The 72,089-nt window shown below is 41.3% G+C and overlaps 3 gene segments (V, D, J or C); all 3 read left to right on the top strand.

Moving 5' to 3' along the window:
• Positions 1-48,436: 48,436 nt before the first annotated feature.
• On the top strand, positions 48,437-48,889 carry LOC136664918 (Ig heavy chain V region 5A-like). The segment is given in 2 exon segments: positions 48,437-48,479; positions 48,582-48,889. Coding segments are annotated over 2 exon segments (351 nt in total).
• A 17,547-nt stretch (positions 48,890-66,436) lies between these two features.
• LOC136665264 (immunoglobulin heavy variable 2-26-like) lies at positions 66,437-66,891 on the top strand. The segment is given in 2 exon segments: positions 66,437-66,476; positions 66,566-66,891. Coding segments are annotated over 2 exon segments (366 nt in total).
• A 2,029-nt stretch (positions 66,892-68,920) lies between these two features.
• On the top strand, positions 68,921-69,369 carry LOC136665263 (Ig heavy chain V region 5A-like). The segment is given in 2 exon segments: positions 68,921-68,963; positions 69,062-69,369. Coding segments are annotated over 2 exon segments (351 nt in total).
• Positions 69,370-72,089: the final 2,720 nt, after the last annotated feature.

The raw sequence follows: 72,089 nt of genomic DNA, 5'->3' as shown, positions 1-72,089 counted from the left end.
GATGGAAATAATTTATTTCTGTTTTCCCACTGATTTGGCCTTCAGTTTTATATTGACCCCTGAACACTGGTTTACTTATTCATTCTTTTGTAGTACAAATTAACCCGGATGTTTTGATGGAGTGTTCATTTACAAGGATGAGGAGGTTTCTCACTTTGTGGAATATGTTCAGCAGACATCCACTCATGTAATTTATTATTTATTCACTTATTAAGATGTGTTCTTAGCAGTGCTGAAATTTGACTTTTCACTTGTACTCATAGTAATGCAGCATGATTAATGGATAATGTTATGTTTTGTGTGCATTGTCTTTTTAATGTACTGGATGTGTTTAATGTAATGTATGTGGAGCATCGAAGTGGACAGCAGCTAGAGAGTTGTCCCGGAAGTCCAGCAGCAAAATAGATGAAGAAGGGCTTGAAATTGCTGTTTGCCGGCATGGTGTTCTACTTGGTGCACTAAATATGTACCGAGGAGAAATATTTGCATACCCTCTTTTTCTTCAACAGAAGTTAGCAGCCACGATGCTTGGGAATATAACATTTATATGCTCAGATGTGGCCTGCAAGTACTTCCCCTATCTGCAAAAGGTTGCACAGCATTGTCTGGAGTTGCAGCATCTCTTGGACATGCGACCATTCTTATCAGTAATGCATGCTAAGGCCCATGCTTGGAAATGTGAGGTGATTTGCAATTACAGTTGAGCTGAATGGGTATCTTATTGATTCATTATTTGAGTAGATACCTTTTTGAACTTTCTATATCTTAGGTGCGGTGGGGAGGAGCATATCAGGAAGGTGCTGGTTCAACAATTGGAGAAGAGGTGGAGCAGGTTAATAGCTTCCTTTCAAGGATTGCTATTACCACCGAGTATATGAGTAAAGCAGGTTTGTGTGTTTATATTTTTTTATATATTTAAAGATATGTGTGCCTTTTTCTTTTTCTTCTCATTCTTGCATTGTATATTTTTATAGGTCGAACAGACATGATAACTATGCAAGTAATGTCCTGGAACAAAAGAAAGTTCCTCAATATGGGCAGTGCACTGGTTCGACGATATCAACGGGTATTATATACATATTTTTACTTTATTAGCATTTATTTATTGTATTAAGGACAATTATAACAACATAACAAATGTACAGGTCCAGAAGGCTCTACAGGAGCAAAAGGACAGCCTTCAGATGCTCAAGACGGAACTTGCTGTTCAAGATGATGTCTTACACAAATGGGTGACAGATGTACAGCATTGGGCAGAAGGTAAAATTATGTAATGTGACAATCACTGACTTAATTTTAAGGATGTTTATAAATGGATCATTGTTGTTTTACAGGTTCATATTTGATAACCCTTGGTCAAATCACATATTTTGTTGATTTTCAAAGAGAAACTATGTTATCATATCTACGTGGGTGCCTAAGACTTCTCTATCATGGCATAAACAATATGTAATAAAATAATTTTGATAAATGTATATCAAATATATTTTAACAAGGCTACTCATCCACTTTTTGAAACATCTTGCATTTACTTTAAAAACACAGATTGCATTTAATTAGTTTATAAAAATTGGGCCTATTTCTTTGTGGTGTAGATACCACTGTATAACATGTATTGCACAGTATTTGTTGTTCCTCATCAGCTCTTTGAAACTAAAGTGTTATTGCAGTTATCTTGTTTTCGTATTCATTGAAAGCCAGAATCATAGTTGAAAATGAAATTAGATCCAGCACTAGTTGTGCCCCGTCCTGGTCTTGCACAGTTAAGATTGAGCACACCTTGAAGTAACATTCAGATGCCCCTGAAGACATTCATTACTTGTAGCAGGTGTGCTAAATTCTCCAAAAGTGCGATTGAGCACCCCCACGCCAGGGGAAACACAACTATAATATTTAATGCAGAGTTTCTATTTATTTTCTAAGTCGTTCATACAAGACAAAATATATATAATATGACATTCATTTTTTTGAATGTGAAAAAGTGAGTTCTCTTCAAGGATGTTGATAATTAGAAAATCAACAAAATGTAATTTGACCAGGGGTGCCCAAACCGTGTGTGTTTCATATATCTTTCCTTAATAGAACCTGATTACAGTTCCACTGATGGACACCGAACATCGAACTCAACGTCTTTACAGGCAGACAGGAACAATTAACTTGGCATTAAGGTTCTAGTATGAGCAGCCTAAAACATTTGCTGACAGTTACAAGTACAATAGAGAGTAATGTCTCCAATATACATGAAAAGGAGGAATTTTAAATAGTTGGTTTAAAAATATAAAATTGTGAGATGAATCGTCTCAATCAGTTATCTTTCCTGTTCAGATTTCAGCACTGGAAAAGCAGGATATTGACACAAATGTATCCATATACAATCTGCTAAAGCCTGTTTTAATACTAGTGTTCATAGGGCACATCACCAAATACCATTATTTTTATTAATTTTTAACATAATTATTGTAATTATGTTTAATTTAGATAGCAACAAGAGGCGCCACCGGATAAGGCAGGAGATCTGGGAGGAGAAGAAGCAATTGGCTGTTGCTGTGGAACAATATAACAGGCAGGCTGATCCTTCACAAAAAAATTGTCTCCACTGAAGGTCTTCTCAAGTCTGACACATGTGCATGGCCTTGGCAAATCCCTGGCTGTGAAAGTGGTAAATGTTACTGTTTGAATAATACATAAAACATTCATTAATTTGATTGTTTTTTTTAGTTCTGTTAATTTTACACTGATCGACCAGCAAATCTCTTTTATCTACACTCATGGTCCATTGTTATCATCTCCACTGACAGTGTAGGAGCACTTTGTAGTTCTGACTGTTGTCTATCTGTTTTTATGTATACATTTATCCTGTTCTTAAGTGTTCAGGACCAAAGAGCAGAGACATTAAGGTGTTTAAAAAATTCCTATGCTGTGTCCAATCCACAGCCCTAAGAATGATTCAATACCTAGATCATACCTGCTCTGTGGGGGTCCTTAGCACTGAAGAACAGGATATCAGTGAATACAGAGAAACAGATGAACTGTTGTCTGTAATTGTAGAACTACAAAGTGCTTCTGTATGGTAAACAGAGCTGATAAAATGGACAGAGAATAGAAACAAGGAGGTGGACACAGGTCAGTGTAAGTGTCTGTATTGCTATTTTCTTACCTGGCTTTGACCAAGGTGTTTTTTGTATTACAGAATCTACTGACCTTTTGACTAAAAGGAGAGTTTTTGACAAAGTTATGGCTCAAAGGCGTCTTCAAGAGGAAGAGGATATTTTGGTGCCGAGATGATGCAGCACTGGAGAGCTTTAATAACCCGGGCCCTCAAGTTAGAAGATTTGAGCAGGGATATTGCTTCAGGCTGTTAGTATCCCTTATATTTGCATATATTGTGATATATTTTGCCATCTCTTCACAAATGACATGTTTTGTTTATTTAAGTGAAAATAAGTTACTGCAGTCCCTTCAGAGAATGTACCTCCATTTTTAATGAACAATTACTGTTTATTTCCTGAATTTCACATGCTGAATTTGAATTATTCACATGAAAACTTTAAATCCATATCATGGTCACTGTCTGAAATGGACTATTGTCTATTGTTTCTTTATCCAAAATTTGGTTTGTTTATTTGGAGTTTTAATATTACTGTTAGGCGCCACAGTGGAGCAGCAGGTAGTGTCACTGTCACACAGCTCCAGGGGCCTGGAGGTTGTGGGTTCGAGTCCCGCTCCGGGTGACTGTCTGTGAGGAGTGTGGTGCGTTCTCCCTGTGTCTGCGTGGGTTTCCTCCAGGTGCTCCAGTTTCCTCCCACAGTCCAAAAACACACATTGGTGGGTGGATTGGCGACTCAAAAGTGTCCGAGTGTGTGTGTGTGTGTGTGTGTTGCCCTTTGAAGGACTGGAGCCCCCTCCAGGGTGTATTCCCGCCTTGCGCCCAGTGATTCCAGGTAGGCTCTGGACCCACCGCGACCCTGAACTGAACAAGCGGTTACAGATAATGAATGAAAAATTAATATTAGTTTTGTTTTTCAAATGTAACTCAGTTTTATAGCTCATAAGAAAAGAAATATACAAATAAATAAAAATAAAACATATATAAAAATAATAAATCTAAATACTCTCTAAACCCATAATCTTTCATGTAGATTATTCTTTATTCACTCTCCAGTGGTTGATTTTGTCCTATAAATCAAGGATCAATCCTACTTAGCTGAAATGGAGTGTAGTTTATTTTCAGTATTGTGAAGAAGACGCTGAAAATGACTTCTATGCTGACACCATTTTTTCTTAGCAAATAATCTGGTTTATTACAAGGAAAAGAACAACATCTTAACAAGCCCCAGTGGACAGCTTGCTGAGAAGTCAACCAAAGAACAATGGGTCATTCCATGTACATGTTAATGTAATGCCTATGTAGATATTAAATTCTACTTCAATTTAATATACTTCAGGAGTTTTATGAATACTTGAACCAAATTAACAGTAAACCCTACAATTTAACCATAGTCTTTAACATACTGATATTTTATGCCATTAACTGTCAGCTTGTTTCATGGTTAAGTCTAGTGTTCACAAGTGTCACTTTCCATTGAATGCATTTATTTACAACTGTTGTCTGATGCATATCAAATGAAATATCCTGTAATGCTTTTTTTTCTTTGGTGTTAAATAGTAAAATTCACTTACTTCAACATGGGGTACATTTTGACCATGCTTATGCATTCTGATGTGGGTCAAGTCACCTGTGCATGTTAAGAGTGAGATGCTTTATGATCATTTAACAACAGTACAACAAAATTTGAACTGTGCACTTAACCCATACATGGCAGTGAACACACTCACACTAGTGATTAGGGACAGTGAACACACACCCAGAAGAAAATCAAAGCCAATACTTGTCATTTGAAACCTATATTTTGTCTTAATGGTTCAAAATGTAGAAGTTAAATTTATGAATCATAATTTGTATATAAAGGGTAGTATTGTTGCTGTCACATTTGTGAGTAGTTTAGTGTGTTCTCCCAGTGTCCATATGGGTTTCCTCCCAGTCCAAAAACACATTGGTAGGTGGATCAACAGTGTCCATAGGTGTAAGTGTGTGTTGTCTCTGCGAAGGATTGGCACACTTCAGGGTGCATTCCCACCTCATGATTCCGGGTAGGCTCCAGACCCACAGCCACCCTGAACTGGATAAGCAGTTACAGACAATGAAAGAACTTGTATATAAAATGACCACTGAGTACTTTTTCCTCTTATTATCTTTAATTGAATGTACTTGAAATGGTACCACAAATGACCAATTCAGCCTCATTGAACCATTGCACATACCTTCTTAGCATTTACAGTGTTCAATTGCAAAAATCAATTGTAACGTTCACTTAATATGTACTATTAATTAATTCATAACTACATAATATGAACAGCTAACCAGACAAGCAGCAGTTAAACAGAGACAGATGCTTTTTCTGTTTATTCAAAAGTTGCCGGCAGGCTCCCATATGTCTTCCCAAACTTTGCCACTGTAAAGAAACACATAGTCATGCTAATTAGATTACATTTATGATACTTAGGCAAACAGGACAATAGAGCTAGGGTGGAAAACATACATTGCACACTTTTTACAAGTAATATATAATATACTTTTTTTATTATTACTTAACATGCTGAACAAGGCTGCCAACGAACTTTAACTTCCTCTTTTCCCTACACATTCACACACAGAGACAAACACACACAAAATACAATAAAATGGATTTTAATCCTAAAATAAAAGAAGAAAGGCACTGCACAGGTACATTACTGTCATTAAAGCTACAAACAATATAATGTCCCTTTAAAAGGTACAGCAGTGGTGTTAAAGTCCAGTTGTGTTCCCTAAAGGTTAATTACATTCTCTTCTCCAGAAGGAGAGGGGGATCTCTGTAATCTTTCATTATACAACTGTGGAGAATAAAAGGACACTAAAAGTCCTGGAGATGAAACAGGGCGAATGAAACCAACACAAATTTAACATCCACAGTTAATTATAGAATACGGTAAAACTATGTTTCCTTGTTAAAGGAACATAATGTGTATTGAGGTTACCACCACATTGACTTTTTTTTTCTGATGATATAATAATAATAATAATAATAATAATAATAATAATAAATGTCTTCAAATTACTTAAATGCAACTTCAGACAAACACCAACACAAGTTGCACCATAGCATTATGCATTTAAGGAAAGGCAGTTTTGGCAGTTTGATGGTCTGGAGCATTAAGGTGTGTTAACTATTAGAAGCAACTATAAGATCCATCAATATGGGAAGGTTTATAAGACCATTTCCAAACTATTTGAAGTCCATCAATGAACAGTGAGAAACATTATATACAAGTGGAATATATTCAAGACAATTGGCGGTCTACACAGAAATGAACTCCAGTGAATTCACCTCAATATCAGTCCATGCAATACTTAGAGATATTGCATAAAACCCAAGAGCTATGCCCCAGACTACGCAGACTTCAGTTGTCATGTTAAATATTTAGAGAGTACGATTAGAAAAAGACTGAACAAGTGTGGCCTGATGGAAAAGGCTGTCAGGAGCCTAAAAAGAACACGGTAGCACGGCTTACATTTGCAAAGTTGCATCTGAATAAACCACAATATTTCTGGAGCAATGTAAACGATGAAAGGCAAGAACAAGGAGGATATGTCTGGCCATAATGCACAGCACCATGTATGGTGAAAGCCATATTACAGCACATCAGCCCAAACACCTTATACTAACTGTCAAACACACTTGGGCCCATTTTGCAGCTACAGTACTTGGGCACCCTGGTATGCCTGCATACCAAAGTATTCTAAAGTCTAATGTGAGGCCTCCTGTCCAACAGCTAAAGCTTGGCCAAAGCATGCAAAAGAACATTGGGCCTCATTCACTAATATCTTCCCAGGTGTTTTCTTTAAATTTTTCATGAGTTATTACCTAAGAAAAATTCTACGTCAGATTCATGTTCTTACCCCACAGAACTGTTCTCATCTTTGTGCTCTTGAGTGTGTGTAGATTGTGCTCTGACATAAAAACACTGGTAAATGCCAGATTCTTTTTGAAAGTTGCATAAGTGGTTTTTAAGAATAATTAAAAAAATGCTTGGTGAATGAACCCCAGTGATCAAGGACACCAGCAAATCTACTACAGAATGGCATGGCTGAAAAAGAAAAGAAAATCAAAAGAATCAAGGGATTTCAATGGCCTAAAGTCCAGATCTCAACACAAATGAAATACTGTGGCAGGACCTTAAGAGAGCTGTGTTTAACCAGTGCCCACAAACCTAAATGAAATGAAGATACATCGTAAAAAGACCAGAATGATGTGAGACTGATGAAATCTTGAAATGGAGATGCTTGATGCTTTCAATGTTAATTTAGATTGTGCTGTGTGTGTGTTTATTCTCTTAAAATGTTTAACAAGTTTTTAACAAGTAAAAGTGAGATAAAAAATAAAGATAAAAACAAGCATATGAGTCACTCTCTACACGTAACAGCAGGAGGGAGAGAGAGAGAGAAGGAGGAAGTGGAGCAAGAGGGATGTGGAGGTCCCAGAAACTACAGTTACCACAGTAATAATTCTAAACAACAACAATTCTCACAATACCATGCAAACCCCACAGCTTACAGCTTAAGGTTTCCGGGTGGCACATACACTTTTGAAATGACCACATTTACTGTAATAATGCATACGGTTATTCTCTGTGCTTTGCACCCAGTGATTCCAGGTAGGATCTAGACACACCACGACCCTGAACTGGATAAGAGTTACAGACAGTGAATGAATGAATGTATTTTCTTTGCAACTGTGTGTATCAAACCATGATGGTTTGGTATGATACACATACCGTTACAACCCTAGGGTGCACCATCTAAATCAGGGGTAGTCATTTCTGCACCCGCTCCCACCCTTGTTCTAAATACACACTATTTCATATTGTCCAGGCAGCAAACATTTATGAGATATAGTGTATAATCATAATAGAAAGAAATTACCTGGTTTATTCTATTTTCAATAATTTCTTCAACAAAGAACAGCTTCGGGTTGTTGTGTTTTCGGCATCCTAGAGAACATTAATCAACAAATACTAAATGTTTAAGAAATGAGCTATGCTATAATAACACTACTTAATATACAAAAATATTATTCTTATAATAATTCATGGCAACTCATTGAATATGGAAATTTGCTCTAGGCCTGTTAATTCTATCACACTAACAAAAAAAAAAAGTTTTAAAGTATTAAATATTTGGCTAATTTTTCATGTTTTTGGCATGTTTCTTCATTGTTTCTATATAATAATATAAACAATCTTACACACAAACGAATACATAAATAGGATCATGTTAAGTATTGTTATCTAAAAAAAAAGAAAAGTAAGAGGCAAACATACCAACGTTTAGAACGATTCCTGAAGGCAGGTGTAGTCATTGACTTTGAATTAAATGCATCTGTCGGTGGTGTGGAATTTGTCCTTTCTGCAGCTGGGGCTTTTCTTGATTCAGATGGACAGCTTTTTTTTGGAATGCCTTGTGTTTACATCAGATTTTCTTTTTCTATTTGATCTATACAGAGGCACTACCGGTGCAGAGGTGTGAGGGGAATCTTTAAAGAACGGTACTGAAAGAAGCTCTGGTGTTCGAAGTCGAGAAGTCGAGACTCTTGGTGCAGGTGTGGTGAGAGGAGATACTCTTGGTGCAGGTGTGGTGAGAGGAGAGACTCTTGGTGCAGGTGTGGTGAAAGGAGAGATTCTTGGTGCAGGTGTGGTGAGAGTAGAGACTCTTGGTGCAGGTGTGGTGAAAGGAGAGACTCTTGGTGCAGGTGTGGTGAGAGGAGAGGGACCTGGTGCAGGTGTGGTGAGAGGAGAGACTCTTGGTGCAGGTGTGGTGAGAGGAGAGACTCTTGGTGCAGGTGTGGTGAGAGGAGAGAGACCTGGTGCAGGTGTGGTGAGAGGAGAGAGACCTGGTGCAGGTGTGGTGAGAGGAGAGACTCTTGGTGCAGGTGTGGTGAGAGGAGAGACTCTTGGTGCAGGTGTGGTGAGAGGAGAGACTCTTGGTGCAGGTGTGGTGAGAGGAGATTGATATGGGTTGAGTGTGTGGAGAGGCAACAGATATGGGCTCAGTATGGAGTGAGGGTGTTTGAAGGTCTAGGACAGGGACTGGAGTAAGAGTAAGCACATAGTGCTCTGTATCAGTGGGTGCCTCAGTTGTTGAAGAGGTTTGCTATTGAGTGTGTGTATCTGTAACTGCTGTGGGCATCTCTTGGTGATCTGGACCAGCAGAGTCTGATGAGGTGGTAGCCATAAGCTTTGCATGATCTGAAATAGCATTACCCCCCCACCCACCCCCCCCCCCCCCCCAAAAAAAAAAAAAAAAAAACATTAGTTTAATAAAAAACAGTCGTAATTATCTTCACATTATTTTTGTAATGTGTAGTCTCTGTGTGACGTACAATGGACCATGACCATGAGAGTTAGACACAAAAAAAATACTGTTACACCCCTAATGCAAGCTATCTGAATGTCATTTATTTCCTGCTGTTATTGAAACATAACATTATTCATTCATTCATTATCTGTAACCGCTTATCCAATTCAGGGTCGCGGTGGAAACATAACATTACCTACAACCTAATCAAGCCTTTACTACATTAGCCTAATTTGGAGAACTGCACAGGCCTCATTATTAATGACCGCACTCATCCAATTCAACCATTCACCTGCGGCTGCAAAATCTAGTGTTATTCTGGCACCCAACCACCCACAAAACCTAGCACAATTTTTGCCCACACCTGCCCATTTCAACTGCCGTGCCAACACACACACACACACACATACAATGCTTTTAGCTAATTTTAATATAGCTAAATACTCTATAGGATTTTAGGTGAAACTGAAGTAAAGCCAAAACAGATGCTGAGTCATGCCACAACTGGTTAAAAAGCCAAAAGATTTGTGTAAATGCATCAGTCAAATTTTCAACCAATAACTGCCAAACTTATAAAAATTGTCACTTTACTCATATATAATACCTTCCCACACAAGCCTGCAAATTATCACAAAATGAATCCTGCTTATAAATTATTTAGCAGATTATTTAGCAGGTGAACAGCTGGCGTAAACTGTGGCAAATCAATAATGAGGATTGGGTGATCCATCATGGCGACCCCTGATGGGAGCAGCCAAAAGAAAAAGAAGAGGATTTAGCAGGTGAACCTGCCTTGCCCAGACTTCTAGCCTAATTTTAAGACCAATGATATCCAGTAAAGTCTGTTTAACAGCACAGTTCAACAGTCCAAAAATTAAATGTACTTATATGTGTAAGACAGATATACAGTATTTGTATTGTGATAAATAAAAATATAATTTCATATTACACGTACTGGAGCTGTTACAAAACCCCATTCAAATCCATAGACATTAATATTGGATTGGTACCCCTTTGCAGTTATAACAGCTTCCTCTCTTCTGGGAAGGCTTTCCACAATATTCTGGAGTGTGTCTATGGAAATTCATTCAGAAGGGCTCTCTACCTTGGAGAGCGTTTCCAAAAACCTGTTTTCAGTTACCTTAAATGTTGTTTTCGTGTGGACGGGAGGCCAATATGCAGACAAAGACCTTGTTTTTAGTAACGGGATCCATGTGGATAGGGCCTGAGAAGGCCTGGCTCATCCCAAAGGGGTTTGATGAGGTTGAGGTCAAGGCTCTGTGTTGGCCAATCAAGTTTTTCCACACTGCAAAGAGCGGGCAACACCATATTAATGCCTATGGATTCAGAATGGGATGTTATAAAAGCTCCTGTAGGTGTGATGTGTAAGGTGTCGCAATAGTGTCCAATAATGTCCATATAGTGTACATAAGCACAATTATTTTTAAGTAAACCAATTCTGTATCAGTGAATAAATATATTAAAACTAAGATTTGGGCCTCCGAAAACAGTCTAGTTTAGCAACTAACTGATCCCTTTTCATTAGTTTGATTAAGCATTAACAGTAAAAAGACATAGCACAATAAAACAATTCACACAATATTTTAAAACCAAAGTCAAGCACAATCTTGTAGATTCTAGTCTAGATAGGTTATTGACACGCAGAGGGTAAATACACGTTGCCGATTAACTGTATCACATTTGGACAATTACTTATAAATTTAATAAGCTAGGTCTATACTAAAATGATTAATAATAGTGAAGCTAAATTCTCACTATTATCTGCAGCGGTAACTTCTACTGGACGAAATTTTCACTTATTATATTATATATATATAATTAACCGTTTTTGCGGGCGTTATGCTCGTTTACTCACCGGTGAAGGAATAAGATCACGGAGAATATCGCGAGGATTTGCGCAGCAGAATTTCAAAGCATTAAACATGCTATGGTTTATATAAATAATTTTAGAATATGTTCAGCTCTTAGTTAAAAAAAAAAAAAAAAAAAAAAAAAAAAAAACTGAAGATACAATTGAGCTAAATATTTGTATAATAACTTCTGCAGATTCAACCCATGGATGTTTTGATTGTCCAAATAATAATAATAATAATAATAATAATAATAATAATAGTGCCTTACGAATAGTACTCCCATATTTTGTTCAGTTTAATAAAATTAATATCAAAGGTGTTCATATTCATGTCCTCAAACTGAGGTAAGAGCACTTTTACGGTGAGCGATGACTGCCGAGCGCGTCAGACTTGAGATGTGCAGGGGACGTTTAACTACTGTTTTAAAGGAATTTGAAGACAAGTTGCTTTTGGGTATATTTTTAAAGACGAGGATTGAGTTAAAATTATAAAAGTGCTTTTTAGAAACCACACCGATTAAACCAACACGATGTGATGACTGAGTTACTAAATTATTTTATAAGGGGTTCTGCCCAAGCTTCAAAATAGGACGAGTTGGGAATGAGAATGGGTTGGAATGTCAGATAATTGAAAGTCCTAATTGGGGGATCCATTTAAAGGAGTAGTCATCTTTCTCTAATCACTCTTTTTCATGTCATGTAACAACCATTGTTCTGACACCTAGTGCCCTGGATTTGTCATAGATTCTGAACCAAATTCAATTTAAACATGGCTGCCCTTATGTGGAGGACCCACTCTATGGAACATAAAGTGTTTTTTACAAGAATGACAAGGCAATTTGGTTTTGCGTAAAAAGAAAAAAAAATGATATTACAAATTCTATAATAATCACATTCATAATATAATATGTGTTATATTTCAGTGATAAAAAATGTCACATATTTCATTGAATGATCCGTGGATAATGAGCTGGGTTTCTCAGGTTCTCCACTGTGTGGAAAGCAGTGGTGTTACCCATTATACCGACATTTATCGTCTGGAAAAAACTTTGCGTGTAGAAAAGTGTCATGGTCCAGTTGCAGTGGTAAACAGCTGATGATCAGTTACTGAGATGTGTATGAAATAAAATCAAGATTATTATAAAAACTATTAATATTCATAATCAGGGTGAAAGCCAAGCTCAGTCTAGACAGGGGTCCACACTTCTAGTTCTGGAGGGCCAGTGTTAAGCTAAGTTTGTTGATCCCTGCTCCTCCCAAACTCTGCTGGACACAGACTCTCCAGCTCTTGAGATGAGAAAGGATTCTGCACAAAGATTTTCCAGCCAGAGCCACTAGGGGTCAGTGCAGTAACTTCAGGGTTATGAAACTCAGACTGAATAAAGTATGAAGAAAGATTCATTTATGCAAATGTTCACTTGTGGCTTTAGATTTAAAATGAGGATGAGACTATTCATCTGTTCAGAGAAGATCCCACAGGTCCATCGTTATCATGTTCTCTGTGTCTCTACTGCTCCTGCTTTCAGCAGCTTGCTGTGAGTTATTCAGTAAATAATATATTTCATTTTAATGATATCCAGTTTTAACACAATAAAGAGTAGATTTTTGCAGCTGTGGGAACAAGATGTAATTGTCCTACTTTTAAATTATTTCTACTGGCCTGGTCATTTTTCAGAGATGTTTGATACAATGTAAACGGCAGTTTTCTAAATCTATATCATGAGAAATATAGACATGCAGTGTTTGTATTTCTGATCCACAGGTGTCCACTGTGAAGAACTGACCCAACCTGCTTCTGTGGTGGTCCGTCCAGACCAGGTTCTAACCATCGACTGCAAGGTCTCATATTCCGTTACTAGCCATTACACAGGTTGGATCCGACAGCCTTCAGGAAAAACTATGGAGTGGATCGGATATACCTATGTTGGTGGGAGTGATTATTTCAATGATAAACTGAAAAGCAAGTTCAGCATCTCTGGGGATTCAGGGACAAACACAATGACATTACGAGGGCAGAGTCTGGACACTGGGGACACAGCTGTGTATTACTGCGCCAGAGGCTCACGGTGACACAATCTAATCCACATGGTGTACAAAAACCCTCACAGTGCAGTACACATAAGCTTAAATTGTTTCACTGGACAAAGAACCACCCAAACAGGTCCCACTTTATACTGTCATTGATAAATGTGTATCTACACCCTTACAGAACATACAACAATGAGTTCATAATGTTCTTACACAACCATTATTAATGTTATAACATGTCTAATCACCTTAGCTGTTCTACAGTTATGCTTCAGTAATAAGTTTATAGTTGCTACATGTGTTTAGGTAATGTGTGACTGCAAAGTTATTAGAGGAGATATGTTTCAAATACTATTAAATACAATCCAGATCATGATACAACGACTGCTTATTTGTTCATCTTTGCCTTGTTTGATGTAGAAAAAAAATAATTTTGATGGAGGAAAAGTCTGGAATTAGAAGGAAAGTGTAGGAAGTGTATTCATAATTGTTTTTAGTTGCATTTTTTTAGTAATGCTTATATTTAACATTTTCATTTAAGCTTCTATTAGTTCAAATGATCAGTTCACATTTTTCATTTAGTCATTTTATAAATAAGTGGAAAAACGTGATGAAGTAATAATATAGAAGACATATGTACTCTAATGAACACATGGGAAGTGGTGATGAAATCATGAGGCAGGTAATAGCACAGGACAGCACTCTTCTGGATGTTTTAATTATGTAATTACAATGTAACTATTGAGGAACTTAGAAGACCCATTTATTTTATGTGTGTAGTGAGGTGTAATGGTTTTATTTGCCATTTAATAACGTATTTTGCCCCTAAATTGCTTATAATAGTTAAAGTAAACAGTACAAATGCAAATAAAAAGTAAATGTAAAACACCCCAAAGGCTGTAATGTAATTGCTGCATTTTATTTTACAATATAGAGGTAAAAATTGAATTTGTAGTTCGATTCATTTACCAGCGGTTGCAAATATTTGTTTTATTTTTAAAGATGTATTTGTTTGAAGAGTATAAAAACAAGAAAGAATTAAATTTTATACAAAAGTAGAAAGTAAAATAATGTGCAGTGAATTTTTTCTCTTTGCACTGTAGAGTTTCAGCTGGCAACGGCGGATGGCACAGTGAATTGAGTTCACTGACAATGCTTTCTGGAAGTATTCCTGAGCCCATTCTGTTATTTCCTTGACAGTGCCATTCCTGTTTGGGGTGCAGTGACGTTTAAGGGCCCGGAGATCACAAGCATCCAGTAGAGTTTTACGGCCTTGACCCTTACGCACAGCAATTGTTCCAGATTATCTGAATCTTTTGATGATGTTATGCACGGTTGATGATGATAACTTAAAAGTCTTTGCTATTTTACGCTGGGTAACACCATTCTGGTATCGCTGCACTATCTTTCTGCACAACAATGGTGGAATTGGTGTTCCTCTTACCATCTTGGCTTCAGAGAGACACTGACACTCTGAGAAGCTCTTTTTATACCCAATCATGTTGTCAATTGACCTAATTAGTGTTAATTGGTCTTCCAGCTGTTGGTTATATGCTCAATTTCCTTTTTCCAGCAACTTATTGCTACTTGTCCCAATTTTTTTGGGATTTGTTGACACTGAAATTTTGAATCAACATATTTTTCCTTTAAAATGTTACATTTACTCAGATTAAACTTTTAATCTGTCATCTATGTTCTATTATGAATAAAATATTGACATTTGCCATCTCCACATCATTGCATTCAGATTTTATTCACAATTTGTTTAGTGTCCCAACGTTTTTGGAATCCGGTTTGTAATTAAAAATAGGAGGGGCGAGATGATCTCACCCCAAAAGATGCCTATGTAAATTGTGGTTTTCCTTGTCTGTTTTGTGAGTGTTCTGAAGGCCTTCTGAGATGCTCTCCAATGCTTTAAGATAATAAAAGAACCTGCTGAATCTTCCAAAAGGTCGTCTTCCAGTATTTCTTTAGACTAGAATCTTTTCATTTGAGACTTATACTTTCAAGTGTTATAGTTAGACTAGCTACAAAATCAACACTTCATGGTAACGACAATCTCCTCAGTTTTTCTGATGCTGTTAATAGCAGCTGCATGTGGTAAGTCTGTGTGGCGTCTCAAATTAAAAACAGCAGCTAGAGATTCAGCTGTTTCCAGTGGCTGTGTGTATTGATAGATAAATTGCACTGTAAATGATTCAACACCATGCACTGTTCTTCTTCTTCTCAGGTGGGGTGGACAGTGTGGAGCTCACCCAGTCATCCTCAGTAGTCATAAAACCCAGAGAATCATTCTCCATCTCCTGTAAGATCTCAGAGCCCAGCTACTGCATTCACTGGATACGGCAGCCTGCTGGAAAAACTCTGGAATGGCTCAGATATCTGTGTAACGGTGGAATAACTAATACTAAAGACTCAATGAAGAGCAAGATCAGTTGCAGTAAGGACACTTCCATCAGCACGGTGTACTTACGAGGCCAGAACTTTCAGCCTCAGGATACAGCTGTTTATTACTGCGCCAGACAGTCACAGTGTTTAAAACAGACAGCAGACCTGAACAAAAACACCCTCCACTACTCTCAGCACACTCTGTTCCATCTCACATTATATTTATTTTAAACTTAGTTTTTCTTCTAATATCATTAGGAATTATTAGAAAATCTATTGATTTTCACACAACACTTTGTCTACACCACAGTTGCCTCAAGGTGCACATCCCCCAAAGACCCCTGTACACACTGTATATTAAACAGCTTATTATTTCACTGATATTTTATATTAATTCTTGTTTCCCAACAACTATAATCCCATTATATATCTCAGAAGATCAGTGTCTGACACCATGCATTAACTCTTCTAAGGTTAGAAGAGAATTTGACACATTTTACAACAGACGGTAAAACAAAGTAAACCCTGAATAAATTCAGTGATGAATATTTAAGCTTTGTACCTGTTAAAATAAAATCTCATTTTAAACCCCTCAGAGTAGTGAACATAGTGAACATTGATTGGTGGATCCAATTAGAGGAGCAGTCTGTCAGGTTTGCGGGGCGGACTGACAGAGGCGGACGTACACGCTAATAACACAGACTTTATTTTACAAGAAATATACAAAACAAACACAAACAAACTCGAGGGCAAACACGAAGCAAGGAAAGAACAACACTAGGAACGAGAACCAGAAACAACATGACTAGGGATTATAACAAAACGAGGAACTGGAAACAAAACGAGAACAAATGAACGACACAAGCAAGTGACACCAGGGAACTTAAATACACCAACAGATGAGACACACCTGAAACAGATAACGAGGGTGACGGACAAGGAGGCGGAGAAGAAGGCAGAGACAAAAACAATACCATGTGCTGTGAAAACAGACCAGACGGGATGAGGGCGTGACACAGTCATTTTAGCTAATGATTCATCTTCCCGTAATGTAACAGCTGTTATACTGACACACAGTGGCCTGGATTTTTGGGAGATTCTGTACTAAATTCATTTTAAACATGGCTGCTCTCATGTGGGGCACCCACTTTATGGAGCATATAGTGGTTCATTCAAGAACGACACTGCAATTATTTTTGAGTGTATAGAAGAAATATACAAATGATATTATAATGTTTGTTATATATTTGTGATATAGAAATAACATATTTCATTGAATGACCTGTGGATAATGAGCTGGGGTTCTCAGGTTCTCCACTGGGGAACTGAACTGAGGTCTTCTGTGTGGAAAGCAGTGGTGTTACCCACTACACCGACAGTTATCATCTGGAAAAAACTATGCGTGTAAAAAGTGTCATGGTACAGTTGCAGTGGTAAACAGCTGATGATCAGTCGCTGAGATGTGCATGAAATAAAATCAAGATTACTATAACAACTAATAATATTCATAATCAGGGTGAAAGCCAAGCTCAGTCTAGACAGGGGTCCACAGCTCCAGTCCTGAAGGGCCAGTGTTAAGCGAAGTTTGTTGATCCCCTGCTAACACACACCCAGTAAACCTCTCAAACTCTGCTGGACACAGACTCTCCTGCTCTTGAGATGAGAAAGGACTCTGCAAAAATATTTTCCAGCCAGAGCCACTAGGGGTCAGTGCAGTAACTTCAGGGTTATGAAACTCAGACTGAATAAAGTATGAAGAAAGATTCATTTATGCAAATGTTCACTTGTGGCTTTAGATTTAAAATAAGGATGAGACTATTCATCTGTTCAGAGAAGATCCCACAGGTCCATCGTCATCATGTTCTCTGTGTCTCTACTGCTCCTGCTTTCAGCAGCTTACTGTGAGTTATTCAGTAAAGAATATATTTCATTTTAATGATATCCAGTTTTAATACAATAAAGAGTAGATTTTTGCAGCTGTGGGAAAAATATATGAATTCCCTACTTTTAAATTATTTCTACTGGCCTGGTCATTGTTCAGAGATGTTTGATTCTAAATCCAAAACATGAGAAAAAAATAGGCATACAGTGTTTGTATTTCTGATCCACAGGTGTCCACTGTGAAGAATTGACCCAACCTGCTTCTATGGTCATCCGTCCAGACCAGGCTCTGATCATCGACTGCAAGGTCTCATATTCAGTTACTGACTATTGGACAGCTTGGATCCGACAGCCTTCAGGAAAAGCTCTGGAGTGGATTGGACGTTTCTATGTTGGTGGGAGCCCAAGTTACAATGATAAACTGAAAAGCAAATTCAGTATCTCTGGGGATTCAGGGACGAAGACAATAACATTACGAGGACAGAGTCTGGACACTGGGGACACAGCTGTGTATTACTGTGCAAGAAACTCACAGTGACACAAACTAATGCACACGCTGTACAAAAACCCTCACAGTGCACCACACATACAATCAACTATAGTTTCACTAAGATAATTAGCCCAATGGGATTTCCTTTATAAAGCGCCATGAATGATGGTGTAATTACACCTTAACACCACACACAAACACGTTCAACGATGGAAGTACAGCTGATATATTCACTGTCACAGATCAATCACATTGATACAGGTGTTTGAATCAACTTCAGGTTTTACTGCAGTCTTCAGAATTACTGCGTATTTAAATGTAATTACACAAATAAATATTGAAGATAAACTATATTTACCTGATTTGTGCAGTAGAAATCCATCTGTGTCAGTGAATAATTCACCATTAACGTGCTGTTACCAGACACTTCAAAGAGCAGATTCAGAATTGGGAGATGTGCTTATTGTACTGTTTATTATTTAAGAAAACAGTTATGATGGGAGAGAAAAGTCTAGGAACTTCTGATTAATGTTCATTATTAACTTCATCATTTCAGGTGTAATATTTGAAATGTACTGTTTAAGCTTGTTTTATAAGTAAGGAGAGAAAATGTAATTCTTATTACAACAATAGAATTAATTAAAATTAATACAATGAGCATATTTAGGAAGTGGTGATCAAATCATGAGGCTGATAATATTTCAAAAATGCACCATGGAGTATGTTATTTTTCTTATTACATCTTTATATGTAATAAATAAAAACAGTCATGTACTATGCTGTATGAAGGAGTAACAGTACGTTTATGTTGCTTTGTACAGTTAATGAGTTTAGTCAGTGATGATAATCTGTACACTACCATTACTACAGCCATAGGTGGCACTAAAGTCCAGCAAATGATGTAAAGCTGAGCCACTGGAAATTAACAGAAAATTAAGGGCTTAAATCAAAATAAGAAATAAAGTCACAGCTCAGAAAATAATAGTTTTTTCACACAACACATTTTGTCATCTACTGTTGCCTCAAGGCAACACTCCCAAAGTTTACTGCATGCATTATATATTAAACAGTTTCACTGATATACAATAGCAGGTGTGATATTTGAAACTCATTAATGCTGCCAAGACTCATAATTACACCCAGCTTACATCAGGATAATTATTTAGACAGCAATGTTTTGTAATAAATAATGGCATGACAAATGTCTGCTCAGTGAGGAGGCGTATCATAAATGTGAGAAACCTGTATTATCAAATCTATATTGTGGTGCACTGTGTTCAGTTGAGCGAGTATATGAAGAAACTAATACAATTTATTAAAAGTGGACCATGGCCCATCATTGCTTTCCCTTTCTCCCTCCTCCCTTCAACTGGTTGCTGTACTTCAAATATTACAATAATCTTATTGAGAAATACACACACACTAAATTTTTCTCACTCATTAGCATACTCATACACATTTATTAACTGCTCTGTATGTTTATACTTATATCAGCTGACAAAATAAAAACAGAGCAGAGGTTCTTTACCTGTTATGCTTTTAAGTACTGCCCCCTACTCCACGTCTTTAATGGTTCTGCCTCTCACAGGTCACTACAGATAAACAAATACCAGCTCCCTCCCACTACACCTCTCTGTATTTAGGCGCCGAGAACAGAGAAGATCCCACAGCTCCAGCTTCAACCCACACTTCAACACCAACCATGTTCTCTACATCGCTACTGCTCCTGCTGGCAGCTGCTTCCTGTCAGTTCCTCAGTAAACAACACTCAACACTATTGAGATTATGATCATGTCCAAGATGATGAATCTCATCACTTTGTATTTATGTGTATGTCTGATCCACAGGTGTCCACTGTGAAGAACTGACCCAGCCTGCTTCTGTGGTGGTCCGTCCAGACCAGGCTCTGACCATCGACTGCAAGGTCTCGTATTCAGTTTCTAGCTATTGGTCAGCTTGGGTCCGGCAGCCTTCAGGAAAATCTCTGGAATGGATCGGATGGATCAGTAGCATTGGGGGCACAGTTTACAGTGATAAATTAAAAAACAAGTTCACTATCTCTAGAGACACTGGGACAAACACAGTAACATTACGAGGAAAGAGTCTGGACTCTGGGGACAGCTGTGTATTACTGCGCCAGATACACACAGTAAAACAAAATAATGAACACGGTGTACAAAAACCCTCACAATGAATTAGACAAATGTTCAAGTAGTTTCACTGGAACTAGCTGTCAGGCTTTTTAAACAAGAGAGACACTCGTGTGTGTTTAACAGGAAGAGATTTACTTTAGGGATGTGCAAAGCACACCGTAAAGAGAAGGCAAACAGAGCAAAAGGGACAATCCAAAGAGTAGTGAGATACAGGCTGGGGTCAAAAACACAATGTACTAACCAATAGCAGTCCGGATCCAAAAACACAGAGTCGAGAAGAACGTAAGGTAAGGTCATACACGGTTTGGCTTTCATTCATAAGGTTCGCTCGGTATGTAACAGGAAAGGTTAGCAATGCTTTGCAAATGGTGAATGCAACAGTCCGAGTTTATATAGTGAGTGAGTGATTGTGACTAAAACGAAACAGCTGTGAATTAAAACTCAGGTGACCTGGAGCGTGCGAGAGGGGTTCTATTGGTTGGTGAAGTCATGTGACCATCAGCTGAATCATGGGAATTGAAGTCTTCTGAGTCATTCCCAGACTCAAGTGGTACTGCGTCCGTAACTGAGGGAGGAAGCGAGACGTCCGCAGGGACAGGCGTGACACTAGCGTGAAATAGTTTGTTAATTATGCAACTGCACCTTGACCAAACATGCAACATGTATTTACTCAACAAATAAATGTTAAAAGATATATCTTAGGTGTTCCAAAGGTAAACTTTTGTATCAGTGAAAAATTTCTGCAGTTGTTACATGTGTCATTAATGTGTAATTGCACAATTATTAAAAAGGAGATATTTCAAATACATTCATTCATTCATTCATTCACTGTCTGTATCCACTTTTCCAGTACAGATTTGTGGTGGGTTTGAGGCCTATCGCCAGGTGCCAATGGCTAGCAGGGCAACACACACTCACACATTCACTCACACATTAACACCTACGGATACTTTTGTGTAGCCAGTCCACCAACTGTGGTATAGCCAGTTGTGCTTTTTTAAATGTAAGCTGAGATAAAATTGAGAATTGTATTAATAATTATTTCTTTCATTCATGTTCATATTTAATTTTTTTATTTGTGCTTGTAATATTTTAAATGAACGTTTCCGATATTTCATTTTGCCATTTCCCCCATAATGTTATAAATAAATAAAAAAATACAATACTGATTTAATATGATAATGTAATATGAGATAATATAATAATCTATATATCTTAAAGCTTTACACAAACTAAATTAGCATATTTCAGAAATGGTGATCAAATCATGAGGCAGGTATTAGGATAAAAGCACTATTTTGCATGTTATAGATACTTGTATTAAATTGCTATTTAATATCACATTTTGCTTCTAAATGGCTTAACATTACTAGATGTAAAAAAGAAAAAGGCATCCCACAACCTGTAGTGACTGGTTTACAGCATACTGAATACTGAATTGCACTGCTTAAATTAATTTAGAATTATTATTTTTTTACATTTACTGCTCATTGAAAAGTGGTTGTAACTGTGGGTTTGTACAGTAGGCAGTTGTTCAGTGATGATAATCTGTTGTGTGTACATTACCATTACTATAACAACAGGTGGCACTGAAGTCCACAAATGTCCTAAAGCAGAGCCACTAGCCCTTAACAGTAATCTGAGGTCTCACCACAACAAATAAATTAACTCAGCCCAGTTCCATTTAAATTCTATTGGATGTTTTATTAAATGATTTTGAACCAAACTGTGGATGCTTTTCAAATAAATGCCCACTTTATATCCAGGACTGGAATCTGTAAATTAAACACCACTGCTCTGCTCATACTTTAGAATCACAGTTGTTTTAGCTTTTAACAAGAGTGAATAAAATTGCAAACCGTCTTAATTTAACTTTTATTTCTAATGAGTATTGTTACTGGAATTAATACTGATATAACAGTACTTGTGTACATTAACCCTTACAAATAAGTAATACATAATAATGCACACAAGCAATATTGTATTAATCAGTGTAGCTTTTTGAAACCAGATGTGCAGTACATCTGCCCCCATTGCTATTTGTGAATATAGAGATTCATAGAAATACTAGGTATAGTGGGAATAATGAGTCATAAATAATTTAAAGTGCACAGAGTCCCAGCTCAGGCAGGAACATAACTGCATATAGTACAAGACTCACACCACTGCACTAGCTTTCATTTGTAAACTTGCTGTGGGTAACGTATCTGAGAGATGCCCAGTGTGTTCACTGTAAAAGTGAATATAAGATATGATGCATGTGCATGCAGAAATATGCAAACACCCCACCTCCTTCTGTTATATAAGGAAGATCTGTGTGTGTTGGTGAGGAGGAGAAGAGCATCTTCACAAACCAATGATGATCTCCTCAGTGTTTCTGATGCTGTTAATAGCAGCTGCATGTGGTAAGTCTGTGTGGCGTCTCAAATTAAAAACAGCAGCTAGAGATTCAGCTGTTTCCAGTGGCTGTGTGTATTGATAGATACAGTGAACTGTAAATAATTCAACACCATGCACTGTTCTTCTTCTTCTCAGGTGCAGTGGACAGTGTGGAGCTCACCCAGTCATCCTCAGTGGTCATAAAACCTGGAGAATCCTTCTCCATCTCCTGTAAGATCTCAGAGTCCAGCTACTGCATTCATTGGATACGGCAGCCTGCTGGAAAAGCTCTGGAATGGCTCGGATATCTGTGTAATGATGGGAGGACAAATACTAAAGTCTCAGTGAAGAGCAAGATCAGTTTCAGCCAGGACACTTCCATCAGCACGGTGTACTTACGAGGCCAGAACTTTCAGCCTCAGGACACAGCTGTTTATTACTGTTCTCAGAGTCACAGTCTTTAAAACAGACAACAGACCTGAACAAAAACACCCTCCACTACTCTCAGCAACACAACACACTCTGTTCCATCTCTCACACAATGCATAATCTCCATTACATTATATTTAATTTAAACCTAGTTTTATTGGAAAATTAATTGATTTTAACACAACACTTTGTCTACACCACAGTTTCCTCAAGGTGCACATCCCCCAAAGACCCCTGTACACACTGTATATAACACAGTTTATTATTTAGATGACCTTTTGTAGTAATTGTTATATTTCCCAACAGCTATAATCCCACATTTTTAGCCAAGCTGGATCTCTAAATGATATTTTGTTAACTTGCATTCAGTGGTCTGGATTTTTGGGAGATTTTGTACTAACTTCATTTTAAACATGGCTGCTCTCATGTGGGGCACACACTTTATGGAGTATATAGTGATTTATTTAAGGACGAAACTCCAATTATTTTTGAGTGTATAGTAGACATATACAAATGATACATCCATCCATGCATTATCTGTAACCGCTTATCCAATTCAGGGTCGCGGTGGGTCCAGAGCCTACCTGGAATTATTGGGCGCAAGGCGGGATTACACCCTGAAGGGGGCGCCAGTCCTTCACAGGGCAACACAGACACACATACACATTCACTCAGACACTCACACCTACAGACACTTTTGAGTTGCCAATCCACCTAACAACATGTGTTTTTGGACTGCAGGAGGAAACCGGAGCACCCGGAGGAAACCCACGCGGACACGGGGAGAACACACCAACTCCTCACAGACAGTCACCCGGAGTGGGAATCGAACCCACAACCTCCAGGTCCCTGGAGCTGTGTGCCTGCGACACTACCTGTTGCACCATATAATAATGTTTGTTATATATTTGTGAAATAAAGATGACATATTTCATTAAATTATCTGTGGATAATGAGCTGGGGTTCTCAGGCTCTCCACTGGGGAACTGAACTGAGGTCTTCTGTGTGGAAAGCAGTGGTGTTACCCACTATACCGACACTTATCGTCTGGAAAAAAACTTTGCATGTAGAAAAGTGTCATGGTCCAGTTGCAGTGGTAAACAGCTTATGATCAGTTACTGAGATGTGCATGAAATAATATCAAGATTACTATAACAACTATTAATATTCATAATCAGGGTGAAACCAAGCTCAGTCTAGACAGGGGTCCACAGCTCCAGTCCTGAAGGGCCAGTGTTAAGCGAAGGTTGTTGATCCCCTGCTAACACACACCAGTAAACCTCCCAAACTCTGCTGGACACAGACTCTCCTGCTCTTGAGATGAGAAAGGATTCTGCACAAAGATTTTCCATCCAGAGCCACTAGGGGTCAGTGCAGTAACTTCAGGGATATGAAACTCAGACTGAATAAAGTATGAAGAAAGGTTCCTGTATGCAAATGTTCTCTTGTGGCTTTAGATTTAAAATAAGGATGAGACTATTCATCTGTTCAGAGAAGATCCCACAGGTCCATCGTCATCATGTTCTCTGTGTCTCTACTGCTCCTGCTTTCAGCAACTTGCTGTGAGTTTTTCAGTAAATAATATATTTCATTTTAATGATATCCAGTTTTAACACAATAAAGAGTAGATTTTTGCAGCTGTGGGAACAAGATGTAAATGTCCTACTTTTAAATTATTTCTACTGGCCTGGTCATTTTTCAGAGATGTTTGATTCTAAATTCAAAACATGAGAAAAATAGACATACAGTGTTTTTATTTCTGATCCACAGGTGTCCACTGTGAAGAACTGACCCAACCTGCTTCTGTGGTCATCCATCCAGACCAGGTTCTAACCATCGACTGCAAGGTCTCGTATTCAATTAGTAGCTACTACACAGGTTGGATCCGACAGCCTTCTGGAAAAGCTCTGGAGTGGATTGGACTTATCTATGTTGGTGGGAGTGCAGCATCTCTGGGGATTCAGGCACAAACACAATGACATTACGAGGACAGAATCTGGACACTGGAGACACAGCTGTGTATTACTGCGCCAGAGGCTCACAGTGACACAATCTAATGCACATGGTGTACAAAAACCCTCACAGTGCAGTACACATAAGTTTAACTAGTTTCACTGGACAAAGAACCACCCAAACAGGTCCCACTTTATACTGTCATTGATAAATGTGTATCTACACCCTTACAGAACATACAACAATGAGTTCATAATGTTCTTACACAACCATTATTAATGTTATAACATGTGTAATCACCTTAGTTGTTCTACAGTTATGCTTCAGTAATAAGTTTATAGTTGCTACATGTGTTTAGTTAATGTGTGACTGCACAGAGGAGATATGTTTCAAATACTATTAAATACAATCCGGATCATGATACAACGACTACTTATTTGTTCATCTTTGCCTTGTTTGATGTAGAAAAAAAATAATTTTGATGGAGGAAATGTCTGGAATTAGAAGGAAAGTGTAGGAAGTGTATTCATAATTGTTTTTAATTGCATTTCTTTTAGTAATGCTTATATTTAACATTTTCATTTAAGCTTCTATTAGTTCAAATGATCAGTTCACATTTTTCATTTAGTCATTTTAAAAATAAGTGGAAAAATGTGATAAAGTAATACAAACCGGATTCCAAAAAAGTTGGGACACTAAACAAATTGTGAATAAAAACTGAATGCAATGATGTGGAGGTGCCAACATCTAATATTTTATTCAGAATAGAACACAAACTTTAAACTGAGAGAATGTATCATTTTAAGGGAAAAATATGTTGTTTCAAAATTTCATGGCGTCAACGAATCCCGAAAAAGTTGGGACTAGGCCATATTTTACCACTGTGTGGCATCCCCCCTTCTTCTTACAACACTCAACAGACGTCTGAGGACAGAGGAGACCAGTTTCTCAAGTTTAGAAATAGGAATGCTCTCCCATTCATGTCTAACACAGGCCTCTAACTGTTCAATCATCTTGGGCCTTCTTTGTCGCACCTTCCTCTGTATGATGCGCCAAATATTCTCTACATGTAAAAGATCTGGACTGCAGGCTGCCATTTCAGTACCCGGATCCTTCTCCTACGTAGCCATGATGTTGTGATTGCTGCAGAATGTGGTCTGGCATTATCTTGTTGAAAAATGCAGAGTCTTCCTTGAAAGAGATGACGTCTAGATGGGAGCACATGTTGTTCTAGAACCTGAACATGGTTCTCTGCATTAATGGTGCCTTTCCAGACATGCAAGCTGCCCATGCCACAAGCACTCATGCAACCCCATACCATCAGTGATGCAGGCTTCTGAACGGAGCATTGATAACAACTTGGGTTATCCTTGTCCTCTCTGGTCCGGATGACATGGCGTCCCAGTGTTCCATAAAGAACTTCAAATCGTGACTCATCTGACCACAGAACAGTCTTCCATTTTTCCACACTCCATTTTAAAAGACCCCTGGCCCAGTGCAAACGTCTGAGCTTGTGGAGCTTGCTTAGGAATGGCTTCCTCTTTGCACTGTAGAGTTTCAGCTGGCAACGGCGGATGGCACGGTGGATTGTGTTCACTGACAATGCTTTCTGGAAGTATTCCTGAGCCCATTCTGTTATTTCCTTGACAATGGCATTCCTGTTTGAGGTGCAGTGATGTTTAAGGGCCCGGAGATCACGAGCATCCAGTAGCGTTTTACGGCCTTGACCCTTACGCACAGCAATTGTTCCAGATTCTCTGAATGTTTTGATGATGTTATGCACGGTTGATGATGATAACTTAAAAGTCTTTGCTATTTTACGCTGGGTAACACCATTCTGGTATCGCTGCACTATCTTTCTGCACAACAATGGTGGAATTGGTGTTCCTTTTACCATCTTGGCTTCAGAGAGACACTGACACTCTGAGAAGCTCTTTTTATACCCAATCATGTTGTCAATTGACCTAATTAATGTTAATTGGTCTTCCAGCTGTTCGTTATGTGCTCAATTTCTTTTTTCCAGACACGTATTGCTACTTGTCCCAACTTTTTTGGGATTTGTTGACACTGTGAAATTTTGAAACTTTAAAATGTTACATTTACTCAGATTAAACTTTTGATCTGTCATCTATGTTCTATTACGAATAAAATATTGACATTTGCCATCTCCACATCATTGCATTCAGTTTTTATTCACAATTTGTTTAGTGTCCCAACTTTTTTGGAATCCGGTTTGTATTATAGAAGACTTATGTACTCTAATGAACACATGGGAAGTGATGATCAAATCATGAGGCAGTTAATAGCACAGGACAGCACTCTTCTGGATGCTTTAATTATGTAATAACAATGTAACTATTCAGGAACTTAAAAGACCCATGTATTTTATGTGTGTCGTGAGGTACACTATTTTATTTGCAATTTAATATTTTGCACCTAATACTAATATATATATATATATATATAGTGTAGTGTAGTTGGTGCAAACCACCTCATGCAATGGTTTTGAAACTCACTCACTGCCACTTACTCACATACATACTTATGCACATTTACGGACTGCTCCATATCTTGACACTTATCAGGTGAAGAATAAAACAGAGTGGAGACTCCTAACGTGTTCTAAACTACTGCTCTCTATTCCATGCTTTAAATAGTTTTGCCTCTCACAGGTCACTACAGATAAACAAATACCAGTTTCCTCCCACTACACCTCTCTCTATTAAAGTGTGGAGAACAGAGAAGATTCCACAGCTCCAGCTTTAACCCACACTTCAACACCAACCATGTTCTCTACATCTCTACTGCTCCTGCTGGCAGCTGCTTCCTGTCAGTTCCTCAGTAAACAACACTCAACACTATTGAGATTATGTTCATGTCCAAGATGATGAATCTAATCACTTTGTATTTCTGTGTATTTCTGATTCACAGGTGTCCACTGTTATGAACTGACCCAGCCTGCTTCTGTGGTGGTCCGTCCAGACCAGGCTCTGACCATCGACTGCAAGGTCTCGTATTCAGTTTCTCGTGATTGGACAGTGTGGATCAGGCAGCCTTCAGGAAAATCTTTGGAGTGGATCGGACGTATTGATAGCACTGGGGGCACTCACTTCACTGAAGCACTAAAAAATAAGTACACTATCTCTAGAGCCACTTGGACAAACACAGTAATATTACATGGACAGAGTCTGGACACTGGGGACACAGCTGTGTATTACTGCGCAAGAGAGAGAGACTCACAGTGACACAAACTAATGCAAAAACCCACAGCCGAGTCAAGTTCCTCACTATTTTATACTTTTCCATTTCACCCAGACGTTAAAGAACGTGGGTCGTGGTCAAAGTGCTGCTAAAACAACAGACTCTGAAGACTGAGACTGAAGTGTTGATCATTTTATAAGATTCAGCACACAGTTCTGCCAACATTAAAGAGAGACGACCCGATAGACATCTACAGCCAACTTCACAAAAGGATATGACTGACTATATCCACAAAGACCAAAGTCCAGTATTTGCCAAATGCTGTAAATGTAAGTGTAGGTAGTACTTCATCAGTGGTGTCTTCAGGACTTTTGGTTATTAAAAAAATAAGTGTGTCTCAGTTAATTGCTGCTGTATTATTTTACATTATATACAATCACTGCGTCTTGACTCCAGCTTCTTTAATTCAATTTATTTCATAGTGTTGAATATTTATTTTAATGTATTTACTGGTTATGAGTTACAAACACCTACGACTGTAGTCATTGCTTTAGTATTACAAATGCTGAGACAATAGTCTGTTCACATCCAACTGAGATTGTCCCTCAGTCACAGCAACAGTCTGTAATATCTCACAAAGCTCTGACAATTTTAAAAGAAACCCAGTTTAAAATTTAATTGTTATTCCAGTAGGGGGCGCCATTCACTAAAAAAAACCTCCACTGTTCTCTCAATGCAACTGCAGCTGTTTTTCATAACACTGACTCGTCATGCAAATGTTGTCTCAACTCTTCTGCATAAACAGAGTAAACTGAGCAGATATCCAGGTTTCTGCTGACTTTGACCAGCTCTGTGTCCATCAACATAATGATCATCACCTACTTTCTGCTGCTGCTCGCTGCAGGACGTGAGTCAGATGTTTCTCTCTCTGTGAAGATCCACATGAATGCATTTGAACAATGAACTAAAAATGTAATCTGCTGCTCCTCTGTGCCTCTGTTTAGGTGTCCACTCTCAGGTCGTCCTCACACAGTCTGAACAGTCAGTAACACTGTCTCCGGGTGGATCCCACAAACTGACCTGTGCCTGCAGTGGGTTCAGTGTGGGTGACTCTTATATGCACTGGATCCGTCAGGCTCCTGGGAAAGGACTGGAGTGGATCATTTACTATTATTCTGACTCTTATAAAAGCTCAGCCCAGTCAGTTCAGGGCAGGTTCACTGCATCCAAGGACAGCTCCAATTTCTACCTGCACATGACTCAACTGAAGGCTGAAGACACTGCAGTGTATTACTGCGCTAGACACTCACAGTGGTGGAACTCATACAGACAGCTGTACACAAACCCTGCAAGTGAAGAACACAGCAGATGTGGTCAGAAATAAAAGTCTAAATGAACCGTTAACATCAATCTTGCCTCTAATAAGGACACAGTCAGTCATATCCCCAAAGACCAATGTCCAGTTCACCGAATACACTGCTCTGCCTCTGTCCACACACACACACACACACACACACACTACCAGAGCGTATATTACTGATTTCTAAAATATTGTAACAATAAAGTATCCAATAAACAATTAATCCCAAGCCTTCTTGGGAAAATAAATCTGAAGAAAACACAGAATCAGATGGAATTCGGGAATTCTGGAAATGTGCTCAGATTAATTATGGTGCCATCATTTCATCAGGAGGGAAAGTGAATGTGGGAATTAAATAATAAATTCATCCTCTTTCTTATGAGTGTTCTGGCCATTCCTTCACTGACCGTGGCTCAATCTGGAGCCAAATGACATCACAAGGACAGATACATCTATCAATCTATTAACTATTGATCAGTGACTAAAAGCAGTGAGACCCTGGTACACTCTCAGAAAAAAGTGTAGAGGAATATTATTAGTCACTAAATGTACAAACAAATGTAAATGTACCTTTAAAAAAGGTACAACAGTGGTGTTAATGTCCAGTTGTGTTCCCTAAAGGTACATTACATCCCCTTCTTCAGAAAGAGAGGTGAATATTTGAAAGCTTTCATTAGAGAACTGTGTAAAATAAAATAATATTAGTTTCCATGGTGATAAAACAGGATGTATGACATCGGCACAATTTAAAACTTAAAATTATAATAGAATGATGTTCCCTAACTAAAATATACTGAAAATGTACCTTTGAGGAGTTCAAGTTCAAGTTCAAGAAGTTTATTGTCATTTCAGCAGTATACAGTGTTTACAGTACACAGTGAAACGAAATAGCGTTCCTCCAGGACCAAGGTGCTACATAAGACAATACACAACATTAACGTGCAACTAGTGCAAATCTAGTGCAACATAAAACAGTGCATACACATTGTAGTGGATGTTGGTCATACACCCCGATACATATATATATAATTTTATAATTTGTTTTATAGCCTTGACCTTATTCAAACTCCTCCAACCTCTGATATTTGACTTAATGATATTAATTAAGATTTATAATTGGTTTAAGCAATTAAAACATTAATAATTAGTTTGAGAATGAATAATAATCATGCTAAATGAGTTCTTCAGGATTTTCAGAAATTCTAATGAATAAATTGCAAACACTGTGACTTCAAATAATGAGAGTTTTATTAATAAAAAGAAGATATTTAGTTAACATAGCACAACCTTGTAATCTCACGGTGTCCGGCAGGGGGAACTGATTTTGACCTTAAGGTGAGCTAGGCACTTCTAACTTGTGACTAAGTTTACTAACTAAGGTTTAATTAATACAGAATTTATCAAGAACTTAATTCGGTGTTCAGCTCTGGAAGTGCATAAGTTTAGCTTACTTTTCGTCGGTTTTTCACCACTCGTTTGGATGCAGAGGCTCTTTGGAATCCTGGGAATGGAGGCGTCTCACTTAGTCTCGCGGTTCTTACCGCAGAAGTGTCCAGGCTGGTTTAGCGTGGAGGTCTTTCTTGTTGATTGAGTTGTCTCGGGCGTACCCGGAGTGTGATGACGCAGGCGGCAGGATCCTCTCTTCGGCCTTCGGTCCGGAGTGGGAGAGTCCAAAATATGGACGTTTAGACGAAAGTTCGCTGGTTGCTGCAGCTCCAGAACTGAAAAACCGCTTCAATAAACTCACTTATTCTAAGACTCTATGGTACCTCGGCAGTGTTTCCTTATTCTGGCCACGAATAAGTTCCCCTGCTTCGATTAGTCGTGAGATTAAACTTAGGTAGGTAATAAACATAAACAAGATTAAAAGAAAAGAAAGATATTCAAATTATTCGACTTATTAGTTAAACTTCATACTCTTAGCTAATTTCGAGACGTCTCTCGTAAGCTTTTCTGAAGTCTCTGAGAGGGTTCCTTTGTTTCGTTGTCGGCGTGGAAGAGACAGCGTTTTTTTGTTGTTTAAGGTTTCTCGGATCTCCTCGTGGTTGTTGTCTTCGGCGTCCTCTCTTTTTCAGTGGTCCGTTACTTTGTAGAGTCCTCGCGACTCTTCAAACTTCGAACTCCTTGTCTGTCTTGCTGTTTGGCCTTTTCAAGGCTGGCGCGGTCACGCCCTAATGGGAGGCGTCCTCTTTCTGATTGGACGCGAGTCCAGACTCACGTGACTCTCGTGAGGGAGAGAGAGAGAGAGAGTAGGAGGAGGGGGTTTGAATCTGTGATTCATACATAAGGAATATGAGTTTCTCGTATCAAAATTCTTATACCTGTTATCAACCTATAACAATGAGTACATTGGACTATTAATATCGGACATTTATATAAGGTCCCATCTTGAGTACATTGTTCACGTCCAATTCGTGATGATACGCTGAAAAAAAAAAAATTAATCCATTTTCTCTCATTCAGAGACAAAACTGATCTTTGTAATAGAAACAATCGGCATTATACATCATTTCATTAGAAGGTAGGCATTCATCTGAGGGTACAGAAAGTGACATTCATACGTTCGTTTATACACAAATAATTCAGAGATCGACTATTTTCGCTATTGTCTTGCGGCGACTCCGAGCGAGGTGTAGTTCCGCCAGTGTCCATTTGGTGTCGTTGTTAATCCGTGTTTTGGTTGGTGATTCACGGGAGTTCACTCGAGGTCACTTTGGTTTGAACATCTGTTGATCCCCGTGAAAGATAAGGGATATTGAGGCGCCACTTTGTCATAGGCGGCCGTAAAAGCTCTCTTCTTTGTTTGAAGTTCCTGTCTCTCTAAAAGCATCATAAAAGTTATCTCGAGTTCCTGAAGAGGTTAGGGGATCCAGATGCCATATGTTACGTTAAAGGGTTCTTTGATGCTCTTAGCTTATGAGTGTGCGTGTGTGGGGGCTTTGCACCCGTTGTTCAAACAGTCCTGTGGAATGTTGACTTCGGGACCAGACGAAGGTCCTGGTCAGAGTGAGAAAGGTTTAATTTAAAACCTTTCATTTCATTATTCCTTCATTGTCCAATATTCATATTTGGTCCATACTCCACTACATTCCCCCCTTTCTTTTCAGTTTTATGGTTCTGCAGGGAGCATGGAGCTGAAAAGAAACTTTGCTGTGGAGGAAGGTGAGATCAGCAAGCATATTCAAACACATTTCCAGAGCTGATGTATTACTATTAGTGTATGGGTGCATATGGAATGTGTATGTTTGCAGGCTGAAGGGATCCTAATTATTTAGGGGCAGGTCTTGTTCAAACGCGACCTCGAGAGCTGATTCTTCGACATGGCCTTCGGCTTCATATCTAAAACTTGGGGGTTCACCTCTCTGGGCTCTCTTATGTCTAACGAATTTGACCATTTTATTAGACCAAGTTTCTAACCTGCTCTGGAGGGCTCGAGTGCGTTTGACATAGAACCAAGCTATACCAAAGGTCAAAAGATATCCTAATCCTACCAGGGTAACTAGTAAGGTGTCCGGGGTGGACCATGCATAGGTGACAGGCTGAACTGGCCATAGGGGTTGAGACGACAGTTCTCTAAGAGTGTTATCTATGGGGGTCAGGTCAATGACTTGGGTTCCCTCATATTCTAGGCGAGTTAGGGTTTTAGTATCTAGCTCGATGGTGTGTTTGGAGAAGAACTCTGAGATTTCTATGTCGCTCTCATATTGGTCAGGGTTTAGGTGATACAGGGCCAGGTCTCCTACATGTAAGATTGCGTTTACGGGGACGTCTACCCAGAAGGTTTGGCTAGGAAGGAGTACCCTTTCTGAGGTGTCATGTTGATCATAGGTTAGTAGGGCCTCTCTAAAGGGGGTGTTAACCAACCAACGATTTCCAACAATTTCAGCTTGAGTACTGGTTACCAAACGTCGGGGCGTGACGACTACCGGGCATTGAGTATTACTCATCATAGGCTTAAGGCCACAGATCCCATTTGCGCTGTCACGAATGAAAGGTTTGCTAGGGCACAAGTAGTGAATGTCTTTAGTGAGTGTGCACATAAGCAAATTGGGTACCAGATATAGGTCAGGGTTATCGTCTTGGTATGCTACAAGAGATGTTGTTTTCACACGAACGTAGGCAGAATCTTGCCAGAAACCAACGTTGACAACATCTTTCAAACGGTATATGTTTTCAGGCGCCATTATGGGAAGGTTAATAATGAATGCTAATTCTCGGTCTTGAGGATTAACATAAATTGGGATGGCGCTACCTAAGGTATAGGCTAGGTGGGCCTGGAGATCAGTAACTACTTCTCGAGTTGCTGTGGATAAAATCTCCTGTACTAAGGATAGGGGCACCAGGTAGGGAGGGATTCTCCCCATGGCTAGGCTATCTACAGAGGAGCTGATTTCTTGTAGCATATCAGACAATAACATATTCACAAGCTGGATGTGGGCAAGGTCAAGTTGTACTACTGAGAGCATGGAGTTAACCGTCTGGAGCGTTTTGTTCAAAGCGACACTGTGAGCGTTGAGCACTACGACGGTGCCACGTAGGGTTTGCCCAATGGTTTGCAGGTGCTGCTGCTGTTTGTCTAATTGGGTTTTAATGTTCGGAATTTCCGCTTGCAATTCCCCTACTTGACGTTTAACAGTGGCTACATTGACGGCATTGACGGCGGACGTTCCGAGACTCAGTAGTGATCCCACAGTTGCAGCTGCCATTAACAATCCGCCTATGAAGCGTTTAGGTCGTTTATTAAAACCATTTAGTTCTGATTGCGTTACGGTAAACTTTTGTAACTGGCGGAGCATGTGAGTTACGTCGGCTTCAGCATGGCTGATAGCTTCCTCAGTCCATCTAACTCCATTCCGGCCAGTCTGCAGCGTGGTTATCGGTAGGTTTTTGCTACACGCTTCGGCGGGATTCAACCGTACAAATACTCTCTGGGTATGGAGGCGGCAATTAGTGATTAGCAGTCCCGGCTGGTCTTTCAGTATTATTCCTGAGTCAGGACCTGGTTCAATCACTTCAGGGAGCACAGCGGTTCCTAGGGAGCCGACGATCAGGAGAATGAGCAGCGGGGCCATCCTACCGGAAGAGATGCTCATGGTTAGATTTAGGGTATTTACGGCGAGTCGTTTAGATAAATTATAAGAAATTTTCACGATACCCCCCTTTTTGATAAAAATTTCCTAGGGTAAGCACTCTACAATAATTGACGATGAGGGACTAGGGTCTTGCACCCTGAGTGTCCTCAGTCTGGTTAGAAGCTCGTTGCCTGCTAAAGAGTGAGAGAAAAAGGGAAAAGGGATAGGAGAACTAAGGTGTGAGTAGAAGGTTATAGTTGTTTGTTAACTAACACCCTTCCTGCCTTTGGTTCTGTCGTTTATGATCTAACACAAGCGTTAGTATCCCCTACAAGTCCCATGGGGGTTGTGTGTGGTCGGATTTGGTTGCGGTGGCCCCATTTGAATTCGGTACTGCCCCGAGCTTTGTTTATTTTGATCCTGTAAACAACGGGGGACAGTTTGTCTGTTATCTTATAGGGACCGGACCATCGGGGTAGGAATTTGCGGGCCAAATTCCCCCCTGTTTTTCGCGACCTTCCAACAGGTTGGACAAAGATGTAGTACCATACTTTGTCCCCTATTTGGAGTTCATCGTGGGATGCTTTGTGATCATAGTACGCTTTGCGACCTTCTGCACTTCTTTCCAGTTTCTGCTGGGCAAAGGCGAAAGTAGCTTTGAGGTGTTTCTGCAGGTCCTCCATATACTGATGAGTGGTGTAGGCTACGGCTATGCTAGCTTCACCTGGCTGATATAACAGATGTAGAGGCAGAGTCATTTGTCTCCCTGTCATCAACTCAAAGGGTGAGACCCCGACCGCGTCGTGTGGGGTCGCCCGTATGGCCATCAGTACGAGGGGGAGTTTGACATCCCAGTCTCGTTGGTTTGCTGCTACGTACTTTTTCAGTATGCTAACAACAGTTCGGTTGGCTCGCTCTACCTGACCTGAGCTTTGAGGATGGTAGCTAATGTGAAGGCTGGCTTTTACTCCTAAGAGTTGCCAGAGCTGCTGCATGACCTCAGCTGTGAAATGTGTCCCTCTGTCAGAGTCGACACGGCTGGGTAGGCCAAACCGTGAGAAGACATGGTTCATCAGTAAGTATGCAGTGGTTAGCGCTGTGTCATTCGGTGCGGGGAGGCATTCTACCCATTTAGTGAATGCACACGTGACTGTGAGGAAGTACTTGTTACCTCTTACTGTTCGAGTGAGTGGTCCAACCCAGTCTATCTGGAGGTTTGACCAAGGGAAGGATACTCCTTTCTTTTGCAAGGGGGCTCTATGAAGAGGATTCGAGGGTTGAAATTGGCAACATACCAGACAGCCTTTAATGTAGTCAGCCACATCTTTTACCATGTGGGGCCAATATGCCACCTGCTTGAGCGCATGGTGTGTTGCTTTGACCCCTTTGTGTCCCGCAGATGGGGAGTCATGGGCGTGCATCAGCATCACCCCCCTGTGGCACTGAGGAACCACGAACGTAGGTGAAGTGTGCGAGTCAGTGGCATGAACTAGCAAGCCTTTGACGACTTGGAGGGACGCTCTGGCGCCGTATAGGTCTTTAAGGCCTGGTATGGTGTCAAGATCTTGTGCTGTAATGGGATTAGTAGATGGGTCAGAGACATGGCCAAGCATTTTCGAAATGGATGGGTCTCGAGCTTGGAGAGTAACTAAGTCAGCGTCCGAAAAAGCGGGGTTAATAGAGACAATGGTAGTTTTGGCATTGTCAGGCGACGCCTTTGTTACAGTTCGAGACCGTGTGACAGCTAGGACTTCGATGTCGGGTGGGTTTGGAAAAAGGGAGGGATCGAATGTCCACAATGTGCCTTCGCGGGCCCCTTGCTTGGCTAAGCTATCTGCTTGATCATTGAATTCTTTGTCATTTCCCGGGACTCGGGAGTGACCCTTCACTTTCTTCCAGTAGATCTGCAGGTCATGTGTGTCTACCAAGTGTTCGCATGCCGCGAAAAGCTCTTTGTGTTTAACTGGCTTTTTGTTTGACGTGGTGTAGTTGTTGGTTTTCCACAGTCTCAAGTGGCATGTGAAGCTTAGGCGCGCGTAGTTGGAGTCTGTGCAGATCACCAACGTTTTTATGCTTTTCTGGACTGCAGACTGGATTGTGATAAGAATTCCTGCTATTTCAGCATATTGGGAGGACTGAGCACCCAATTTGAAACTTAGGGGTTCGTGAGGCCATCCGTTTATTCCGATAATACCCACCCCTGCCATCAGGGTGTGTTCTCGGCGGAACGAACAACCATCTACATATGCAGTGACAAGGTCTTTGCATGTGTTAGGATCAAAACAGTGGTGGTTAGCCACGGTGGGTAAGAGGGTTTCTGGAGTTTGTGGCACTTGGGAAGGAATGTTTCCTTCGCATCGCCTGCAGGAAGCAAGGCCTGTGCCTAGGGGGCTCTTGTAGTTTTGCGCGTAACGCACCTCTAAGTCAAAGCTTTGGAGAGCCATTAGCCATGACGCTACTCGAGCGTTAGTTACTACACCCTCTCGAATTCGTTGGCTGTTTAGGAAAGTGACTGGTTGATGATGAGTTTCAACAATCACCTTCTGACCACCTAGGTAGTTGGAGAAATGTTTGACTGCCCACACTGTTGCTAGTAGTGCTTTTTCGCAGTCACTGTATTTGTTTTCGGCAGCCAGCATAGTTTTACTAGCATAGGCTATGACACGTTTGTCTCTATCGTGTAATTGATACAGACCGGAGCTGAGACAGTGGTTCGAGAACCCTACTTCTAGGTAGAATTCTTTGCTACTGTCAGGATAGGCAAGGCATGGGGCCGTGCACAGTTTCGATTTTAGTGCCTGCATGGCGTGTTCCTGGGCTTCGCCCCAGGTGAACGGAGTGTCCTTTTTCAGGAGGTCATAAAGTGGACGAGCTAGGTCCGCATAGTTCTCTATGAATTGTCGTGAGTAGTTGCATACTCCTAAGAAACTGCGGAGTTCCTTAAGGTTGGTGGGTGCTGCGAGGTTTGTTACCCCTTGCACTCGACTCACTTGTGGTTCAACACCATCAGTGCTTACGAGCAGACCGACGTAATTCACTTTTGTTCTGCACCACTGACATTTGGAGAGTGATATTTTCGCACCTGCTGTTGTAAGCTGGTCAAGAACATGATCAATCTCGTCAATGTGTGCCTGTAGGGAGTGGTTACGCATGAGTATGTCGTCCACATATATGAGGGTGCCTCGCTCGCGGGCATCAGGGCATGCTTTGTTTAAGAAAATATTAAACTCCGCGGGTGAGTTGGCATATCCAAAAGGGCACCTAGTGAATGTGTACTGTCGGTTTGCGAAAGTGAAAGCGAGCTTGTGTTGGTCTTCTGCTTGCACCGGGATGGTCCAGAAGCCAGAGGCTACATCGATAGTGGAAAAGTATTTAGCGTTTCGGACCGAGGGAAGCTCTTGCTCCAATTGTGTCATCGGCCATCGAGACAAGGGAACCTGTTGATTTAGTTTCCGATAGTCGATGGTTAAGCGCCATTTACCATTTGGTTTTATGACGGGCCATAACGGTGCCGAGTACGTGCTGTTACAGGGTCGAATTATGCCCTTTTCCAGCAAGTCATCAATGATTTCTTGTACTGGTTCATAGGATGCCAACGGAATTTTGTATTGGCGGACAAACGTGGGTGGTGCTCCTGGACGAGTGGGAATGCGTACTGAATGAATGTCAGTGAGACCACAGTCCGTTGAATCTTTGGAAAAAGATTTTTGATATTTAAGGAGCACTTCACAGAGTTTCTCACGTTCTTCTTTGCTTTGGAGGGCGTCGGCCTCCTTTAGAACTTGTTCGACTTGGATACGAAATTCGGAGTCAGATAGTTCTTTCGAAGTACGCGGATTTGAAGTGTTTTCTCCCGCTTCGGTAAGAAGAGATGGTTCCCGGGAGGATTCCGGGGATGAATCTATGGAAAGGACCGTGATCGTCATTTGACTGTCGTCAGCGAGATCTATCCTGCAAATGGCGTCGTTACTCATGTCCAGAGCTGAGAAGAGGGCAACAGCTCGTGTCGGATGAGTGTAGAACACCTTTGATTCTGCATGATCAAGAAGCAGGGATTCAGGCATTGGTCCTATGATCGGAATTCGCAACTCGAAGTCATGGAATTTCGTACTGACTAACCAACCCAGAGGAGATGAGTGAGGGATCGTCAAGGGTTGAGTGGTTTCGTTCCGTACGAATAGATAGGTGGATCTTGCTCGCGTCTCCACCAAAGGTGTGGCTTCGAGGGTGAGGCCTAGTTCGAAGAACTGAGGTGACGGTTGGAAAAGTGCATGCGCGTGGCTTAAGTGTTGGCCAGGTCGCATGACTAAGCGGATGGGTACATTTGCTGCGTTCGCAGGTACCACAAGTGAACCTTGGTTAGTGACCTGACATACCTCGGGAATAGTTTGTCCTGAGCCTAGGTTGCTGAGATCGGAGGACCAGGTTTCCGTTGAAACATCAGTCAAAGACCACAGTACACTATTGAGGGTGTCTACGTGGACGTCGAGGCGCACCAAGAAGTCACTACCAATGTAAACGTCGTGCGGCAAGTTAGGGACGACTAAGAAATAATGGGTGATTACCCTTTTGTTCCACTGGACGGTTAAAGCGCAAATTCCATCAGTGGGTGACATTGCTTTTGATGTCAGGTTAAGAGGAAAGCGACAAGGACTGCTCACCAAAGGAATATTTGGTTGAGTGAGGCGCAGAGTGTTAAAGAGGGTTTGGCTTATGGCGGACTGGTCGGTCCATAGAGCCAGAACTGCATTGTCTACACGATAGTCCTGCATTGTGAGACCATTCACGATGGGAAGGCCTGGAGCGTCTGTTGTGGACGGCTGCGTGAAAGTGCACAGGAATGTGTTCCATTGTTCTAACATGGCACTAGGGGGCCAGGGAGAGACTGCTGTCTCTGGTGTGGCCGCCATGGGCTCAGTTTCCTCTTCCTCGAAGTGAGGGATCTGACTTGTTGGATCTCCTATTGATTCAGGCCGGATTTCGAGACGGCAACACTGAGCTTCCCGGTGGTGTGGGGTGCAGATGGGTAAAGGCTCACGCACTTGTGCCCAGATCTTTGACCTTTTGAAGTCAATCAGTGGTTCGAAGCGATTAAGGAGATCTTTGCCGATGAGGAAGGGAATTGTTTCGAGAGGAGACACATGGACTGGATGCACTAAAGTCATTGGTCCAATGGCTAAGTGTATTAGTGCCATAGATTGGATAGTGAGGCCTGCATGTGAATACGGCTGAATTTTAAGAGAACAGTTTTGGAGCTGTATCTCGCGATTTTCACGCCGCGCAATGGCTCGAACCTGGTGGAACAAGGCGGAAGACATGAGCGTGACATCTGATGCAGTGTCCAACAGGGCCTCATGTACTAGCCTTCTCTCCACAATGGTGGACAAGTAGAATTTGCGTGCAACCCCTTTTTCCGTTAGGTGTCCCATGAATTGTCGGACGGGTGTGTCGCCTTCAATGACTGAAGGGTCATTTGGCGTTAAACCTTCTTTACCGTCTAACTGAACAACTAAAACAGCACTGGAGGGTGGTTGCGAGTCACCCCCCTGTATCATCGGGTTTTCAGTGTTTGTTTGGGTCACGAGGAGATTGCACGGTGCGCTAGAAGACGGAGCTTCGCTTGTCACTTCTCCTACATAACTTTCTAACATTTCTGGGGTGTTAGAGGATGGCTTTGGGTTAGACCGCGAAGAGGTGATAGAAAGAACGTCAGGTTTTTTCTTTTTCTCTTTGCAAATCATTACAAGCATTCGGCGGATGTCCTCTAACTCCTTAGAGCTGAGTTCCGTGCCTTTAAGCTTGTCTTTAGTGTGATTTTCTTTATTTTGATACCAGTATTTCTCTTTCTTTTCTCTATAGGAATTAGAAAGCTGGTTCGGAGCTGTTCGCTCATATCCCTTATGGGGATGTGATGGTTTTCCACGGCCCGCACCGCGGTTTTCTACAGGGTAATAGTCACGACCATACCCAGCCCTGTCCCGAGGGTTCCAGAAATCTTTGTCGTGATTTCTGTCTGGCCTGCGAGGAGGGTAGCGCTTGTATTGGTGTGAGGGCGGATGAGGTTTCGGGCCCTCACTGGTCCACGGAGTGGAGGAAGGGTCCAGGGCGGATCTTTGTGGATCGGCCTGGGTGGCACCTTCTAACTCTAAATGTGGGGAGTTGGAGTCGACGTTGAAGACTTGGGGTGTTTCGGACCGCCTGTTGGGGATTTGTTGGGATTTTAGGAAACCTCTGAGTGCTAAATCACGCAGCTGCCTGCTAGACAGGGTGCGAGGGCAAGCTGAGACTCCCAACTGATGACTGGTGTGGGGATGGAGGTTTTGGATAAATAGTGATTTGAAATTTAACTCTTCCTCCATTCCGGAGTCATTTCTAGGTCCGAAGTACGCCTGTCTGAGTCGGTTATAATATTGCTGAGGGGATTCCTGGCGTTGCTGTTTTATGTTCAAAGCAGCGGCCAGTCCGGTCTGTGACAGGTGATTGGAGAATTCTTCCTCCAATGCTTGGCACAGCACATCATATCGCGCTTTTACATAGTCTGGCTGACGTTCAATGAAGTTACTGACGTCTCGGTTGGAGGTCAGTTTAATCACATATAGTCTGTCATCTATGGTGATCCCGGGGAACCTTTGGAGGTAGAAGTCAATATCTTTTAGGTAGGAAAAGATATCATTAGAACCGTCAGGTTTGGGATCAAAGCGGGTTATATTACGCGCGATTTTATCTAGGTCCTTGTATGAGGGACCATGAGAGGGTAAAGGTTGAGGGGACCAGACACTGGGTTGCAGTGCTCTGGGTCTAGCAGGGCGTTGTAAGGGACGACTGACAGGAGACACAGGGGAGGGGGAAATACCCGTTGATACCAGAGGAGGTGCTGCAGCAGCTCTAAAGGTTACGGTCCCTGAGTCTGGTTCCTGATCCTCACTATCTTCCTGCTGGCCTTGTCTTTCTGTAGCGGCACTAGGTAGCACATTGGGTGTGACCTGGGGCAGCGTGTTCCCTTCAGCTATTTCGCTTTGAAGTCGACTTAGCTCTGCCTCTACCTTTGCCTGCTGTCGCCGTGACACGTCAAGCTCACGTTCGCTGGCTCTGAGCTGTACTACAGCGAGGAGGGCTATTTGACCTAAGGCCTCAGTTAGGGGCTTGCCCTTGAGGATGTCGGTTAAGTGGTTCTCTACCCACTTAGCCACCATGTGGTCACGATGGGCCTGTGAGGTTTTCTGCACAGTTTCTGCGAGTCCAGGCATCACATCACTGGTGATGCTGGTCAGAACAGAGAATGCCTCATCCCACAAACCTTCTACATATACTTCAGAAGAAAAAGTCCCTTCTGCCATGTTAGCTGTGTTTTTAACTGCGAGGTGTAACTTACTTCTATTTAGTTAGGATTAATTCCGTTAATCCCTTTTCTAACTAAATCTGAACTAAATTCACCTGTACCGAGTGCTCTAAGAGTAACTGCTAGTATGTATGGTGTTAGAGTTCACTTGTGAATCTCTAAGGGAAGTCTGTTAGTAGGAGAGGGTGGAGTGAAAGTTGCTATGCGCGAGTGAATAAAAGAAGAGAGAAAGAGAAAAAAAAATTTTTTTTTTCAATAATTAAAATTATTAAAAATTTTGAATTAAAGAATTGTCGAAAAATTTGGATGAAGGAATTTTAATATTAAGTGAGTTTTATTATTAGATATAATTTCCAATTAAGGAATTATGAAAGTAAAAGAATTTTCCGAATTAAAGAATTATTAAGAATAGCGAGATTAAAAGACTCTCTCTTTTAACTGCGTTTGTGATCTGGTATCAAGTTAAAGTGTCAATCTCTAATTACTGCACACTGTCTGCTGTAGTTGTATCAACTTATTATGCTTCCAAGCCTTTACTTGTAATTATTCAGATGTGCAGAGTTTAGAGACAGCCACTAGAGCTGTGATACCAGGTCTTATCAGTGTGAACTGGTCGACAATTTCAATTGCGATAGCAAGTTTTCTCCACCAGAGGGTACTGAAGGTAAGTCTGAATGGCAACAGCGAGCTTCAGTATTTAAGTTGAACTTAAATTGTAATACCAGACTAGGACACCGGAGGGCGACAAGCAAGTTACAATGCAATAGCAGCAATGGACACCAGTCGGCGCTGGTGAGAGTCCCAATAGACACGGTACCAGCAGATACACTAACACAAATGGGAATTTCCACTGTAGCGGGAAGTTTCAACACTAGAGGGTGTTATCAGATTAAAATCTAAAATGGAATAAGGATTTTAAACGCTCAGATACTCTATCAAAAAAAAATAAAAATTAAAATTTTAAAAGGGGAACAGAGATTTTACACTAAGGTATTTTAAAAGATTTTCATCTGTAATGACAACTTTTAAACACCAGAGGGCTGCTAAACACTTATGTTGTCTCGGCGGACAACCTCCCAACCACTAGAGGGTGTACGGGAATCAAACGTCAAGGGTAGCACCACTTGACCACAAGGAGGAGCAAGGGAGGACACGCTTCAATAGACGCTAGTTATGAAGTATTTTTCCCTGCAATTACGCACTTATACCACAAGAGGGAATTTGTCTTCCTCTGTTTTGGGGGCGTTTTGAATTTCCCTCCTTAGTTTCAGCTCCGCCCCTTAAAAGGGGTTCGTTCCTTTCTGAATACGCGTTCAGTTTAACAGGAACAGCTGACAAGAGCAGATAGCTCTTCACACAAGCCGTATTTTCGGCTGTCTAATAACCTCCCAATCGCCTAGCGCGCGATCTCGTTATTAACGCTGGTAGCGACCCAGTTTAAAACGAACGGGGGTATTCGGTTCGGTGGTCTCTCGCCGGGATTCGCGGCCAAGGGGTCGAACCGAAGGCAAAGTCTTAAAAGCGGAGTTTCGCGCTATTTAGACGTGCCCAAGGCCTCAATTTAATGCATGCAAAATGGCGCAGAGCCGCGCTCTTTCAAAAACAACCAAGCTTATTTTCTAACCGGTATATATCACAGAACAGTTTTTCAGTAGTAACAAACACAACACGAAATTACCCACATCAAGCTTTGAATCTCAATCGTTATTCATCAACACACACAGTGGAAAGTATTTCATAAACCCAAGCTGATATTCAGTGTTTTGCAGTTTGCTCATTAAAAAGCCTTTTTCCTGCCTCGCGTGGGCGCCAATAAAATATATATATATTTTATATGTAGTGGATGTTGGTCATACACCCCGATACATATATATATAATTTTATAATTTGTTTTATAGCCTTGACCTTATTCAAACTCCTCCAACCTCTGATATTTGACTTAATGATATTAATTAAGATTTATAATTGGTTTAAGCAATTAAAACATTAATAATTAGTTTGAGAATGAATAATAATCATGCTAAATGAGTTCTTCAGGATTTTCAGAAATTCTAATGAATAAATTGCAAACACTGTGACTTCAAATAATGAGAGTTTTATTAATAAAAAGAAGATATTTAGTTAACATAGCACAACCTTGTAATCTCACGGTGTCCGGCAGGGGGAACTGATTTTGACCTTAAGGTGAGCTAGGCACTTCTAACTTGTGACTAAGTTTACTAACTAAGGTTTAATTAATACAGAATTTATCAAGAACTTAATTCGGTGTTCAGCTCTGGAAGTGCATAAGTTTAGCTTACTTTTCGTCGGTTTTTCACCACTCGTTTGGATGCAGAGGCTCTTTGGAATCCTGGGAATGGAGGCGTCTCACTTAGTCTCGCGGTTCTTACCGCAGAAGTGTCCAGGCTGGTTTAGCGTGGAGGTCTTTCTTGTTGATTGAGTTGTCTCGGGCGTACCCGGAGTGTGATGACGCAGGCGGCAGGATCCTCTCTTCGGCCTTCGGTCCGGAGTGGGAGAGTCCAAAATATGGACGTTTAGACGAAAGTTCGCTGGTTGCTGCAGCTCCAGAACTGAAAAACCGCTTCAATAAACTCACTTATTCTAAGACTCTATGGTACCTCGGCAGTGTTTCCTTATTCTGGCCACGAATAAGTTCCCCTGCTTCGATTAGTCGTGAGATTAAACTTAGGTAGGTAATAAACATAAACAAGATTAAAAGAAAAGAAAGATATTCAAATTATTCGACTTATTAGTTAAACTTCATACTCTTAGCTAATTTCGAGACGTCTCTCGTAAGCTTTTCTGAAGTCTCTGAGAGGGTTCCTTTGTTTCGTTGTCGGCGTGGAAGAGACAGCGTTTTTTTGTTGTTTAAGGTTTCTCGGATCTCCTCGTGGTTGTTGTCTTCGGCGTCCTCTCTTTTTCAGTGGTCCGTTACTTTGTAGAGTCCTCGCGACTCTTCAAACTTCGAACTCCTTGTCTGTCTTGCTGTTTGGCCTTTTCAAGGCTGGCGCGGTCACGCCCTAATGGGAGGCGTCCTCTTTCTGATTGGACGCGAGTCCAGACTCACGTGACTCTCGTGAGGGAGAGAGAGAGAGAGAGTAGGAGGAGGGGGTTTGAATCTGTGATTCATACATAAGGAATATGAGTTTCTCGTATCAAAATTCTTATACCTGTTATCAACCTATAACAATGAGTACATTGGACTATTAATATCGGACATTTATATAAGGTCCCATCTTGAGTACATTGTTCACGTCCAATTCGTGATGATACGCTGAAAAATAAAACATTAATCCATTTTCTCTCATTCAGAGACAAAACTGATCTTTGTAATAGAAACAATCGGCATTATACATCATTTCATTAGAAGGTAGGCATTCATCTGAGGGTACAGAAAGTGACATTCATACGTTCGTTTATACACAAATAATTCAGAGATCGACTATTTTCGCTATTGTCTTGCGGCGACTCCGAGCGAGGTGTAGTTCCGCCAGTGTCCATTTGGTGTCGTTGTTAATCCGTGTTTTGGTTGGTGATTCACGGGAGTTCACTCGAGGTCACTTTGGTTTGAACATCTGTTGATCCCCGTGAAAGATAAGGGATATTGAGGCGCCACTTTGTCATAGGCGGCCGTAAAAGCTCTCTTCTTTGTTTGAAGTTCCTGTCTCTCTAAAAGCATCATAAAAGTTATCTCGAGTTCCTGAAGAGGTTAGGGGATCCAGATGCCATATGTTACGTTAAAGGGTTCTTTGATGCTCTTAGCTTATGAGTGTGCGTGTGTGGGGGCTTTGCACCCGTTGTTCAAACAGTCCTGTGGAATGTTGACTTCGGGACCAGACGAAGGTCCTGGTCAGAGTGAGAAAGGTTTAATTTAAAACCTTTCATTTCATTATTCCTTCATTGTCCAATATTCATATTTGGTCCATACTCCACTACAACATTAAAGTGCAAAAGATATGGCTAAGAAAATACAAAACAATGTCCCTACAGTACAATACAATACAATGCAATACAAGACAAGGCAAAACCATAAGTACGGAAGGGGTGAGGGAGAGAGACACTGCAATTTAAAGTGTATTTGTGCTGTAAACGGTAACTGGATGTAAACATGATGTAAACCGGATATGTGTAAACAGTACACTCATTTTCAGTCCAACAGACCAGTGTGTGTGTGTGTGTGTGTGTGTGTGTGTGCTTCTTCAGTCCAGTCTCAGTCTCTTGGTGCTTAGGAGTCTGATAGCATGTGGGAAGAAGCTGTTACGGAGTCTGGATGTGAGGGCTCGAATGCTTCGATACCTTTTTCCAGACGGCAGTAGGTTGAAGAGTGTGTGTGAAGGGTGTGTGTGATCTCCCACAATGCTGAGTGCTTTGCGGGTGCAGCGAGTGGTGTAGATGTATGTAATGGAGAGAAGAGACACACCGATAATCTTCTCAGCTGTCCTCATGATCCGCTGGAGGGACTTGCGATCTGCCACAGTGCAGTTTCCAAACCAGACAGTGATGCAGCTGGTCATGATGCTCTCAATGACTCCTCTGTAGAAAGTGGTGAGGATTGGAGGGGGGAGATGAGCCTTCTTCAGCCTTCGCAGAAAGTAGAGGCGTTGCTGGGCTTTCTTTTTGATGTTACTGGTGTTAGTGGACCAGGTGAGATCATCCGCTAGGTGAACACCAAGGAATTTGGTATTCCTGACAATCTCCACAGCAGAGTTGTCGATGTTCAGCGGCGAGTGCGCACCCCTTGTTTTTCTGAAGTCTACAACCATCTCTTTGGTTTTGTTCACGTTCAGAGACAGGTTGTTGACTTCACACCAGTCAATTAGCCGCTGCACCTCCTCTCTGTATGCTGACTCGTCGTTCTTACTGATGAGAACCACCACAGTCGTGTCATCAGCGAACTTGATGATATGATTTGAGCTGTGCATCGCTGCACAGTCATGGGTCAGCAGTGTGAACAGCAGTGTGATGGTGCTGGAGGTGTTCCTACCGATCCGGACTGACTGAGGTCTCCCAGTCAGGAAGTCCAGGATCCAGTTGCAGAGAGAAGTGTTGAGGCCCAGTATATTCAGCTTCCCGATTAGGTGCTGAGGAATAATGGTGTTGAATGCTGAGCTGAAGTCTATGAACAGCATACCACCACAGTGACAGTTTTTGTGACAGTGTATGTCTTTTTCACATATTTAGTGCTGACAAATCTACAGTGTTGACTAAACCTGAAGTGCTACAAGCTGATGTTGTTGAATCACTTTTAAAGGTTCCTCCTTAATCGTATGTGAGTATGTAAATTTCTAGTCCATTACCACTGTGAACCAGCTACATCCACAAAGTGTATAAAACTCCTGGACACAAGCACCCAGACACAGAGCAAAGATGAGCTGTCCCTGTTGGTCTCTGTACCATGTAAGTTTACATTGGTCATTGTTTTGATGCTGTATGCACAGCTTGGATCAGACAATCTCCAGGAAAAGCCATGGAGTGGATTAAGATCATCTGGGGTGGTGGATCTATAGACTCTGACTCTTCCTTTAAGAATCGCTTCACAATATCCAGAGACACCAGCAGCAATGTGCTTTTCTTAGACATCAGCAGCTTGGAGACTGGGGACACAGCTGTTTATTACTGTGCAAAAGGAAACACTGTGGTACAGCTGAGTGAGAGCACTGTACAACAACTTAGGAACATCTGTTTTAGTCCAGATGCATCTTTCATTCAAGCTGGAAATTTCCTCCAATTTTCATTAATAACATTAATTATTAGAAACAGCAATGTTCATGTTTTCAGGTCTCATCTAAGTTTAAATAAACACATGCCTCCAAAATTTAAACAGGAATTAATCAATTAGTAAATGTCAACAGCTGCATAAGTGGTCTATTGTTTTACATGTATGTTCCAGTAGGAGGCGCCACACACTGAATAAAGAAAAACACATGTGGCTGAGTTCTCAAAGTTCTAGGTAATAAGACAGACTGAGGAACAATTGATTTATTGTAGAGAGCTGGGTAGGATCTATCTTTAATAACAGCAAGTTTGAGGCACCAGCTTCATGGGATTGTGGGTAAAATGACATCTATGAAAAGAATGCAAATTTGAACGCCTCTAAAAAGGCTGCAATTTTACACCATATAAGAATTCACTGATTATTATAGGCGGAGACACACTTTGGTTTTACATGAAGTTGAATTAAATACACATACATATAAAAAAATGTTGCCACGTAGATCTCTTGAAAGTTAGAAGTGGTTGTTCCTAACATATTCAGTGACTGCCCCTTACTCCAGCTTTAGAATAGCTTAGTCTTTCATGGGTCACTAGATAAACAAATACCAGCTTCCTCCCACTGGACCTCTGTGTATTTAGGAGATCAGACTCTCTCTATTAAAGTGTGCAGAACAGAGAAGATCCCACAGCTCCAGCTTCAACCCACACTTCAACAACAACCATGTTCTCTACATCTCTACTGCTCCTGCTGGCAGCTGCTTCCTGTCAGTTCCTCAGTAAACTACACTTAATACTATTGAGATTATGTTCATGTCCAAGATGATGAATCTAATCACTTTGTATTTCTGTGTATTTCTGATCCACAGGTGTCCACTGTTACGAATTGACCCAGCCTGCTTCTGTGGTGGTCCGTCCAGACCAGGCTCTGACCATCGACTGCAAGGTATCGTATTCAGTTACTAGTGACCACACAGGTTGGATCCGACAGCCTTCAGGAAAAGCTCTGGAATGGATTGGATATATAAGCTATGGTGGGGGCACAGCTTACAGCGATAAACTAAAAAACAAGTTCACTATCTCTAGAGACACTGGAACAAACACAATGACATTACGAGGACAGAGTCTGGACACTGGGGACACAGCTGTGTATTACTGCGCGAGACTCTCACAGTGACTTATACTGACACATACATCTTACAAGAACCTACCCTGGACTGTCTAGAGTCAGGTTCCTCTGTGTTTTCTACTTGGGATACAATCACAGCTTTATCATTACATTCAGACTAGAACCCCTCACACCCAATTACTGAAATGATCCGAGTATCTCCAACATTAGGAACAAACACCAATTCAGTCTAAAGACACTGTGAAGAATGCTGGGTAATGATCTGATTAATATATACTTCATTATAAATGTACAGGAGTTCAGTGTTATAGTGGTTGTGTAGTCAGTACAGTAAAGTAATACTGAATCTCTCCCATTTTTCTGTCTCATATTAACAGTCCCCAGTGTCTCCGCAGCTCCACTGAACTCTACAAGGCCTTGAGTATAACTGGTGTTTTATTTACAGTCCAGTAGCGTCCACTCCTCCCTCATAAAGACCCTTAACCATCACTAGTGCTACTGAGGAACAGGGAGGTTAAGGTAATCACAATGAAAGGTCCAACAGGTTCTGTAGAGTAGTGGATAACAGCTTTGTAGTGCAAGTGGAAGGCTGGGGTTTGACTCCCTGTTTGATTAAGCATCCCCCACTATGCCTGTAAGAGCCTTCGGGCAAGACTCCTAATCATACAAACCAGATTCCAAAAACGTTGGGACACTAAACAAATTATGAATAAAAACTGAATGCAATGATGTGGAGATGGCAAATGTCAATATTTTATTCGTAATAGAACATAGATGACAGATCAAAAGTTTAATCTGAGTAAATGTAACATTTTAAAGGAAAAAAATGTTGATTCAAAATTTCACAGTGTCAACAAATCCCAAAAAAGTTGGGACAAATAGCAAAAAGTGGCTGGAAAAAGGAAATTGAGCATATAACGAACAGCTGGAAGACCAATTAACACTAATTAGGTCAATTGACAACATGATTGGGTATAAAAAGAGCTTCTCAGAGTGTCAGTGTCTCTCTGAAGCCAAGATGGTAAGAGGAACACCAATTCCACCATTGTTGCGCAGAAAGATAGTGCAGCGATACCAGAATGGTGTTACTCAGCGTAAAATAGCAAAGACTTTTAAGTTATCATCATCAACCGTGCATAACATCATCAAAAGATTCAGAGAATCTGGAACAATTGCTGTGCCTAAGGGTCAAGGTCATAAAACTCTACTGGATGCTCATGATCTCCGGGCCCTTAAACGTCACTCCACCTCAAACAGGAATGCCACTGTCAAGGAAATAACAGAATGGGCTCAGGAATACTTCCAGAAAGCATTGTCAGTGAACACAATCCACCGTGCCATCCGCCGTTGCCAGCTGAAACTCTACAGTGCAAAGAGGAAGCCATTTCTAAGCAAGCTCCACAGGCTCAGACGTTTGCACTGGGCCAGGGGTCTTTTAAAATGGAGTGTGGAAAAATGGAAGACTGTTCTGTGGTCAGATGAGTCACGATTTGAAGTTCTTTATGGAACACTGGGACGCCATGTCATCTGGACCAGAGAGGACAAGGATAACCCAAGTTGTTATCAATGCTCCGTTCAGAAGCCTGCATCACTGATGGTATGGGGTTGCATGAGTGCTTGTGGCATGGGCAGCTTGCATGTCTGGAAAGGCACCATTAATGCAGATAACTATGTTCAGGTTCTAGAACAACATATGCTCCCATCTAGACGTCATCTCTTTCAGGGAAGACCCTGCATTTTTCAACAAGATAATGCCAGACCACATTCTGCAGCAATCACAACATCATGGCTACGTAGGGGAAGGATCCAGGTACTGAAATGGCCAGCCTGCAGTCCAGATCTTTCACCTATAGAGAACATTTGGCGCATCATAAAGAGGAAGGTGTGACAAAGAAGGCCCAAGATGATTGAACAGTTAGAGGCCTGTATTAGACATGAATAGGAGAGCATTCCTATTTCTAAACTTGAGAAACTGGTCTCCTCTATCCCCAGACGTCTGTTGAGTGTTGTAAGAAGAAGGGGGGATGCCCTTCTATTGTGTTCTATTCTGAATATAATATTAGATGTTGGCACCTCCACATCATTGCATTCAGTTTTTATTCACAATTTGTTTAGTGTCCCAACTTTTTTGGAATCCGGTTTGTATTTATATAGCACTTTTCAAAAAAAAAGTCATCACAAAGCAGGTTTACAGAGATCCGGGTCCAAGCCTCCTATGAGCAAGACAGGGGCAACGGTGGCAAGTAAAAACACCCTCAGCACACGAGGAAGAAACCTTGGAAGGAACCAAGACTCATACGGGGAACCCATCCTACTCGGGTCGACACCGGAGACACAACAGAGAACAGAACAGAAGTAAGAGTGAACTGATGAGAGCTAAAGGGGTTGTAGTAATGTGAAGGTAGTATATTAGTGCTGTATGTGTCTGAGGAAGGAGAAGGTGATCAGTGATTCTGTGCGAGTTAAAATTGGTGCAGAGTTAATTTGAGATAAAACAGCATGGCCAAGCATGATAGTGTAGATGAGACAAGGCCAGGATCTTGTAGAGGATACACAGGGGCTGGATCAGCGCAACATCTGTAGAGCAGCAGGACATCTCAAAGCATGAGAGTGACAGGAGAAAAAAACCAGACAAAGGGAACAAATAAAAATACAGAGGGTAATGTGAGGGTAATGGTAAAGGTCATGGTAAAGAACGGGCAAACTTTTCCTGCGAAAAACGCTTCCACGGGTCAGGCAAGAGAACCCAGCAACAGACAGCATGTTGGTGGTTACTAGAACGCTAACTAAAAAAGCTATAGCTATGGTAGTATGACAGGGTTAATACAGAACAGTGATAATATGAAAACAAGCTAGAACACTAATAGAGAAGGAGTAACCTAAAAGTGAGTGATTAACCAAAAGCTTCTTTGAAAAGGTAGGTTTTTAATCTAGATTTAAAGATAACAGTAACCGGAAGGCTATTACAGAGTTGAGGAGCTTTGTGAGAAAAGGCTCTTCCTCCTGCAGTGTTTTTCTTAATGCAAGGGACAAAGAGTAGATGGGCATCCTGTGAACGAAGTGTAGGTGATGGGCGATAAGGTATGAGAAGTTCAGTAAGATACTGCGGGCCTAAAACATTTAGATATTTATAAGCTAAGAGGAGTATTTTATAGTCAATGCGAAATTTTACAGGTAGCCAGTGTAGGGACGTGAGAACTGGGGTGATATGGTCGAGTTTTCTAGCTCTAGTGAGCACCCTGGCTGCTGCATTTTGAACTAACTGAAGCTTGTGTAGCGCTTTACAGTAGTCTATACGTGAAGTTATAAAAGCATGCACTAGTTTCTCTGCATCTTTTAAGGATTATATATGCCGATATTTGGCATATCTGGCAATATTGCGTAGGTGGAAGAAGGTCGTTTTGACTGTATTGGATATGTGGGTATCAAATGTGAGAGTCAAATCAAAGGCTACCCCTACATTTTTAATGATGGTATTGTGTCTTACTGTTGAATTATCAAGATTAATAGCAGCATTTCTGAGTGAATGTATCTGAGTATCTGTACCTAGTAATAAGACTTCAGTTTTATCAGAATTTAATATGAGAAAATTTTGCATCATCCAGTTGTCATTTAAGTTAGACATTCTGTTATTTTACGTAGACAAGCAACATCATTAGGTTTGGCTGATATATACAGTTGTGTATCATCAGCATAACAGTGGAATTGAATACCATGCTTACGGACTAGTCTACCCAGTGCCAGCATGTAGAGTGTGAACAATATAGGGCCAAGCACTGATCCTGGTGGAACACCATATTAACCTAAAGTATGAATAGAGGATTTATTATTCAGATAAACAAATTGATAACGGTCAGATAAATAGGATCTGAACCAAGAAAGGGCAGATCATTTTATTCCTACCAGATTTTCCAGCCTATCAAGAAGCATCACAAGCATATGGTATCATATGCATCACATCACATGCATATGGTATCAAACGCTAATGATCTAAATCCAGACTGAAAAATGTCATGAATGTCATTGTTTTGTAGGTAAAAGCACAACTGCTGTGACACGACTTTTTCTAGAATCTTAGCAATAAAAGGGAGGTTTGATATTGGCCTGTAGTTTGCAGGCACAAGAGGGTTAAGATTGGTTTTTTTAATAATTGGTTTGACTACCACTAGTTTTAGAGGTTTTGGTACATATCCAATGTTGAGGGATGAGTTTATTATTGTGAGCAATGGTCTAATGACTTTAGGTAAAATTTGTTTAAATAATTGTGTTGGTACAGGATCCAGTAAGCATGAAGTTGATTTAGATGAGCTACTTACACTAAGCAAGTCATTTTAATTTTTGAAGTAGTCTAAGTGCACCTCAGAGCTGGCAGGGTGTTCATCATCAAAAGCAGATGTGACTTTGAACAGATTTTGGATTTTGAGGCGAATGCAATCAGTTGTATCATTAAAAAACCTCATAAAGTCATTACTACAGAAATAAGAGGGGACAATGGGGTTGATTTCCTTTTTGTAGCCAATTAGATTTGATACAGTGCTAAAAAGGAATCTAGGGTTGTCTTTGTTGTTTCTATAAGGGAAGATATGTACTGTGATTTGGCTTTAGATAAGGCATGTTTGTAGTCAGTGAGGCTGTGCTGAGATGCAATTTGGAAACTTTCGAGTTTTGTGTGTCTCCATTTACATTCATGGTTACGAGCAGCCAGTTTTAAAGCACGCGTGCTGTCACTGTACCATGGAGCAAGCCTTTTCTCTCTAAATTGTTTGGTCTTGACTGGTGCAACACTATATAGGTTTGTACACAAATTGTGTAGGTTGTTTGTAATGAGCTCAAGGTCATTAGGGTGAGGTGGAAAAGAAATGGTGGTAAGGTCTGGAAGTTTATTGATAAAATCACTAACTGTTGAGGATGTTATAGTGCACTTTCTAATATAGCGTGGCTGTGGACAGATATCAAAGTTTAACGCAATTTCATATGTGATTAGATGGTGATCAGAGATGGTCTCATGTAGCGAGACATTGGATAGATTCTTTACCTCAATGCCCTGTGTTAACACTAGGTCCAATGTGTGTTGCATTGATGAGTGGGCCCAGTAACATTCTGAGTTTACCCCCATCGCATCCAAAATTGATTCAAATGCAATTTTAAGTGGATCATTATCCTTCTCAAAGTGAATATTGAAATCACCAACAATTAAAAATGCTTGGAATTACATATATCTCCATTGACTCACATTGAAAGTTGATCCTGAAAAGTAGCCATTTTGGAGAGAGGAAGTTGTTGTCTCACAGCTATGATATGCAAATCACCCCTGACTCTCCTCATAAGAGCAGTGTGTCTCTCTGCAGCAGTGTCCATCCTCTAAACACAGCACAAACATGTTGTGTTCAGTTTCTCTGCTGCTGCTGACCACTGCCTCGCGTGAGTCTTTCAGCTCAAGCCCCACTTCACTTCGTCTGATTCACTGCTTCAAACATACTCAGATCTTTCTTCTTCTGCTCTTTCCACAGGTGTGTTCTGTGCTACTGAGATGATCCAGCCAGACTCAGTGGTCATCAGACCAGCAGAGACTCTGACCATCAACTGTAAAATTACTGGATTTTCTATCACTGACAGCAGCAGTCATCATGCAATAGATTGGATCCGACAACCTGCAAGAAAAGCTTTAGAATGGATCAACCGCATTAATTATGCTGGAGGCATAGTTGCTAAAGATTCACTGAAAAACAAGTTCACCATCTCTCGAGACACGTCCAGCAACACAGCAACTCTCCAAGGAAAGAATCTGGAGCATGCAGACACAGCTGTGTATTACTGTGCAAGAGAGCCACTCACACACTGATACAGAAAGGCCGCAGTGCTGTACAATAACTACTCACCTACACTCCACGACATGCAGAATTGTAAACAGTGCACTGGAAGTGACCAGTAGTCACTAATACACTCCTACATCACACACACTGCCTTTATTAACTATAGAATAGAATAGAATAGCGTTTTATTGTCACTGAGAAAACAATGTTCAAGAACACTGTTAAAACAGTGAATTGTAGTTTTAGCATCCACTCTCAGGCAGCAGTTAAAAGATAAAATTGATACATGTGCAAAACAACGCAAAAATTATTCAGAAGTATTAACACTAGAAAATATGTACAGGCTTTATTTAAAAGTGCCATGTGCAATTGATTGTCAATTAGAATGGGTGGTTGTTTATAGATTCTGCTGATTACCAATCAGGATGGATTGGTTAAAGTTGTTGGGGGTGGGGGTTTGATGGCTTTCACAGCCTGGGGAAAGAAGTTGTTTCAACCTGTTTTCGCAAGCAAAGAAGAGTTTCCGCAAGCCAAGAAGAGCAAGAGCTCCCACCCCCATCATGATCACCTTCAACAGTGGGGCCATCGAGAGTATCCTGACTAGCTGTTTCACTGTGTGGTACGGGGCCAGCACAGCATCCTGCCGCAGAACCCTCCAGCTTATTGTGAGAACTGCTGAGAAGATCATTGGTACCTCTCTCCCCTGTCTTCAGGACTTATACAGCTCCCGTCTCCTACGAAAAGCCCTCTACTTGACAGGTGATCCCACCCACCCGATACACAGCTTCTTCAGCCTGCTACCATCAGGGCGGAGACTGCATAGTCTCAGGGCTAGGACCAGCAGACTGAGGGACAGCTCCATCCATCAGGCTGTGAGAATGCTGAACTCTCTCCCTGCTCTGCCCCCCACACACACTACTCAGCAACCTCATCAACTACCACCAATACCCAACTGTGACTTTGAAAATCAGGCAGGCACTCAATCACTTTAACCAGCCTCCAGGCTTCATATCCCTATATTTGTACTACTGTTGACACCGGTCCTGTTTATATTGGTACTGTCACGTAAGCTCCTCATCAGACCTAACTGTGACTTTTTCAATAGAACCGGTATGCACTTGTTCACTTTATTTAGTTGTTATATGATTATCTTGCACTATTGTCTAGACTGCCTTGTACATCCATTATCCTACCTACAAATCAGGTTATTGTCTTCAGTCAGTGTCCCATTGACTCATGTGTCAGGAATCGCGGGGGGCGGACTGACTGAGGCGGACGCACACACTAAAGCACAGATAAACTTTAATTTACAACAGATAACAAAACAAAGAGACGTTAACAGAAGGACAAGAAATGGGGAGCCAAGTAGGCTAAACGGGACACGGGGAGCTAAACAGGGCAAACGGGACAGACAGACTAAAGAACGAAACGACAGAGGAAATGAAACGACGACGTGGAAACAATAACAGACGAACTTGCAGAGCAGACAGACTTGAGAACACGACTGACTTGACATAGTACAAAGAACGAATGACCAACACACAGGAAGTGCAGGAAGGGGACTTAAATACAAAACACAGACGAGACGCACCTGAGACAGATAACAAGGGGGCAGGGTAACAAATGACACAGACGAGGAGGCGGAACAAAGGCGGAGACAGGAAACAACAAACATAGCCATGTGCTCGCTCTCAGCACATGGCCGGACAAAACAGACATGACGAGGCCGTGACAGATGCCACCCAAGACAACTAACCAACGGGTGACAGGACTCAGGACAATACGGGGACAGACACTGGAGCTGGGGACATGACAGGAGACTGAACAAGAGACTGGACAGGTGATTTACAAAATGGAACAGGAGACGGGACTAGGAACTGGAACAGACGGGACGGGAGTGGAAACACAAGGCTTGACAGGAGACTGGGGTTGCACATTGGACATGACACTGGATGGGAACAGGGACTGGACAGAAGACGGGACAGGTGACAGGACTTGAGACAGGACAGAGGATTGAAATGGGGACTGGACTGGAGACAGGACTTAAGACTGGACAGAGGACAGAGACAGGGACCAGGACAGGGACAGACAGGGGAACCAAAATAACATGGGGGTGCCCAGGACTGGCAAATATCTGAGGGGAAGTCTGATGAACCAGCCTGGGCACAGTTCTGAGGATCAGCCCCGAAGTCCTTGGGGCCGTCCCTCGGACACGACCAGGAGCGGCCGGTGCCACAGTCACGGGTGCCGAAATGGCCGAAGCCATATTCACGGGAGCAGAGGCGGCCGGAGCCGCCGTCACTGGGACAGGAGCGGCTGAGGGAGCCGCCTTCACGGGGAAAGGAGCGGCTGAGGAAGCCGCCTTCACGGGGACAGGAGCGGCTGAGGGAGCCGCGTTCACGAGGACAGGAGCGGCTGGAGGTGCCGCCATCACGAGGACAGGAGCGGCGGGTGTCGCCATCACGGGGACAGGAGCGGCTGAGGGAGCCGCCTTCACGGGGACAGGAGCGGCTGGAGGCGCCGCGCTCACGGGGACAGGAGCAGCGGGTGCTGCCATCATGAGGACAGGAGCGGCGGGTGTCGCCATCACGGGGACAGGAGCGGCTGAGGGAGCCGCCTTCACGGGGACAGGAGCGGCTGGAGGCGCCGCGCTCACAGGGACAGGAGCGGCGGGTGCTGCCATCATGAGGACAGGAGCAGCGGGTGTCGCCATCACGGGGACAGGAGCGGCTGAGGGAGCCGCCTTCACGGGGACAGGAGCGGCGGGCGCCGCGCTCACAGAGACAGGAGGCCCTGCAGCGACGTCCACGGAGGCAGGGGGCCCTGCGACGACGTCCATGGAGGCAGGGGTTCCTGCGACGACGTCCCGCACTGGAGTTGTTAAGGGTTTAGAGGGTCTGATGGGCGCACTCTTGAGGGATTTCTTTATCCATGGATCCCCCAGAGGTGCGCCCCTGTTAGCCTCACTTCCCATGTCCTGAAGTTGGAGGCTAACAGCCCCCACCCTTAACCCCGCCCCCCAAAAAAATTACCCTGGACCTGAGGGGGTAATCCTCCAGCGAGGGGGACACTCCAGCCCACTTCTTTCGCCGACTCCTACGACTCGCGCTGGAGCAATCACTCGACTCATGAATCGACTCCCGAAGGCGCTGAGCCACTGTGGCATGTATCTGTCGGAGCCGGCTACTCCATTCCACAGCCCTGTTAAATGTATTTTCAGTGCTAGCTGCGTCTATATATAGGTTGGTCATTCTGTCAGGAATCGCGGGGGGCGAACTGACTGAGGCGGACACACACGCTAAAGCACAGATAAATTTAAATTTACAACAGATAACAAAACAAAGAGACATTAACAGAAGGACAAGAAATGGGGAGCCAAGCAGGCTAAACGGGACACGGAAGCTAAACAGGGCAAACGGGACAGACAGACTAAAGAACGAAACGAGAGAGGAAATGAAACAACGACGTGGAAAACAATAACGGACGAACTTGCAGAGCAGACAGACTTGAGAACACGACTGACTTGACATAGTACAAAGAACGAATGACCAACACACAGGAAGTGCAGGAAGGGGACTTAAATACAAAACACAGACGAGACGCACCTGAGACAGATAACAAGGGGGCAGGGTAACAAATGACACAGACGAGGAGGCGGAACAAAGGCGGAGACAGGAAACAACAAACATAACCATGTGCTCGCTCTCAGCACATGGCCGGACAAAACAGATATGACGAGGGCGTGACATCATGTATGTCTATCAGTGAGCTGCTGGTATCGTATGTCCTGCACTTGTCTTCTGTTTGTTCACTTTCATATATTTATATACTTAGTTGAATTTAGTCTATTTTTTGTTAAATGTTACTGCATCTTGGAGAGGAGAGTAACGTAATTTCAATCCTTTGTATGTCCTTTACATATGCAGAATTGACAATAAAACTCTCTTGACTTGACTTGACTTGTCTTTATTTTGAAATGTCTGAATCTCTTTTTAAAGGGGAGGGGGGGGGAAACAGAGTGTGTCCATGGTGAGCAATATCCATTGAATTGCAGATAGCCTTTTTCTGGAGTCAGCTGTTGTAAAAGTCACTGAGGGGGGATAGTGAAGTTCCTATGATTTTTTCCACCCCTCTCACCACTCGCTGCAGGTCTCTCTTGTCCTGTGCTGTGCAACTGGTGAACCAAACTGTGCAGCAGTATGTCAGGATCCTTTCAATGGTGGCTCTGTAAAAGTTCACCAGCAAGTGTTGAGGGAGGTGGGAGTGTTTCAGCTTCCTGAGGAAATAAAGTCTCTGTTGCGCCTTCCGCGCTTGGTATCGGGTGTTGAAGGCCCATGTGAGGTCAGCAGAGAGTGTACTCCAAGAAACTTAAAGTGCTCCACTCTCTCAACTTCCACTCCACTTATGAGGAGGGCCGTGGTCTCTGTGCGGGTGGATCTTCTGAAATCCATGACCATCTCCTTGGTTTTATTAGGGTTCAATGTTATTCCTACACCATACTGTCAAGTGCTGGACCTCCTTCCTGTAGTCTGACTCGTTGTTGTTCGTAATCAGTCCTACAATGGTGGTGTCATCAGTAAATTTGATGATGTTATTGGAGGTGTGAATGAGGGAGCAGTCATATGTGAGGAGGGGGCTGAGGACACCTCCCTGTGGGGTGCCTGTGTTCAAGATGATAGTTGAGGATGTGCAGACTCTCATCCTAATGAATTGTCTGTTGCTCAGGAAGTCTAATATCCATAAGCATAGTGAACTGCTCAGGTCCTGTTTTTGACCAGCTTTTGTGGAATAACTGTATTAAAGGCTGAACTAAAGTCCACAAACAACATCCTTACATATGAATTTTCCTGTTCTAGATGACTGAGGGCTGAGTGGAGAGCTGTGATCACAGCATCCTCTGTCGACCTGCTGCTCCTGTAGGCAAACTGATGTTGGTCAAGGTCAGCTGGGATGGCAGATCTGATATGAGGAATAATGAGTTTCTCAAAGCATTTAGAGATGATGGGAGTTAGGGCGACCGGGCGGTAGTCATTTAGGCAGCACACTGTGTTTTTCTTTGCCACTGGGATGATGGTGGCTGATTTGAGGCAGGTGGGAACTGCAGATTGTTGCAGGGAGAGGTTGAAAATTGTGGTAAACACTCGTGCCAGCTTAAGAATTTGTCCGGCAACACCATCTGGTCCAGGAGCTATTCTAGTGTTTATCCTGCGCAGAGCAGATCGGACCTGGTTTGGGTAAGGCTGAACTATATGGCAGTAACTAATGTTGATTATTTACAGAACTACTCTGAAAGGTTGGTTAATCAGACCCCAGTATATGTTCCAACACGAGTCCCTTTAAAATAACCTCCGGCCCAGAAAAGTGCACAGCTCTCTGACGTATGGCATACAGTCTTTACTGGCATTTGAACACAGCAATAAATAATAACTGATAATGAATTAATGTTAATGCAGTGGTGTCTGAGGATTAGAAAGTCACACAAACGGATTTCTACTGATTTTGAACTGATTTTGCAACTGCTTTTAAATGTTTAAGAACATGTTCCCTGAACTGTAGGATTATTCACTAACAAAAAAAAAGACATCCACACTCAAGACTGTGCCTTTCCTGAAAGCTCTTATTTCCCATAAAATGTTCTGATCTGAACTATACATAATATTTAATGCTTCTATCTATGAGAGAGGAAAAAACAATTTTCGCTTCATATCCAAACAAATTCACAGCTGGGTGTGCAAATTCAGCCATGATAAATCAAGCACTATGGGTCTGAAAGGACGTGGAGCTCTTATGAAGCTCCTTATGCCCAATAAATATATAGACAAAAGAAGAACATTTCCATTCAACAATGAATCTACTGGTCAGAATCATTGACTGTCTCAAGAACTGTAGTCTAAAAAACAAAGATTTTATGCTCAATAAAGTGTGGGTCTCTCATATCGGGGTGGCCATGTTTAAATTAATTTAGCACAGACCCTCTGATATATTCATGCCACTAGGTGTCAGTGTAACATCTGTGTCATACGATGAAGGAGAATCACTGGAGGAAATGGCTGCTCCTTTAAAGAATGGTGTCAGAGCAGTGGTAGAGGGTGTGGGGAAGTGGGCGGGGCTATTTGGAGGGAGAGTTCAGAGTGAAAGACCTATGCAAAGTCAGAGTTCTTTACAGGCTTTTTATTCCCAGTCTCCACTCAGTCTTTATGCTGGATCAAAACCACTCAGTGACCTGGAGAATGGACGTGAAGACCTTCTGGAGCTTTCTGTTCATGTCCCTCACTACAAGTAAGATCCTGCTGCTTCTCTACTGGATGTTATTGTTGTCAGCTCCAAGAACAGGTCATTTTAGGTGGACAGAACAAAAAAGTCTGTACAGGGACATTGTGTATCATTTGTATCGACACGTCATGAAGTTTTGGTGCGGTCTAAACAACAACTGACATGTTCTAGTTCTGTAAAGTAACTGGACGGTGAGAAACACAGGGACGTTCTGTTGTTTTATTAATTGATGTGTTGTTTCTTTTAGAGTGTTGGGGTCAAACACTGATCCAGTCTGAAACAGCGGTCATTTCTCCTGGAGGGTCTCATAAACTGACCTGTACAGCATCTGGACTGGACTTTGATGGGTACTGGATGTACTGGATTAGACAGGCTCCTGGAAAAGGCTTAGAATGGGTCGCAACTATAACGGGTGACAGCAGTAGCAAGTACTACTCTCAATCTGTCCAAGGAAGATTCACCATCTCCAGAGACAACAGTAAAGACCAGCTGTATCTGGAGATGATGAGTGTGAAGGACACTGACACGGCGGTGTATTACTGTGCTCGAGAACCACACTGACACAAGAGCTTACAGCGCTGTACAAGAACCCCTGCAGTGTGGAGGATGAAGGAGATGTAGTTTCTTTTATTTCTGTGTCTCTAATTAATAACACTGTCATTTCAATTTTTCAGCGACTAAAACTATCTCCATATATTGTTGATATATTGTACATTTCAGAATACATACACTTAATCAGTTACAGCAGAATAAGCTACAACAGAGTCTACTAGCAATGCTCATTTTGATTCACACAAAATGTATCAGGTCCTACTCATTATTGAAATCACACACTAGACTTGGTTTTGACCCTGGGCACGAACATAAAAAACCTAAATATTCTCCCTCAGTCTTCCACGGTCTCAGACCACTACCTAATTTCATATGAACTGAGTTTAGATATTAAAAAATGTACATGCCCACATTATTATCTAAAGCGCTCACTAACCCCATCTACAGCCCCTAAATTTACTGAAAACATCACTGATTTATTGACCTCAGTCAGTAGTCCAGCAGACCCACTGGAGCTGGACAGACTAACGGACTACTTAGATAACACTCTTCGATCAACTTTAGATAGTGTAGCACCGCTTAAGCGTAAAAAGCTACAACAGAAAAGAACTCGCTCCCTGGTATAATGAAGAAACACTCACCCTAAAACAAACCGTAAGGAATTTAGAGCGGAAATGGCGGTCGACTAAACTGGAAGTATTTCACTGTGCCTGGAAAGACAGCCTTATCCAATATAGAAGGGCACTCGTCAATGCACGTTCAGCACATCTGTCCTCACTGATTGAAAATAATAAACACAATCCTAGAGCACTCTTTAATGTAATCTCTAAACTTACAAACAATCGGGCAGCCACTGATCCACAGATCCCAGCCATTCACACCAGCAATGCTTTTATGGACTTTTTTAACAATAAGATTGAAAATATTAGATAAACAATAAATACCATATTACTAAATCCAGCCTGTCTGTCATCTGGTGTGGATGATATAGAACAAAACATAGAAGAAAGACTAGAGGACTTTGACCCACTACCACAGCTAGAAATGGAGAAAATCATCTACTCGTCAAATTGTACGACCTGCACACTTGATGCAATACCAACAAAACTATTTAAATAAATATTACCAGTCATAATCAATCCCATTTTAACAATCATAAATTCGTCCCTTAGACTGGGTCACATACCCAAAGCATTTAAACTAGCAGTTATTAAACCCCTGATCAAAAAAAAACGAATCTTGATCCTAGTGTACTATCCAATTACAGACCCATCTCTAACCTTCCCTTCATATCTAAGATCTTAGAAAAAGTTGTGGCCCAACAACTTAGGTCATACTTGCATAAGAATAACATATATGAAACATTTCAATCTGGTTTTAGGCCACACCATAGCACCGAAACAGCTTTAGTTAAGATAACAAACGACCTTCTTCTTGCCTCTGATCGAGGCTGCGTATCCATGCTAGTTCTACTAGACCTCAGTGCAGCTTTCGATATAATTGATCATACTATTCTGCTAGAAAGATTAAAAAACATGGTTGGAATAACAGGAACAGCCCTATCATGGTTTAAGTCTTACCTCACAGATAGCTATCAATTTGTAAACGTAAATAATGTTTCTTCTACTCATACAAAAATGAGATTTGGAGTTCCCCAAGGCTCCATTTTAGGACCTTTACTATTCATATTATACATGCTACCACTGGGCAGAGTTATTAGCAGGCATGGCATTACCTTCCACAGTTACGCAGATGACACACAGTTATACATATCAGCCAAACCAGATGACAAACCTACACTAAAGAAAATGGAGGACTGTGTTAAAGAAGTGAAGCATTGGATGTCATACAATTTCCTTCTGCTAAACAGCGACAAAACCGAGGTTCTCCTTCTAGGTCCAAAACCTGTTATAAATAAAGTATCAGACTTAATACATAATTTTGACTTCCCTGTTCTCCCGAGCTCATCAGCTAAAAATCTGGGTGTTATAATTGATTCAGATCTATCATTTGATCAGCATATAGGTAACATTACAAAAACAGCTTTCCTACATCTTCGGAACCTCGCTAAGTTAAGAAATTCCTTATCCCTCCCAAATGCGGAAAAACTAGTTCACGCTTTTATTACATCAAGATTAGATTATTGCAATGCACTTTTATCAGGATGCTCCAGCAGAAACTTGAGTAAACTCCAGTTAATTCAAAATGCTGCAGCCAGGGTCCTCACTAAAACTAGAAAATTTGATCATATCAGCCCAGTCTTATCAGCCCTTCACTGGGTTCCAGTTAAATTCCGTATTGATTACAAAATTCTTTTACTCACGTATAAATCCTTACATGGTCTCGCCCCTGAATACTTGCAAGACCTCATCACACACTATGAACCACCAAGATTACTCAGATCTCAGGGCGCTGGCCTCTTACTAGTACTCAGAATTCATAAGACTTCAGCGGGGGGGAAAGCCTTCTCCTACAAAGCCCCTCAGCTCTGGAACAATCTTCCAGCTAGTCTTCGGGACGCAGACACAGTCACTATGTTTAAGTCTAGGCTCAAAACACACTTGTTCAGTTTAGCCTTTGGCAACTAACCTCTGTCTAGTTTAAGGTTGTCATTTCAGGAACTCATGGACATGGAGAATCAGGGTAAACCTGGATGATGTGGTCACAATTTCTCTTGCTTGGAGCGAAAGGATGTCTTTGCCTGAACTCCTTCTGGTTTCCCTCCTCCCAGTCTGTTACAGTCAGATCCGTCACTACACTAAAGAAAATATTCACATGCTCTTCTCTGCTGCACTCAACTAAACTAACTGCTTCCCTTTACTGTTTTACTGTTTTCTGAGAGAATGGTGGCCCACTGATGGTTGATTGTTTGCTGGATTCTCCTGCAGACCAGACCAGCTGCTCACCTTATTATTATAATTATTATTATGCAGCATAATGACATTTCATTAGTGATCATTAAAAATTCAATCTATAGTTTGATCAGAGGAGGATGGGTCCCCTTTGTGAGTTTTGGTTCCTCCCAAGGTTTCTACCTCCAGCCTCGAGGGAGTTTTTCCTTGCCACTGTCGCCTTCGGCTTGCTTGCATTGGGCTTAATTTAAATGTTCTGTTTTGAAACTGTGAAGCTGCTTTGTGACAACGTCAGTTGTAAAAGGCACTATACAAATAAATTTGATTTGAAATTTTTGATTTGATCTACTAAAGTGTCTTAGACATTGCTTCAGCATTTCTGAACTTTTTCTCAGAACTGTAAAGTAAAATAAAGTAAATAAATAAATAAAGTAACTGGACGGTGAGAAACACAGGGACGTTCTGTTGCTTTATTAATTGATGTGTTGTTTCTTTTAGAGTGTTGGGGTCAAACGCTGATCCAGTCTGAAACAGCAGTCATTTCTCCTGGAGGGTCTCATAAACTGACCTGTACAGCATCTGGACTAGACTTTGATGGCTACTGGATGGACTGGATTAGACAGGCTGCTGGAAAAGGCTTAGCATGGGTCGCAACTATTAACAGTGATAGCCGTAGCAAGTCCTACTCTCAATCTGTCCAAGGAAGATTCACGATTTCCAGAGACAACAGTAAAGACCAGCTGTATCTGGAGATGATGAGTGTGAAGGACACTGACACGGCGGTGTATTACTGTGCTCGAGACCCACACTGACACAAGAGCTTACAGCGCTGTACAAGAACCCCTGCAGTGTGGAGGATGAAGGAGACGTAAGTTCGTTTATTTCTGTTTCTCTAATTAATAACACTGTCATTTCAATGTTTAACTAAAACTAACTGTATATTGCTGATATATTGTTCATTTTAAAATACATACACTTAATCAGTTACAGCAGAACAAGCTACAACAGAGTACAACAGTGTCCTCTGTTGAGGACAGTTTTTGGTGAGACACCTGATCTCGTTCAGTTGTTATGAGCCCCATTTTCTCTCTCCGTCTTGAACACTGCACTTTTTACTGGACATTAAGTAAGTAACAGGTGAGTGGTGATGTTTTCTCAGTGCTGTAGAGTTGCAGTGTGTAATTTTGAAGTTATATATTTGTTTGTGTGGTTTGTCTAAATGAATGTTATCATATTCATGCACTTCTATGAGCCACTGAACCTGATGATACTGGGAAGACCCTTGTGTTTACAAACATTTCACACCCTCCATTTTAGCTCTCCCTGGTGAAATAAAACACAGAGTTTAAGGCAGAAGTGAAGTGCTCAGTATCAGCCCCTAGGGGGAAGCTGTGCTTTACTGTAAATGTTCACAGTTAAAACCATTCAGTTCAAATTGTCCTTAATCTCTACCTCTGGAGATGGAGGACATGTCTATGGAAGCATAAGTGTTTAATAAAGACGCAAAAACAGTATAAACCACAAAAACAAATTATGAGATGGTGGAAGTCATCCAGATGTGGTGTGGCCTAACGTCCACAGTGTGTAACACACATTTACCAACATGTACCAATTACTCAGCTTCAGCTTTTTGTGCCATGAAAGTGTGAAATGCACACACTGTTACTGAAAATACCCGTCTGATATAGGGTTAGTTTTAGCTTTGTTAAATCCACCCAGAACATCTGGAACATCATTCATTAAAACCAGCTTTAGTTCTAGTCTTTCAGCCTTTTAACTTCACATCACCACTGTCTGAGCAAAACCTTCTATCTCCATTATTGCTGTTAATAGTTTTATGATGTAATTTGTAAACACTAGCTTCTCTTGACTTTATGTGAGTGTCACAGTGACCAGGTCAATAGGTTTGTTCTAAAAGTGCTTGGAATGATACATTTCTCCATTGACTCACATTGAAAGTTGATCATTTTTTCTCCTGAAAAGTAGCCATTTTGGAGAGAGGAGGTTAACGTCTCACAGCAGCGATATGCAAAACACCCTGATTCTCCTCATAAGAGCAGTGTGTCTCTTTGCAGCAGCGTCCATCCTCTAAACACAGCACAAACATGTGTTCAGTTTCTCTGCTGCTGCTGACCACTGCCTCAAGTGAGTCTTTCAGCTCAAGCCCCACTTCACTTCGTCTGATTCACTGCTTCAAACGTACTCAGATCTTTCTTCTTCTGCTCTTTCCACAGGTGTGTTCTGTGCTACTGAGATGATCCAGCCGGACTCAGTGGTCATCAGACCAGCAGAGACTCTGACCATCAACTGTAAAATTACTGGAGCTTCTATCACTGACAGCAGCAGTCATTTTGGAACAGATTGGATCCGACAACCTGCAGGAAAAGCTTTAGAATGGATCAACCACATTAATTATGCTGGAGGCATAGCTGCTAAAGATTCACTGAAAAACAAGTTCACCGTCTCTCGAGACACGTCCAGCAACACAGTAACTCTCCAAGGAAAGAATCTGGAGCCTGGAGACACAGCTGTGTATTACTGCGCACGATATTCACACTGATACACAAAGACCACAGTGCTGTACAAAAACTGTTGATTAATTTTTAGTTATCCAGTGTGCAGACCTCGGCGTAGTGTTTTGTTAAAATAATGGGATGTGTACCTGAAGAAGCTATAATTAATTAAGCAGCATATATTTTCCCAAATTTTAATATCTTCTTTCAATATTAATAGTAATATCATGCTGGTTGAGTGAAGGACACATGGGGGATGGAGGCATACGCAGAAGTGGACATTTAGTAACAAAGACACACACAAACACTGGAACACATCACTCTAACAAACAACAATGAACGACAAATTCTAAGAATACAAAGGGAGTTTAAACCACCCCCCAAACTCCTGACAAGTAACTTCCTTAAGTTACCCAAAGAAATTCATTCACACTTACACCACACGCCCTGGCTTTTGAACTTCATGCTGGTAATAATTTGGATAGATACCAAAGGGGTCTGGTATGTCCATAAACAAAAAAAAGGTTGATTAATCAGAGCCCAGTACAGGTTCCACCACTAGTCCATTTCAGATGCCAAGAGACGTGGAGAGTTCTGTGGCTTCCAACATGCACTGTACCATATTAACACATATTTGAACATGTATCAATAAACAATTATTACTCACAATAGATTATAGAAGTGTTCCTGAGAACATTCTGGAATTTTAATGCAGTGTTGTCTGAGGGATGGAAGGCCACAGGAATTTAGTGGTGTTTTTCTGAGCTTTTCACAAACAGATTTTTCCAGACCTGATGATATGCACAGCAGAGGGCAAAACACATGAGTCTCTTGCAGTGTCTTGTTCAGAATGCGGTGCTTAAACTTGAGGTTTATTTGCAGGTTAATTTTTGAAAGATACTTACCGCTACAGCCTTTGTTGGAGGCCTGTTCCATCCCCAGATGTTTTCATTATGAGATCACATCTGGTCCCATGAAACCATGCCCAATGTCCAATATGTCTGTCAGAACTGTAAAACATAATTTCAGAGCTCAGGTATGATGTATAACATGATGTAAGTTACAGGTGTGATGTATTAGATTTGTAAAGGAAGCTAGCAGTGATAAATACAGTGCTGTGAAATCTCTGCTCCCCCTTGGTCCAAATTTTCAGAAAATCCACAAAACAATTCTTTAGTATGAGCCTTTACATATTTTTGCCTGTGAAGGAGGGGCTTATTGAAAGTGTTCTTGAATACAAATACATCCACTGCACCCCAGGGTCAGAGGGAAGTGGTGATCTAATCCTGGGGTCATCAGTTTGTATGAAATCATGAGCGTCCTCAAAGGCACTATTCTCATCTCTGCATGTTTCATAGGTGAGGAGAATGAGCACCGATTGAACATGATTCTGGATTTTCTGATCTGTAAATTATTAATACGTCTTATTCCTGTGAGTGGTCAGACACTGACCGAATCTGAGCCAGTGGTCATAAGTCCTGGAGGGTCTCACACACTGACCTGTACTGGCTCTGGATTCACATTCACTAGCTATTGGATGAGATGGAACTGGAGAGGATCTACAAAGAACAATAGCAGAGGATCTCCAAATTCAGGTGTGAAAAACCTGTTGCATCATTCCCAAGAGGACTCATGGCTGTACTAGCTCAAAAGGGTGTTTCTACTCAATACTGAGCAAAGGGTCTGAATACTTATGATCATGTGAAATTTCCATTTTTTTTTAAATAAATTTGTAAAAATTATTTTTTTTCTGTCAAGGTTGGGTGGTGAGTGTACATTTAATGAGAAATAGAACTTTTTTGATTTTAGCAAATGGCTGCAATGAAACAGAGTGAAATTTAAAGGGGTCTGAATACTTTCCGTACCCACTGTACCTGCTCTTAAACACTAGGAGGCGATCTTACTTCACTCACACAATATACACCACTTGAGTCCTCTCATGGATCACTAGATAAACAAATACCAGCTTCCTCCCACTGGACCTCTGTATTTAGGAGATCAGACTCTCTCTATTAAAGTGTGGAGAACAGAGAAGTTCCCACAGCTCCAGCTTCAACCCACACTTCAACACCAACCATGTTCTCTACATCTCTACTGCTCCTGCTGGCAGCTGCTTCCTGTCAGTTCCTCAGTAAAAAAAAAAAACACTCAACACTATTGAGATTATGTTCATGTCCAAGATGATGAATCTAATCACTTTGTATTTCTGATCCATAGGTGTCCACTGTGTAGAACTGACCCAGCCTGCTTCTGTGGTGTTCCGTCCAGACCAGGCTCTGACCATCAACTGCAAGGTCTCGTATTCAGTTACTAGCGAGCATACAGGTTGGATTCGACAGCCTTCAGGAAAAGCTCTGGAATGGATTGGAAATATTTATAGCAGTGGGGGCACAGATTACAGTGATAAACTAAAAAACAAGTTCACCGTCTCTAGAGACGCTGGGACAAACACAATAACATTCCGAGGACAGAGTCTGGACACTGGGGACACAGCTGTGTATTACTGTGCCAGACGCACACAGTGACACAAACTAACGCACATGACTTACAAAAACCCACAGTCACATTTCTCGATTGTATTCAATCAGGCCACAACCTAAAAGTATGCAAATTTTAAGTCACCCAAATCTAATAAGCCAAAAGAAGTTTCTCTGCATCCATCTGACAACAGCAGATTTCTCATAGAATTTCTAGATGCTGAGACATAAGGTCAGAATATTGTTACTATTTTTCTCAAAATATCCTCACTTTATTCTCAAAATATTCTTACTATATATCTTGAAACTTTCTGACATTATTTTTGGAAATTTATGACTCAGGGGGATGTGAGTGAGGCGAGGGGAATGAGACACACAAGACTATTGTAAAGTGCGTGAAGTAAATCCGATCGACAGTGTGAGAGTAAACCCACCCCACCATCAACAAACTAAACTGGACACACACTTTCACCTACACCATGGGTGGTAAATGTTGTGGAGCTGAAATTAATCATGCCCAGCTGCAGTTTTATTTCACGAACTGGAATAACCCATAGCCAATTAAGGCTCATATATAGTCCATTTATATGCAAAAATGAACATGTCCATTTCTATCACTATAATCGTTACTGCCCACATACTTCTATACATCCTTTACCTTGATGTGGATGTTCAGCAGTGAATCCAATAGAGGGCAATAGCAACGGCAGAAGAGGAGCTGATAATGTAACATCACTTACTGCAAAAAAAGATGAAAGAGGCAGTGATGTAAATGGCAGTGGCCTGTGAGGCTATTAAATACTTGTCGATATGTAGATGGAGAATTATTTTCACTTATTTTACCTGAGCTCATGTTTCCTTTGAACTATCAGCTGCCTTTCCCCCCACAGTTTCCAGAGGGACTGCTTTGTTCCGTCTGTATCCATGAGCTTTTGGAGAACGTGCAGAAATAAGGAAATTAACACAGAGCACAGACAGAATGCTTCATGTGTATCCGTATCCATATTTGACTCTGAGCATAAATGAGCCTAAAGAATGTGGAGGGTCTAGAAACACTTTGTATGATATCTTCTGTAAATAATGTACAGCAGCACGCTCAGAAAAACATGCCACTGCTGCTTATTTTATGTGGCACACTGGGGTTCTACACCTGACCCAGGCATCAATACTGCACTATAACAACTGGGCTCATTGGGAAAGATTCCTAGCACTACATTAAACATGATGATAACTGGAGGGTGCTCTGGACAGGAGTAATTGCCAAATGCTGTAAATGTACGAGCAGGTCATAACTTTCATCTCTGGGGTCTTCAGGACCCTCATATAGGAATAATAATAGCATCTCTGATTCATTGCGATTATATTTTTTACATTGTATTTGTTCCATGCACCGTGTCTTGACTTCAACCTTTGTTATTCTCTTCATCTCACTAGGTCCAAATGCTCTAATGATCATTTGTTTTAATGTATTTACTGGTTATGAGTTACAAACACCTACAGCTGTAGTCAGTGATTTAGTATCACAAATGCTGAGAAAATATTCCATTCACATCCTACTAAGATTGTCCCTCAGTCACAGCAACAGTCTGTAATATCTCACAAAGCTCTTACAATGTTAAAAGACACCCAATTTAAATTACAGTTGCAATTCCAGCAGGGGGCACCCTTCACTGATAAAAGTCACAGTTCTCTTAACGCAACTGCAGCTGTGTTTCATAACACTGACTCGTCATGCAAATGTTGTCACATCTCTTCTGCATAAACCGAGTAAACTGAGCAGATCTCCAGGTTTCTGCTGATTTTGACCAGCTCTGTGTCCATCAACATAATGATCATCACCTACTTTCTGCTGCTGCTCGCTGCAGGACGTGAGTCAGATGTTTCTCTCTCTGTGAAGATCCATATGAATGCATTTGAACAATGAAATAAAAATGTAATCTGCTGCTCCTCTGTGCCTCTGTTTAGGTGTCCACTCTCAGGTCGTCCTCACACAGTCTGAACAGTCAGTAACACTGTCTCCAGGTGGATCCCACAAACTGACATGTGCCTGCAGTGGGTTCAATTTGGGAAGCTACAGGATGCACTGGATCCGTCAGGCTCCTGGGAAAGGACTGGAATGGATCATGCACTATTATACTAACTCAGACAAAGGCTCAGCCCAGTCAGTTCAGGGCAGATTTACTGCGTCCAAGGACAGCTCCAATTTCTACCCGCACATGACTCAACTGAAGGCTGAAGACACTGCAGTGTATTACTGCGCTAGAGAAGCACAGTGGTGGAACTCATACAGACAGCTGTACACAAACCCTGCAAGTGAAGAACACAGCAGATGTGGTCAGAAATAAAAGTCTGAGTAAAACTTTAGAGACAACATTGATGTTAAAGGTGTAATCAGTCATTTTATCCTACAAAGTGCACCATAAAATTCTTATGAATATTATATTTTATAATTCTCTATGAAGTCCAGCATCACATCAGATGAAGAATGAAATTACTTTGTTGTCCCTGAATGAACCAGTTTATTCTCCATAGAGTGGATATATAAGGGTATATGAGGGTGGTCAAATTGAAAGCAGAATTACTACAGAATCTATCATGCATCCAGGCCACTAGGTGTCAGTATGCCTTCTGTTTCATAACATGATGCAGGATCATTGGAGAACATTACAGTAAACACGACCTGTTATTGAACACTAGAGGCGATCTTCCTTCACTCACACAATATACACCATGGCGATGATGAACACTATTCAGACACTTTAAATAAG

This window comes from Hoplias malabaricus, chromosome 13, assembly GCF_029633855.1.
Source record: "Hoplias malabaricus isolate fHopMal1 chromosome 13, fHopMal1.hap1, whole genome shotgun sequence".
Lineage (NCBI taxonomy): Eukaryota > Metazoa > Chordata > Actinopteri > Characiformes > Erythrinidae > Hoplias > Hoplias malabaricus.
The sequence above is the reverse complement of the archived record's forward strand: the minus strand, read 5'-3'. Positions and strand labels throughout refer to the sequence as shown.